This window comes from Lathamus discolor, unplaced genomic scaffold, assembly GCF_037157495.1.
Source record: "Lathamus discolor isolate bLatDis1 unplaced genomic scaffold, bLatDis1.hap1 Scaffold_73, whole genome shotgun sequence".
NCBI lineage: Eukaryota > Metazoa > Chordata > Aves > Psittaciformes > Psittacidae > Lathamus > Lathamus discolor.
The window spans coordinates 1728838-1800926 of record NW_027069387.1 but is presented as its reverse complement, the minus strand read 5'-3'; positions in this window follow the sequence as shown (position 1 = coordinate 1800926).

The following is a 72089-nucleotide window of genomic DNA, read 5'->3' as shown; positions in this document are numbered from 1 at the left end:
CAGCCACCGCATTCTCGCACATCTGCGGGGGGTCCCTCATCCCGTATGAAGACAGGCTGAGGAAGTTGGGGCTTTTCAGCCTGGAGAAGAGATGGCTGCGTGGAGACCTAAGAGCAGCCTTCCAGTACCTGAAGGGGGCCTATAGGGATGCTGGGGAGGGACTCTTTGTCAGGGACTGTAGTGGCAGGACAAGGGGTAATGGGTTAAAACTTAAACAGGGCAAGTTTAAATTGGATACAAGGAGGAAATTCTTTCCTGTTAGGGTGCTGAGACACTGGAATCGGTTGCCCAGGGAGGTTGTGAGTGCTCCATCCCTGGCGGTGTTCAAGGCCAGGTTGGATGAAGCCTTGCGTGGGATGGTTTAGTGAGAGGTGTCCCTGTCCATGGCAGGGGGGTTGGAACTAGATGATCTTAAAGTCCTTTCCAACCCTAACTATTCTATGATTCTATGATTCTACGATTCTATGATCACCCCTCAATGGGTCCTCACAGCCGCTCACTGCTTCGTCGCCCAAAAGTAAGGGGGAGAAGGGATTCCAGCCATAGGGAATAGGCAAGGAGCAGCTCCCATCCCGTCCCCTTCCCCATCCTGGATGCACTGGGAAGAGCGCTCAGGAGAAGGCTGCTTCCAGCTTGAGCGCCCTTGAGCCTAAGGCATGCTGCTTTCCTTTGGGAAGCAGCCGGAATGTGGCTCCTTCCCATCCCTCTTCTCTATAGAATGGATTAGAAGAGATTAAAATGGAATGGTTTGGAATGGAATGGAATGCAATGGTTATGGATCATGTAGTGGGGTGGCTTGGAAAGGAGCTTGAGATCATCCACTTCCAACCCCTTGCCATGGGCAGGGATGCCTTCCATAGAGCAGCTTGCTCCAAGCTGGCCTGCAGCACTGCCAGGGATGGAGCATCCAAACCTTCTCCATCCATGCCATCCCAGTGCCCCAGCACCCTCTTAGGGAATCCCTTCCTTATCTCCAGCCTGCAATTCCCTCTCGGAACCCATCAGCCCTTGTCCTATGGCTCCAATCCCTGCTCTTCCACTCCCTCCCAGCTTCACCACGGATTGGTTCATGATGCTCAGAATCATGGACGTGGCTTGGCCCAATGCCGAGACCCACAAGTGTTGGATACGGCAGGTCGTGGTCCAGGAATATTATACGGCTTAGGATCACGGTTAGGGTTAGGTTCCAAATTAGGGTTAGGTTTAGGGTTTGGGTCAGGGTCAGGGTTAGGTACAGGGTTAGGTTTAGGGTTACGTGTTAGGGTTAGGGATAGGGTTAACCGTAACCGGAGTTAACTCCAGGGGTGGAGTTAACACCAGGTTGAGCCTTAGGGTTCGGTTTAGCGTTACAGTTAGGATTAGGTTTAGGGATAGGATTAGGCTTAGGTTTAGGGTTAACCTTCACCAGAGTTAAGCCTAGGGGCGGATTTAACCCCAGGGTTAGGGTTAGGATTACGGTCAGGATTAAATTAGGGCTATGGTTAGGCTGGGTTAGGATTAGGGTTAGTGGTAGTTTTTAGGGTTAGGGTCAGGGTTACGGTTAGGGGTTAGGGTTGGTGTTAGGGTTACGGTTAGGGTTAAGGTTAAAGTTAGGGTTACCTCTAACCGGAGTTAACCCTAGGGGTGGAGTTAACCCCAGGGTTAGGGTTAGGCTTAGGGTTAGCATTAACCCTAATCGGAATTAACCCTAGGGGCGGGTTTAATCCCAGGCTGACGGTTAGGGTTCGGGTTAGGGTTAAGGTTAGGGTTACCTCTAACCGGAGTTAACCCTAGGGGTGGAGTTAACCCCAGGGTTAGGGTTAGGCTTAGGGTTCGCATTAACCCTAATTGGAATTAACCCTAGGGGCGGGTTTAATCCCAGGCTGAGGGTTAGGGTTAGGGTTAGGGTTAGGGTTAGGGTTAAGGTTAGGGTTACCTCTGACCGGAGTTAACTCTAGGGGTTAACTGCCCAAGGTTCCTGCCCAAAACCCCACACATCATACAGAGCTCCAGAGCATCCCATAGGGATTCAGAGCACCCCAAGCGCATCAGAACCTCCCATCTCCACATGGAAGCCCCCATCGACACCCCTGAGCCACCCCCCTCCCCATGGAGCTCCCCCCATGGAACCTGCCTCTCTATGACATCAGCCCCAGCTCCAAGGGACCTGCATCCAGCGCCCGTATCCCTGGGGCAGTTGCGCTTTGGGTGCCGTGGTGCTTGAAGCTCCTTGGTGTCACCTCCTTGGTGTCACCTCCTTGGTGTCACTCTTAGCGGTGGTGGCAGCGATGGCTTTGCTTCGTGTCATCATCCTGCTGGCCTCGGCCTGGCTGGTGCAAGGCTCCTGGGACAGCTGTGGGTGAGTGGCTCCAGGGTTCCTGGTATTCCATAGGGAGATGCTGCTGCTCCCAGCCACGGTCACACCAATGGGGAGGTGGGATTTGAGGAGCCCCACTTGCTTGCCATCAGCCCATGCGCTGGCACAGCACAGCTATGGGGCAACCCGTAGGGTCCTTTGTCCTGCAGCACCCTAGGAGGCAGGATGATGCTCATCTCTGGGACACTGCGTAGGGTCCCTTTTCCCTGCAGCACCCAATGGGGCGGGACAATGCTTGCCCTTCATCCCTAAGCATCAAGTGTTGGGCTTCTGCTTCAAGAGGGACCTGCGGTACCCGTCCCATGGCTGATTCTTACGGGATGTCGCGCATGGTCGGAGGCATGGATGCGCACCAGGGCGCCTGGCCACGGATGCTCAGCATCCAGGTCCCCACAGCCACCGCATTCTCGCACATCTGCGGGGGGTCCCTCATCCCGTATGAAGACAGGCTGAGGAAGTTGGGGCTTTTCAGCCTGGAGAAGAGATGGCTGCGTGGAGACCTAAGAGCAGCCTTCCAGTACCTGAAGGGGGCCTATAGGGATGCTGGGGAGGGACTCTTTGTCAGGGACTGTAGTGGCAGGACAAGGGGTAATGGGTTAAAACTTAAACAGGGCAAGTTTAAATTGGATACAAGGAGGAAATTCTTTCCTGTTAGGGCGGTGAGACACTGGAATCGGTTGCCCAGGGAGGTTGTGTGTGCTCCACCCCTGGCAGTGCTCAAGGCCAGGTTGGATGAAGCCTTGCGTGGGATGGTTTAGTGAGAGGTGTCCCTGTCCATGGCAGGGGGGTTGGAACTAGATGATCTTAAGGTCCTTTCCAACCCTAACTATTCTATGATTCTATGATTCTATGATCACCCCTCAATGGGTCCTCACAGCCGCTCACTGCTTCGTCGCACAAAAGTAAGGGGGAGAAGGGATTCCAGCCATAGGGAATAGGCAAGGAGCAGCTCCCATCCCGTCCCCTTCCCCATCCTGGATGCACTGGGAAGAGCGCTCAGGAGAAGGCTGCTTCCAGCTTGACCGCCCTTGAGCCTAAGGCACGCTGCTTTCCTTTGGGAAGCAGCCGCAATGTGGCTCCTTCCCATCCCTCTTCTCCATAGAATGGATTAGAAGAGATTAAAATGGAATGGTATGGAATGGAATGGAATGCAATGGTTATGGATCATGGAGTGGGGTGGCTTGGAAAGGAGCTTGAGATCATCCACTTCCAACCCCTTGCCATGGGCAGGGATGCCTTCCATAGAGCAGCTTGCTCCAAGCTGGCCTGCAGCACTGCCAGGGATGGAGCATCCAAACCTTCTCCATCCATGCCATCCCAGTGCCCCAGCACCCTCTTAGGGAATCCCTTCCTTATCTCCAGCCTGCAATTCCCTCTCGGAACCCATCAGCCCTTGTCCTATGGCTCCAATCCCTGCTCTTCCACTCCCTCCCAGCTTCACCACGGATTGCTTCATGATGCTCAGAATCATGGACGTGGCTTGGGCCAATGCCGAGACCCACAAGTGTTGGATACGGCAGGTCATGGTCCAGGAATATTATACGGCTTAGGATCACGGTTAGGGTTAGGTTCCGAATTAGGGTTAGGTTTAGGGTTAGGGTCAGGGTCAGGGTTAGGTACAGGGTTAGGTTTAGGGTTACGTGTTAGGGTTAGGGATAGGGTTAGGGTTAGGGTTAGGGTTAACCGTAACCGGAGTTAACTCCAGGGGTGGAGTTAACACCAGGTTGAGCCTTAGGGTTCGGGTTAGCTTTACAGTTAGGATTAGGTTTAGGGATAGGATTAGGGTTAGGTTTAGGGTTAACCTTCACCAGAGTTAAGCCTAGGGGCGGAGTTAACCCCAGGGTTAGGGTTAGGATTACGGTCAGGATTAAGTTAGGGCTATGGTTAGGCTGGGTTAGGATTAGGGTTAGTGGTAGTTTTTAGGGTTAGGGTCAGGTTTACGGTTAGGGGTTAGGGTTGGTGTTAGGGTTACGGTTAGGGTTAAGGTTAAAGTTAGGGTTACCTCTAACCGGAGTTAACCCTAGGGGTGGAGTTAACCCCAGGGTTAGGGTTAGGCTTAGGGTTAGCATTAACACTATTTGAAATTAACCCTAGGGGCGGGTTTAATCCCAGGCTGACGGTTAGGGTTCGGGTTAGGGTTAAGGTTAGGGTTACCTCTAACCGGAGTTAACCCTAGGGGTGGAGTTAACCCCAGGGTTAAGGTTAGGCTTAGGGTTCGCATTACCCTAATCGGAATTAACCCTAGGGGCGGGTTTAATCCCAGGCTGAGGGTTAGGGTTAGGGTTAGGGTTACGGTTAGGGTTAAGGTTAGGGTTACATCTAACCGGAGTTAACCCTAGGGGTGGAGTTAACCCCAGGGTTAGGGTTAGGCTTAGGGTTAGCATTAACCCTAATCGGAACTAACCCTAGGGGCGGGTTTAATCCCAGGCTGACGGTTATGGTTCGGGTTATGGTTAGGGTTAGGGTTAAGTTTAGGGTTACCTCTAACCGGAGTTAACCCTAGGGGTTAACTGCCCAAGGTTCCTGCCCAAAACCCCGTACATCATACAGAGCTCCAGAGCATCCCATAGGGATTCAGAGCACCCCAAGCGCATCAGAACCCCCCCATCTCCCCATGGAAGCCCCCATCGACACCCCTGAGCCACCCCCCTTCCCATGGAGCTCCCCTCATGGAACCTGCCTCTCTATGACATCAGCCCCAGCTCCAAGGGACCTGCATCCAGCGCCCGTATCCCCGGGGCAGTTGCGCTTTGGGTGCAGTGGTGCTTGCAGCTCCTTGGTGTCACCTCCTTGGTGTCACCTCCTTGGTGTCACTCTTAGCGGTGGTGGCAGCGATGGCTTTGCTTCGTGTCATCATCCTGCTGGCCTCGGCCTGGCTGGTGCAAGGCTCCTGGGACAGCTGTGGGTGAGTGGCTCCAGGCTCCAAGGTTCCTGGTATTCCATAGGGAGATGCTGCTGCTCCCAGCCACGGTCACACCAATGGGGAGGTGGGATTTGAGGAGCCCCACTTGCTTGCCATCAGCCCATGCGGTGGCACAGCACAGCTATGGGGCACCCCGTAGGGTCCTTTGTCCTGCAGCACCCTAGGAGGCAGGATGATGCTCATCTCTGGGACACTGCGTAGGGTCCCTTTTCCCTACAGCACCCAGTGGGGCGGGACAATGCTCGCCCTTCATCCCTAAGCATCAAGTGTTGGGCTTCTGCTTCAAGAGGGTCCTGCGGTGCCCGTCTCATGGCTGATTCTTACGGGATGTCGCGCATTGTCGGAGGCATGGATGCGCACCAGGGCGCCTGGCCACAGATGCTCAGCATCCAGTTCCCCACAGCCACCGCATTCTCGCACATCTGCGGGGGGTCCCTCATCCCGTATGAAGACAGGCTGAGGAAGTTGGGGCTTTTCAGCCTGGAGAAGAGATGGCTGCGTGGAGACCTAAGAGCAGCCTTCCAGTACCTGAAGGGGGCCTATAGGGATGCTGGGGAGGGACTCTTTGTCAGGGACTCTAGTGACAGGACAAGGGGTAATGGGTTAAAACTTAAACAGGGGAAGTTTAAATTGGATACAAGGAGGAAATTCTTTCCTGTTAGGGCGGTGAGAAACTGGAATCGGTTGCCCAGGGAGGTTGTGAGTGCTCCATCCCTGGCGGTGTTCAAGGCCAGGTTGGATGAAGCCTTGCGTGGGATGGTTTAGTGAGAGGTGTCCCTGTCCATGGCAGGGGGGTTGGAACTAGATGATCTTAAGGTCCTTTCCAACCCTAACTATTCTATGATTCTATGATTCATGGTTACAACACGATCGAAAGCTGTAGTGAGTACTAATGTGGGTATCCAGACTGAGCCTTCCTGCAGACATGCAGCTGTGCAGGTCTCTGGCTGCAGTGAATGCCTGAGCCTGGCACTTGTATTGGAGGGAGCCAGTGACACTGCTTGTGTTCGCTGTGAGCAAATAAATGACCTGCTCAGGCAGGTGGCTGAACTGAGGGAGGAGGTAGAAAGGTTGAGAGCCATTAGAGAGTGTGAAAGTGAAATAGATTGGTGGAACCACACCCTAAGGCAAGGACAGAGGGAAGTGGTTCAACAAGATATGGATCCCCTTCCCTCCTACCACCAGACAGAAGGAGAGAGCTTAATGGACAAGGATGGATGGAGGGAGGTTCCTCCTCGGAGAGGTAAGCGAAAACCCTCACAATCCCTTCCTCCCTCCCAGTTGCCCTTGAATAACAGGTACGAGGTCTTGGAAATTCAGGGCCAGGTGAATGGAGATGGTGAGGCAAATCTATCTAGTGAGTCACCCAGGGCTAGTCACTCACCCACATACCTCAGAACTTCCCCAACCAAGAAGAAAAGAAGAGTAATTGTGGTGGGTGACTCCCTTCTGAGGGGAACAGAAGGGCCCATTTGTCGACCGGATCCACCCCACAGGGAGGTCTGCTGCCTGCCTGGGGCTCGGATTAGAGATGTTAAAAAGAAGCTCTCTGAACTGGTGCAGCCGTCTGACTACTATCCGCTGCTGGTTTTTCAGGTTGGCAGTGACGAAATTATTACGAGGAACGTAAGGGCGATGAAGAGAGACTACAGGGCCCTGGGACGGCTGGTTAAAGGGTCTGGAGCGCAAGTGGTGTTTGCCTCCATACCTGTTGCAAGCGAGGGTGAAGGGATATATAAGAAGACTCTGCAGGTTAATGTATGGCTACGTGACTGGTGCCAAAGGCAGGGGTTTGGGTTTTTCAGTCACGGGCTTCTGTATGGGACACCTGGTTTGCTGGTGACAGGCGGGATACACCAGTCCCAGAGAAGAAAAAGGGTTTTGGGGCAGTAGTTAGCAGGGCTTATTGACAGGGCTTTAAACTAGTTATGAAGGGGGGAGGGGATTTAACTGGGCCTGTTGGGGACAAGCCCAAGAGGAACATGCTAGGGATTGAAGGATGGCGGGCTAAGGAGGACTATCAATCTCTTGTTTCACTTGTGGGAAAGGATAGCTTTTTAGACCCTGTCCTGCAGGGGAAAAAGTGTACTAGGACTGGCTCCCTGAAATGCCTGTACACCAATGCACGCAGCATGGGGAATAAACAGGAGGAGTTAGAAGTCTGTGTGCGGGCTAAAGGTTATGATCTAGTGGCAATTACAGAGACATGGTGGGACAGTTCACATGACTGGAATGTGGTCATGGATGGCTATGTCCTTTTTAGGAAAGATAGGTCAGCAAAGCGAGGTGGTGGAGTTGCTCTTTACGTGAGAGAGCAACTAGAATGTATTGAGTTCTGTCCGGGGTCGGATGAGGAGCAAGTGGAATGTCTGTGGGTACGAATCAAGGGGCTGATTGGCACGGGTGATACAGTTGTGGGGGTCTATTGCAGACCTCCTGATCAGGACGAAGGAGTTGATGAGGCTTTCTACAGGCAACTGGAAGTAGCCTCGCGACTACATGCTTAGTCGTCGTGGGGATTTTAACTACCCCGATATTTGCTGGAAGACTCACACAGCCAGTCATTCACAGTCTAGGAGGTTCCTCGAGTGCATTGATGATAATTTCCTAATGCAAATGGTGGACTTACCAACTAGGGGAGCAGCGCTGCTAGATTTAGTACTCGCCAACAAGGAGGGTTTGGTCGAAGTGGTGACGGTCAATGGCAGCCTTGGCTGCAGTGACCATGAGATGGTGGAGTTTAGGATCCTGTGTGGGAGGAATAGAATACCTAGCAAAGCCACAGTTCTGGATTTCCGAAGGGCCAACTTTGGCCTCTTCAGTCAACTGCTAAGGGAAGTCTCATGGGAAAGTGTACTAGGTGGTAAAGGGGCTCAAGATAGTTGGTTAGCATTCAAGGACCGCTTCTTCCAAGCTCAGGATCGGAGCGTCCCAATGAGTAGGAAGTCAAGTAAGGGATCTAGGAGACCGGCATGGTTAAACAAGGAGCTGCTGGCAAACTCAAGTGGAAAAGGAGAATCTATGGATTATGGAAGGAGGGGCTGGCCGCTTGGGAGGAATATAGGACAGTTGTTAGAGGATGTAGGGAGGCAATTAGGACAGCTAAGGCCTCCTTGGAACTCAATCTTGCTAGTCGGGTTAAAGACAATAGAAAGGGCTTCTTCAAATACATAGCAAATAAAACTAAAACAAGAGGCAATATAGGCCCACTGCTGAACGAAGTGGGTGCCCTGGAGACAGAGGATATAAAGAAGGCAGAGGTGCTGAATGCCTTCTTTGCCTCTGTCTTTACTCCTGCAGACTCTCCCCGAGGGCCCCGGATTTCTATAGCCCAGAAGGAGTCAGGACAAAGGAGGAGTTTGCTTTGGTAGATGAGGATTGGGTTAGGGATCAGCTATGCAAACTGGACATCTGTAAATCGATGGGTCCGGATGGAATGCACCCACGGGTGCTGAGGGAGCTGGCGGAGGTCATTGCTAGCCACTTTCCATCATCTTTGGTAAGTCGTGGGAAACGGGCGAGGTGCCTGAGGATTGGCGGATGGCAAAGGTCACACCAATCTATAAGAAGGGCAAGAAGGAGGACCCGGTAATTATAGACCGGTCAGCCTTACCTCCATCCCTGGAAAGATGATGGAACAACTTATTCTTGACTCCATCACTAGGCATATCAAAGATGAGGGGGTCATTAAGAACAGCCAACATGGTTTTATGAGGGGGAAGTCATGTATGACCAACCTTATAGCCTTCTATGAGGAAGTGACTAGGTGGAGGGATGATGGTAGAGCGGTAGATGTAGTTTTTCTTGATTTCAGTAAGGCATTTGATACTGTCTCCCACAGTATCCTCATAGATAAGCTAAAGAAGTGTGGGCTTGACGATCAAGTAGTGAGGTGGATCGAGAACTGGTTGAAAGGAAGAAGGCAGAGAGTTGTGGTCAATGGCGCAGAATTCTAGCTGGAGGTCTGTGACTAGTGGAGTTCCTCAGGGGTCGGTGCTGGGACCGGTGCTGTTTAATATTTTCATCAATGACCTGGATGAGGGAACTGAATGCACCCTCAGCAAGTTTGCTGATGACACAAAACTGGGAGGAGTGGCTGACACACCAGAGGACTGTGCAGCCATTCAGCGAGACCTGGACAGGCTGGAGAGTTGGGCGGGGAGAAACTTATGAAATTTAACAAGGGCAAGTGTAGAGTCTTGCATCTGGGGAAGAAGAACCCCACGTACCAGTACAGGTTGGGGGTTGACCTGCTGGAAAGTAGCGAAGGGGAAAGGGACCTGGGGGTCCTGGTGGATAGGAGGATGACCATGAGCCAGCAATGTGCTCTTGTGGCCAAGAAGGCAAATGGCATCTTAGGGTGCATTAGAAAGGGAGTGGTTAGTAGGTCAAGAGAGGTTCTCCTCCCCCTCTACTCAGCCTTGGTGAGGCCGCATCTGGAATATTGCGTCCAGTTCTGGGCCCTCTGTTCAAGAAGGACAGGGAATTGCTTGAAGGAGTCCAGCGCAGAGCCACAAAGATGATTAAGGGAGTGGAACATCTCCCTTATGAGGAGAGGCTGAGGGAGCTGGGTCTCTTTAGCTTGGAGAAGAGGAGACTGAGGGGTGACCTCATCAATGTTTACAATATGTCAAGGGTAGGTGTCAGGATGATGGAGCTAGGCTTTTTTCAGTGATATCCAGTGATAGGACAAGGGGCAATGGGTGTAAACTGGAACATAGGAGGTTCCACGTTAACATCAGGAAGAACTTCTTTACTGTAAGAGTGACAGAGTACTGGAACAGGTTGCCCAGGGGGGTTGTGGAGTCTCCTACACTGGAGATATTCAAGGCCCGCCTGGACAAGTTCCTGTGTGATGTACTGTAGGTTACCCTGCTCTTGCAGGGGGGTTGGACTAGATGATCTTTTTAGGTCCCTTCCAACCCTTGGGATTCTGTGATTCTGTGATTCTGTGATTCTATGATCACCCCTGTCGTGGTTTAAACCCAACCACAAACCTCGTCCACTCACTCCCCCCCCTTCTTGCCCTCCCCCCTGCTCCTGGAGGGACGGAGAGGAGAATCAAAAAGAATGCAACTCCCACGGGTTGAGATAAGAACAGTTTAGTAACTAAGGTATAACACAAATCACTACTGCTACCACCAATAATAATAATGATAAAGGAAATAACAAGAGGAAAGAATACAACACCTCAACACCAGCCGACCAATAACTCACCCCACTCCCCCCAGCCAAGCACCGACCGATACCTTCTCCAACCCTGCAGTCCCAACCCTTCCTGGTAACTCCAAGTTACATCCCTGGGCATGACGTGCTGTGGTATGGAATACCTCTTTGGCTAGTTTGGGTCAGGTGTCCTGTCTCTGCTTCCTCCCGGCCACCCCTCCTCCCTGGCAGAGCATGAGGCTCAGAAAGTCCTTGGCCAGACCAAACATTCGAGCAGCAACTGAAAACATCAGCGTTATCACCACTGTTCCAAGGCCAAAAGATCAAAACACAGCACTGTACTAGCTCCTAAGAAGGAGAAAAATGACTGCTGCTGCTCAACCCAGGACAACCCCTCAATGGGTCCTCACAGCCGCTCACTGCTTCGTCGCACAAAAGTAAGGGGGAGAAGGGATTCCAGCCATAGGAATAGGCCAGGAGCAGCTCCCATCCCGTCCCCTTCCCCATCCTGGATGCACTGGGAAGAGCGCTCAGGAGAAGGCTGCTTCCAGCTTGAGCGCCCTTGAGCCTAAGGCACGCCTAGGGGCGGAGATAACCCCAGGGTTAGGGTTAGGATTACGGTCAGGATTAAGTTAGGGTTTATGGTTAGGCTGGGTTAGGATTAGGGTTAGTGGTAGGTTTTAGGGTTAGGGTCAGGGTTACGGTTAGGGGTTAGGGTTGGTGTTAGGGTTACGGTAAGGGTTAAGGTTAATGTTAGGGTTACCTCTAACCGGAGTTAACCCTAGGGGTGGAGTTAACCCCAGGGTTAGGGTTAGGTTTAGGCTTAGCATTAACCCTAATTGGAATTAACCCTAGGGCGAGTTTAATCCCAGGCTGAGGGTTAGGGTTAGGGCTAGGGTTAAGTTTAAGGTTAGGGTTACCTCTAACCGGAGTTAACCCTAGGGGTGGAGTTAACCCGAGAGTTAGGATTAGTTTTACGGTTAGCATTAACCCTAATCGGAATTAACCCTAGGGGCGGGTTTAATCCCAGGCTGAGGGTTAGGCATAGGGTTAAGGTTAAGGTTAGCGTTACCTCTAACCGGAGTTAACCCTAGGGGTGGAGTTAACCCCAGGGTTAGGGTTAGGCTTAGGGTTAGCATTAACCCTAATCGGAATTAACCCTAGGGCTGGTTTAATCCCAGGCTGTGGGTTAGGGTTAGGGTTAAGGTTAGGGAGGTTACCTCTAACCGGAGTTAACCCTAGGGGTGGACTTAACCCTAGTTAATCGGTTGCCCAGGGAGGTTGTGAGTGCTCCATCCCTGGCGGTGCTCAAGGCCAGGTTGGATGAAGCCTTGCGTGGGATGGTTTAGTGAGAGGTGTCCCCTGTCCATGGCAGGGGGGTTGGAACTAGATGATCTTAAGGTCCTTTCCAACCCTAACTATTCTATGATTCTATGATTCTATGATCACCCCTCAATGGGTCCTCACAGCCGCTCACTGCTTCGTCGCGCAAAAGTAAGGGGGAGAAGGGATTCCAGCCATAGGGAATAGGCAAGGAGCAGCTCCCATCCCGTCCTCTTCCCCATCCTGGATGCACTGGGAAGAGCGCTCAGGAGATGGGTGCTTCCAGCTTGACCGCCCTTGAGCCTAAGGCACGCTGCTTTCCTTTGGGAAGCAGCCGCAATGTGGCTCCTTCCCATCCCTCTTCTCCATAGAATGGATTAGAAGAGATTAAAATGGAATGGTATGGAATGGAATGGAATGCAATGGTTATGGATCATGGAGTGGGGTGGCTTGGAAAGGAGCTTGAGATCATCCACTTCCAACCCCTTGCCATGGGCAGGGATGCCTTCCATAGAGCAGCTTGCTCCAAGCCGGCCTGCAGCACTGCCAGGGATGGAGCATCCAAACCTTCTCCATCCATGCCATCCCAGTGCCCCAGCACCCTCTTAGGGAATCCCTTCCTTATCTCCAGCCTGCAATTCCCTCTCGGAACCCATCAGCCCTTGTCCTATGGCTCCAATCCCTGCTCTTCCACTCCCTCCCAGCTTCACCACCGATTGGTTTATGATGGTCAGAAGGGAAGGGTACCCATTGTATGTATAGGCGTAAGGAATAAATGTAAAGGAAAAACGACCCTGGGTGTGCATACTTTGGAGGAACGATCCCCATGCACCTCAGCGCTGAATAAAGCATACCTATTTAGAACTTTAACGAGTTGTGGAGTCAATCCGAGTATCAATTTGGCGAGCCAGCCAGGAGGCCTCTGTTCAGCTGCAGGATCGGGTGAGGAGCGGATATCCTAAGCCCCCCGCCCAGGCCGCTTGCCTGGAGGAGCTCCGCTTCTCATCCGCTCACTGCGGGGACAGACAGCGACCTGCGCCGGCTGCGGAGAGGCGGTATGCTTGGAATTTAGGTACTTTGGGGGGCCTGTAGGGCGTACGCGTGGCCCGGGGCTGCTGGTAAGGCGTGCAGAGACGTCTGGCGCACAGCAGAGTTCCCCGTGGCAGGTAGTGCTTGCAAGCTGTGGGGGCTTGTCCACCGATCGCGCGGCTGCAAGCGATCCTGAAGGCGGATCGGGCGAGCCCGGGTTTTCGCTGCATCCCAAGTTTTGGGAGCCAGGGCGGACCTGCTAATGACCGTGTAGGAAGCAGGAGAAGGGCAAGCGGAACCATAGCGTGAGTGTGTGGGATCCCATGTGTTTCTGTGTGACTGAGACGTAGCGTAGCTACGAAGCGAGTGTGGAGTCCTAATCCGCGGTTCCGTGTCTCCGCGAGGGGAGCGGCCGGAGACGGACGAAGCGTTTGTTTTTCTGTCCTGTGTCTTGTCTGTGTATAACCATCAAGCAGCTTAGAAAGCGGGGGAAGGTCCGGCTACCCCTCCCGCAGTGGATAACTTTACGAAATACAAGGGCAAGGGAATTTCCTATATGCCCTGTGAGAGTATGTGCCTTGTAGGAGTGTAACTGTATGGGACGGGTGGCATTTCACGTGGATATTGCCACTCAGGACACCGGTGGGGCAGATACTGCTCGGGGTGTCTTACAAAACACTGCCAGGTAGAAAATTATAATTATCTAATCGGTGACCAGAAATAAAAGATTACTTTGTGGAGAAAAGCCACAAAATCCTGGCGGACTTCCGGGAAGTTAGAATGGAAAACTGAGAAAGGGCTTATAAAAGGTATCAAAGAAAATTTGAGAAGATGTGGTTACAAAGGAAAAAAAAAAAAAAAAAAGGGAATACAACAATTAATGTCTCTCTTTTTGGGACAATCAACGGGGGATATTAGGAAAACCTTCGTAACCTGACATATGAGTGCATAATAAGTTTTGAACAGTGGAACCTGCCGTGGATACTAGGGCAGTGTAAATTTTGCTGGAACTGAAACTATGTTCTAATGACAGGAGAGTTGATCTGCAGAACCCAGAGATACTATCTTACTGAATCCCCTGAGAATATCATAAAACTTGTGTGTAGGTGCTCTCATATTTTAAGTGCATTTGCAGAGCACTGGGAAAGAGAAGCTATAGAGATTTGTAAGAGATTGTTTGAAATGGGAGACGGTCAAAACAAGGGAATTGTGAAGAAAAGCCCATTGGGTTACATTTTGGCACATTGGAAAGAACTGGGAGGTTCTTCTGGGGGCTCGGTAAACAAGAAAACATTGGTAAAATATTGTAATCAATGGTGGCCTTTATAAACTTTGGAAAATCAGGAAAAATGGCCTAAAAATGGAACTCTGAATTCTAATGCATTTTTTTACAATTTATGTTGGGTTTGAGGTGGCCAAGAAAATGCAGTGAAGTAATGTATGCAGATATGTTTCACTTTAAGAAAGCACCTGGAGTGGCAGACAGAATGTGAAATTAATATAACTCTGCCAGATCCCTAATTTTGGTTTTGGAAAAACAGAAAGCTAAGCTGGAGAGATGTTGTTCAGCCTCTGATATTGGGACAGTCATCAAGAAAATTATATATCACAGGTACCTCCGAGAGGAGCACCCTCTGCCTCTGTCCTATCAGATATTGATAAGGAGGAGGAAATTACTGTCACTGGCAACAAGCAGCACATTCACATTCAGGGTTAAGAAGGGGTTAAACCAGAAGTGCTGTTGCAGAGGCAGGCATCTGTAACCCCTGCAGAGCAGGGTGAGCACCTGTGAAAAATAACAAATAAATAAATAAAAAAGGGAAAACCAAAGGGGAAAGGAGGGAAGCTCCCGCAGTTCCTGTGTTTAAGTATGAGATGGGTGCTGGGGCAGGCAGACAGACATGTTGACAGACGGGATTGAACGGTTGATGAATAAATGTGGATGGGAGTGAAGGAGGAAGCATGGAGAGTGTATAGGAATTGGAAATAGGTAGAAAAGAAAAAGCTGGGTCGTGCTACAGCCACGGCTGCACTGGTTGCTTTAAAACTGGTGGAGGACGAATGTCGGACAGAAGTGGGGGAGTGACCTCCTCTTCTGTGGAACCGAATCGGTGTGAGTGCTATGAGGAGTTTGGATGCTGGGAGTGAGACTACCCTAGTGGGAGTGCCATGGGGTGGCTCGGGTGACTGAATTGGAACTAGGCTGACGGGACCAGGGGAATCTTCCCTAGCAGATCCACTGGTTATAATGGAATTTTTGGTTGATACAGGTGCAATGTATTCAGTTTTAAACAAAGCTTTAATACCTTTGGGGACGATTATATGATGATAAAAGGGGCGACTGCCAAGGTGAAAAGGCTTATTTTTGTAAACTACTAAAATATCAATTGGGAAAACAATGGGGCATCCATAAGTTTTTGTATATGCCTAACTCCGCAAAAGCTCTTTTGGGGAGAGATTTGTTAGAACACTTGGGAGAAACCATTACTTTCAAAGGAGGCGAGATCACTTTAAAAGTAAAGGACCAACAGTATATAGAGATGTTAAAAGCTTAATTTTGATCACTAATCATGTCGAGGGAGAAGTCAGATTGAAGATATACTGGATCAGGTATTCCCAGGGATATGGGCTACAAACATACCTGGAAGAGCTCTTAAAAGAATACCAGGTACAAACGGGGAACGTGCTGTTACAGTATGTAGATGATCTGCTCATAGCAGGGAATAATAAGGAGGATGTAAGAAAAGAAAGCATTCGACTTCTAAACTTTCTTGCACAAAAGGGCCTACGGGTATCACAAGAAAAGTTACAATTTGTGGAGGAAAAAGTGAAATATTTGGGACATTATTTGTTTAATGGCCAGAAAATATTGGAGCCAGTCGCATTAAAGGCCCAGTGACGAGACCCCACTGGAAAGTAATCAGTACTCCAGGGGACACCAAGATAACCCTGAAAAGATAACGTAATGATAGAGACTTTATTTAATTATTTTGCCGCATTATCTTTTGGTATAAAGTGTGTATTGCTGTTTATATTTGCTATAATTATTTCTCCTTTTCTATTATATATGGAAGCATACAAAGTGTGTTGAAGGAAATTGCTAAACTTATGCAACCACACAATAGTGAATATAGAAGATATGCTGATGTAAATAATGTATGTACTCTAGATATACGAATTAGGTGTAATAATTTGAATTGCAATTGTTATCCATTTGCTTGTTTTAGGTGTAAGGTATGTCAGGATAAATGGTGGACACACTGTGAATGTGGATGCCCTCCAATAGGAGTTCGCACACAGTGTTGGAAAATCCAAAGAACTCTCACTGAGTGGAAATTAAAACAATTAGAGTCTAAAACAAGAAATTATTTGGGAATCCCATGAGTGGTGGGAGATTTTTGCCTAAGGAATAAACCCTCAATATTATTGTTACCACTCCAATGAACCAGTCCCCTTTATAGCCGAAATTTTGATTACAAAGTGTAAAAGGGAAGTACTAACTGTATCTTGCTTTGCCCCATTAGTTAAGGCTGCAAAAGTGGGAAGCCTATGTAAACAGGCAGAAAGCCCGAAACAGCTATTCTCCTGAAGAATTCCCTTGCTGCCGAGAAGATGGTACACCCCGTGGCTCGAAGCAACCGAGTCGACGGGCGAGGCAGAGGAGGAATAAACTGTGGAGAAAAGAACCAGAACAATGGGATGCAAAAACAGCAATGGCCGAACTTCCCCAGGACTGGTAAAAATATACTTAAATTGGCAAAAATTGACAGACACCCTTTTTCCTGGTATACCGTTAGTTTTGTTATTGATAATAACCCAAGCAAATGGAAACCCGCATGAACCATTAAAGTGAGAATTAATATCCTGGGAAACATCCAAAGTGATAACCACTTTCACTGCGACGGGACAACCTGAATTCCCTGTACAACCTTTATGTAGAACTCCGGAAAAGGTTAGGTCAACGTAAGAAAGATTGTGAGGCGGGCAGGTCATGGTATGAAAACTGGTTTAATATTTCACCTTGGCTAACCACTTTGTTGTCTGCTTTAGCAGGACCGCTTATTATATTGATTTTGGGACTTATATTTGGGCCTTGTATATTACGCTGTATTTTACACTTTATTAGGAAACGATTTGACATGGCTAAAATGCTTATTTTAACTACGAGATCTGGGGTAAAATATAAGAGTGTATCTATTGATGAGGATGAAGATTGTGGTGAATGTGTCATACCACGTAAAATCTATACCTGTGATTGTAAGGAATTACCTTGTGAGTGTTATGATAAATGTTGGGAGTGTGGAAAAAGGTTGGCTTACAATTCTGAAAATGAAAGCAGCATCTAATAAACAATAATAGGATAAAAGAAAAAGGGGGGATTGTAAGAGACTATGAATTAGGATATTGTTTATTACAATTTATGTTAAGCCCAATGTAAAGGTTAGGCAATAACCGCAATCGCTTACATAGACTAACAGTCGCCAACCGCAATCGCTTATCGCTTATGCAAACATAGCAGATGTTGCCTAAAGATAGCTGTAAGATGTTCCAGGAAATGGCAGAGATAAGACGAACAAAGGACATAGGAGTAGAGGGGTCAACAATGGGACAAAAGTGGAAGACTTCTCACTTCGGCAGAAAACGACCCGCTAACAACAACTGAAGCATGCGCAGAGTACCTCCACTACTTCATGAACACGGAAGTAAAGATGTATAAAAAGGGACTGTTTGAACTGCTCAGGATGGCAGCTGGCGGAGCGCAGACTCCCCTGTCGTACAGCGCTGTCTTTGCTCATATTCTACTTGCTAAAATTAATAAAATTTTAACTGGATTATGATCGGTTGTGGTCTCAATTTATAACAGAACCCATCACCTCTTGTCCTATGGCTCCAATCCCTGCTCTTCCACTCCCTCCCAGCTTCACCACGCATTGGTTCATGATGGTCAGAATCATGGACGTGCCTTGGGCCAATGCCGAGACCCACAAGTGTTGGATAGGGCAGGTCGTGGTCCAGGAATATTATACGGCTAAGGATCACGGTTAGGGTTAGGTTCCGAATTAGGGTTAGGTTTAGGGTTAGGGTCAGGGTCAGGGTTAGGTACAGGGTTAGGTTTAGGGTTATGTGTTAGGGTTAGGGATAGGGTTAGGGTTAGGCTTAACCGTAACCGGAGTTAACCCCAGGGGTGGAGTTAACACCTGGTTGAGCCTAAGGTTTCGGGTTAGGGTTACAGTTAGGATTAGGCTTAGGGTTAGGATTAGGGTTAGGTTTAGGGTTACCCTTCACCAGAGCTAACCCTAGGGGCAGAGTTAACCCTAGGGTTAGGGTTAGGATTACGGTCAGGATTAAGTTAGGGTTATGGTTAGGCTGGGTTAGGATTAAGGTTAGTGGTAGGTTTTAGGGTTAGGGTCAGGGTTACGGTTAGGGGTTATGGTTACGGTTAGGGTTAAGGTTAAAGTTAGGGTTACCTCTAACCGGAGTTAACCCTAGGGGTGGAGTTAACCCCAGGGTTAGGGTTAGGCTTAGGTTTAGCATTAACCCTAATCGGAATTAACCCTAGGGGCGGGTTAATTCCAGGCTGAGGGTTAGGGTTAGGGTCAGGGTTAGGGTTAAGGTTAGGGTTACCTCTAACCGGAGTTAACCCTAGGGGTTAACTGCCCAAGGTTCCTGCCCAAAACCCCATACATCATACAGTGCTCCAGAGCATCCCATAGGGATTCAGAGCACCCCAAGCGAATCAGAACCCCCCCATCTGCTGGCCTCGGCCTGGCTGGTGCAAGGCTCCTGAGACAGCTGTGGGTGAGTGGCTCCAGGCTCCAGGGTTCCTGGTATTCCATAGGGAGATGCTGCTGCTCCCAGCCACGGTCACACCAATGGGGAGGTGGGATTTGAGGAGCCCCACTTGCTTGCCATCAGCCCATGCGGTGGCACAGCACAGCTATGGGGCACCCCGTAGGGTCCTTTGTCCTGCAGCACCCTAGGAGGCAGGATGATGCTCATCTCTGGGACACTGCGTAGGGTCCCTTTTCCCTGCAGCACCCAATGGGGCGGGACAATGCTCGCCCTTCATCCCTAAGCATCAAGTGTTGGGCTTCTGCTTCAAGAGGGACCTGCGGTACCCGTCCCATGGCTGATTCTTACGGGATGTCGCGCATTGTCGGAGGCATGGATGCGCACCAGGGCGCCTGGCCATGGATGCTCAGCATTCCAGTTCCCTACAGCCACCGTATTCTCGCACATCTGCGGGGGGTCCCTCATCCCGTATGAAGACAGGCTGAGGAAGTTGGGGCTTTTCAGCCTGCAGAAGAGATGGCTGCGTGGAGACCTAAGAGCAGCCTTCCAGTACCTGAAGGGGGCCTATAGGGATGCTGGGGAGGGACTCTTTGTCAGGGACTCTAGTGACAGGACAAGGGGTAATGGGTTAAAACTTAAACAGGGCAAGTTTAAATTGGATACAAGGAGGAAATTCTTTCCTGTTAGGGTGGTGAGAAACGGGAATCGGTTGCCCAGGGAGGTTGTGAGTGCTCCATCCCTGGCAATGCTCAAGGCCAGGTTGGATGAAGCCATGCGTGGGATGGTTTAGTGAGAGGTGTCCCTGTCCATGGCAGGGCGGTTGGAACTAGATGATCTTAAGGTCCTTTCCAACCCTAACTATTCTATGATTCTATGATTCTATGATCACCCCTCAATGGGTCCTCACAGCCGCTCGCTGCTTCGTCGCGCAAAAGTAAGGGGGAGAAGGGATTCCAGCCATAGGGAATAGGCAAGGAGCAGCTCCCATCCCATCCCCTTCCCCATCCTGGATGCACTGGGAAGAGCGCTCAGGAGAAGGCTGCTTCCAGCTTGACCGCCCTTGAGCCTAAGGCACGCTGCTTTCCTTTGGGAAGCAGCCGCAATGTGGCTCCTTCCCATCCCTCTTCTCCATAGAATGGATTAGAAGAGATTAAAATGGAATGGGATGGAATGGAATGGAATGCAGTGGTTATGGATCATGGAGTGGGGTGGCTTGGAAAGGAGCTTGAGATCATGCACTTCCAACCCCTTGCCATGGGCAGGGATGCCTTCCATAGAGCAGCTTGCTCCAAGCTGGCCTGCAGCACTGCCAGGGATGGAGCATCCAAACCTTCTCCACCCATGCCATCCCAGTGCCCCAGCACCCTCTTAGGGAATCCCTTCCTTATCTCCAGCCTGCAATTCCCTCTCGGAACCCATCAGCCCTTGTCCTATGGCTCCAATCTCTGCTCTTCCACTCCCTCCCAGCTTCACCACGCTTTGGTTCATGATGGTCAGAATCATGGACGTGGCTTGGGCCAATGCCGAGCCCCACAAGTGTTGGATACGGCAGGTCGTGGTCCAGGAATATTATCCGGTTTAGGATCACGGTTAGGGTTAGGTTCCGAATTAGGGTTAGGTTTAGGGTTAGGGTCAGGGTCAGGGTTAGGTACAGGGTTAGGTTTAGGGTTACGTGTTAAAGTTAGGGTTAGGGTTAGGGTTAGGGTTGACCGTAACCGGAGTTAACTCCAGGGGTGGAGTTAACACCAGGTTGAGCCTTAGGGTTCGGGTTAGGGTTACAGTTAGGATTAGGTTTAGGGATAGGATTAGGGTTAGGTTTAGGGTTAACCTTCACCAGAGTTAACCCTAGGGGTGGAGTTAACCCCAGGGTTAGGGTTTAGGATTACGGTCAGGATTAAGTTAGGGTTATGGTTAGGCTGGGTTAGGATTAGGGTTAGTGGTAGGTTTTAGGGTTAGGGTCAGGGTTACGGTTAGGGGTTAGGGTTGGTGTTAGGGTTACGGTTAGGGTTAAGGTTAAGGTTAGGGTTACCACTAACCGGAGTTAACCCTAGGGGTGGAGTTAACCCCAGGGTTAGGGTTAGGCTTAGGGTTAGCATTAACCCTAATCGGAATTAAACCTAGAGGCGGGTTTAATCCCAAACGGAGGGTTAGGGTTAGGGTTAGTGTTAAGGTTAGGGTTACCTCTAACCAGAGTTAACTCTAGGGGTTAACTGCCCAAGGTTCTGCCCAAAACCCCATACATCATACAGAGCTCCAGAGCATCCCAGAGGCATTCAGAACACCCCAAGCGCATCAGAACCCCCCCATCTCCCCATGGACGCCCCCATCGACACCCCTGAGCCACCCCAATCCCCATGGAGCTCCCCCCATGGAACCTGCCTCTCTATGACATCAGCCCCTGCTCCAAGGGACCTGCATCCAGCACCCGTATCCCCGGGGCAGTTGCGCTTTGGGTGCAGTGGTGCTTGCAGCTCCTTGGTGTCACCTCCTTGGTGTCACCTCCTTGGTGTCACTCTTAGCGGTGGTGGCAGCGATGGCTTTGCTCCGTGTCATCATCCTGCTGGCCTCGGCCTGGCTGGTGCAAGGCTCCTGGGACAGCTGTGGGTGAGTGGCTCCAGGCTCCAAGGTTCCTGGTATTCCATAGGGAGATGCTGCTGCTCCCAGCCACGGTCACACCAATGGGGAGGTGGGATTTGAGGAGCCCCACTTGCTTGCCATCAGCCCATGCGGTGGCACAGCACAGCTATGGGGCACCCCGTAGGGTCCTTTGTCCTGCAGCACCCTAGGAGGCAGGATGATGCTCATCTCTGGGACACTGCGTAGGGTCCCTTTTCCCTGCAGCACCCAATGGGGCGGGACAATGCTCGCCCTTCATCCCTAAGCATCAAGTGTTGGGCTTCTGCTTCAAGAGGGACCTGCGGTACCCGTCCCATGGCTGATTCTTACGGGATGTTGCGCATCGTCGGAGGCATGGATGCGCACCAGGGCGCCTGGCCACGGATGCTCAGCATCCAGTTCCCCACAGCCACCGCATTCTCGCACATCTGCGGGGGGTCCCTCATCCCGTATGCAGACAGGCTGAGGAAGTTGGGGCTTTTCAGCCTGGAGAAGAGATGGCTGCGTGGAGACCTAAGAGCAGCCTTCCAGTACCTGAAGGGGGCCTATAGGGATGCTGGGGAGGGACTCTTTGTCAGGGACTGTAGTGACAGGACAAGGGGTAATGGGTTAAAACTTAAACTGGGGAAGTTTAAATTGGATACAAGGAGGAAATTCTTTCCTGTTAGGGTGCTGAGACACTGGAATCGGTTGCCCAGGGAGGTTGTGAGTGCTCCATCCCTGGCGGTGCTCAAGGCCAGGTTGGATGAAGCCTTGCGTGGGATGGTTTAGTGAGAGGTGTCCCTGTCCATGGCAGGGGGGTTGGAACTAGATGATCTTAAGGTCCTTTCCAACCCTAACTATTCTATGATTCTATGATTCTATGATCACCCCTCAATGGGTCCTCACAGCCGCTCGCTGCTTCGTCGCGCAAAAGTAAGGGGGAGAAGGGATTCCAGCCATAGGGAATAGGCAAGGAGCAGCTCCCATCCCGTCCCCTTCCCCATCCTGGATGCACTGGGAAGAGCGCTCAGGAGAAGGCTGCTTCCAGCTTGACCGCCCTTGAGCCTAAGGCACGCTGCTTTCCTTTGGGAAGCAGCCGCAATGTGGCTCCTTCCCATCCCTCTTCTCCATAGAATGGATTAGAAGAGATTAAAATGGAATGGGATGGAATGGAATGGAATGCAATGGTTATGGATCATGGAGTGGGGTGGCTTGGAAAGGAGCTTGAGATCATCCACTTCCAACCCCTTGCCATGGGCAGGGATGCCTTCCATAGAGCAGCTTGCTCCAAGCTGGCCTGCAGCACTGCCAGGGATGGAGCATCCAAACCTTCTCCATCCATGCCATCCCAGTGCCCCAGCACCCTCTTAGGGAATCCCTTCCTTATCTCCAGCCTGCAATTCTCTCTCGGAACCCATCAGCCCTTGTCCTGTGGCTCCAATCCCTACTCTTCCACTCCCTCCCAGCTTCACTACGGATTGGTTCATGATGGTCAGAATCATGGACGTGGCTTGGGCCAATGCCGACACCCACAAGTGTTGGATATGGCAGGTCGTGGTCCAGGAATATTATACGGCTTAGGATCACGGTTAGGGTTAGGTTCCGAATTAGGGTTAGGTTTAGGGTTAGGGTCAGGGTCAGGGTTAGGTACAGGGTTAGGTTTAGGGTTACGTGTTAGGGTTAGGGATAGGGTTAGGGTTAGGGTTAACCGTAACCGGAGTTAACCCCAGGGGTGGAGTTAACACCAGGTTGAGCCTTAGGGTTCGGGTTAGGGTTACAGTTAGGATTAGGTTTAGGGATAGGATTAGGGTTAGGTTTAGGGTTAACCTTCACCAGAGTTAACCCTAGGGGTGGACTTAACCCCAGGGTTAGGGTTAGGATTACGGTCAGCATTAAGTTAGGGTTATGGTTAGGCTGGGTTTGGATTAGGGTTAGTGGTAGGTTTTAGGGTTAGGGTCAGGGTTACGGTTAGGGGTTAGGGTTGGTGTTAGGGTTACGGTTAGGGTTGAGGTTAAGGTTAGGGTTACCACTAACCGGAGTTAACCCTAGGGGTGGAGTTAACCCCAGGGTTAGGGTTAGGCTTAGGGTTAGCATTAACCCTAATCGGAATTTACCCTAGGGGCGGGTTTAATCCCAGGCTGAGGGTTAGGGTTAGGGTTAGGGTTAAGGTTAAGGTTAGGGTTGCTTCTAACCGGAGTTAACCCTAGGGGTGGAGTTAACCCCAGGGTTACGGTTAGGTTTAGTCTTAGCATTAACCCTAATCGGAATTAACCCTAGGGGCGGGTTTAATCCCAGGCTGATGGTTAGGGTTAGGGTTAGGGTTAGGGTTAGGGTTACCTCTAACTGGAGTTAACCCTAGCGGTTAACTGCCCAAGGTTCCTGCCCAAAACCCCATACATCATACAGAGCTCCAGAGCATCCCATAGGGATTCAGGTCACCCCAAGCGCATCAGAACCCCCCCATCTCCCCTTGGAAGCCCCCATCGACACCCCTGAGCCACGTCCCTCCCCATGGAGCTCCCCCCATGGAACCTGCCTCTCTATGACATCAGCCCCAGCTCCTAACCCCACCGCCCTAACAGGAAAAAATTTCCTCCTTGTATCCAATTTAAACTTGCCCTGTTTAAGTTTTAACCCATTACCCCTTGTCCTGTCACTACAGTCCCTGACAAAGAGTCCCTCCCCAGCATCCCTATAGGCCCCCTTCAGGTACTGGAAGGCTGCTCTTAGGTCTCTACGCAGCCATCTCTCCTCCAGGCTGAAAAGCCCCAACTTCCTCAGCCTGTCTTCATACGGGATGAGGGACCCCCCGCAGATGTGCGAGAATGCGGTGGCAGTGGGGAACTGGATGCTGAGCATCCGTGGCCAGGCGCCCTGGTGCGCATCCATGCCTCCGTCGATGCGCAACATCCCGTAAGAATTAGCCATGGGACGGGTACCGCAGGTCCCTCTTGAAGCAGAAGCCCAACACTTGAAGCTTAGGGATGAAGGGCGAGCATTGTCCCGCCCCATTGGGTGCTGCAGGGAAAAGGGACCCTACACAGTGTCCCAGAGATGAGCATCATCCTGCCTCCAAGGGTGCTTCAGGACAAAGTACAGAATCACAGAATCACAGAATCCCAAGGGTTGGAAGGGACCTAAGAGATCATCTAGTCCAACCCCCCTGCAAGAGCAGGGTAACCTACAGTACATCACGCAGGAACTTGTCCAGGCGGGCCTTGAATATCTCCAGTGTAGGAGACTCCACAACCCCCCTGGCAACCTGTTCCAGTGCTCTGTCACTCTTACAGTAAAGAAGTTCTTCCTGATGTTAACGTGGAACTTCCTATGTTCCAGTTTACACCCATTGCCCCTTGTCCTATCACTGGATATCACTGAAAAAAGCCTAGCTCCATCATCCTGACACCTACCCTTGACATATTTGTAAACATTGATGAGGTCACCCCTCAGTCTCCTCCAAGCTAGAGACCCAGCTCCCTCAGCCTCGCCTCATAAGGGAGATGTTCCACTCCCCTAATCATCTTTGTGGCTCTGCGCTGGACTCCTTCGAGCAATTCCCTGCCCTTCTTGAACAGAGGGGCCCAGAACTGGACGCAATATTCCAGATGCGGCCTCACCAAGGCTGAGTAGAGGGGGAGGAGAACCTCTCTTGACCTACTAACCACTCCCTTTCTAATGCACCCTAAGATGCCATTTGCCTTCTTGGCCACAAGAGCACATTGCTGGCTCATGGTCATCCTCCTATCCACCAGGACCCCCAGGTCCCTTTCCCCTTCATTACTTTCCAGCAGGTCAACCCCCAACCTGTACTGGTACATGGGGTTGTTCTTCCCCAGATGCAAGACTCTACACTTGCCCTTGTTAAATTTCATCAAGTTTCTCCCCGCCCAACTCTCCAGCCTGTCCAGGTCTCGCTGAATGGCAGCACAGTCCTCTGGTGTGTCAGCCACTCCTCCCAGTTTTGTGTCATCAGCAAACTTGCTGAGGGTGCACTCAGTTCCCTCATCCAGGTCATTGACGAAAATATTAAACAACACCGGTCCCAGCACCGACCCCTGAGTAACTCCACTAGTCACAGACCTCCAGCTAGATTCTGCGCCATTGACCACAACTCTCTGCCTTCTTCCTTTCAACCAGTTCTCGATCCACCTCACTACTTGATCGTCAAGCCCACACTTCTTTAGCTTATCTATGAGGATGCTGTAGGAGACAGTATCAAATGCCTTACTGAAATCAAGAAAAACTACATCTACCGCTCTACCATCATCCCTCCACCTAGTCACTTCCTCATAGAAGGCTATAAGGTTGGTCATACATGACTTCCCCCTCATAAAACCATGTTGGCTGTTCTTAATGACCCCCTCATCCTTGATATGCCTAGTGATGGAGTCAAGAATAAGTTGTTCCATCATCTTTCCAGGGATGGAGGTAAGGCTGACCGGTCTATAATTACCCGGGTCATCCTTCTTGCCCTTCTTATAGATTGGTGTGACCTTTGCCATCCGCCAATATTCAGGCACCTCGCCCGTTTCCCACGACTTACCAAAGATGATGGAAAGGACCCTACGGGGTGCCCCATAGCTGTGCTGTGCCAGCGCATGGGGTGATGGCAAGCAAGTCGGGCTCCTCAAATCCCACCTCCCCATTGGTGTGACCGTGGCTGGGAGCAGCAGCATCTCCCTATGGAATACCAGGAACCTTGGAGCCTGCAGCCACTCACCCACAGCTGTCCCAGGAGCCTTGCACCAGGCAGGCCGAGGCCAGCAGGATGATGACACGGAGCAAAGGCATCGCTGCCACCACCGCTAAGAGTGACACCAAGGAGGTGACACCAAGGAGGTGACACCAAGGAGCTGCAAGCACCACTGCACCCAAAGCGCAAGTGCCCCGGGGATACGGGTGCTGGATGCAGGTCCCTAGGAGCTGGGGCTGATGTCATAGAGAGGCAGGTTCCATGGGGGGAGCTCCATGGGGAGGGGGGTGGCTCAGGGGTGTTGATGGGGGCTTCCATGGGGAGATGGGGGGGTTCTGATGCGCTTGGGGTGCTCTGAATCCCTATGGGATGCTATGGAGCTCTGTTTGATGTATGGGGTTTTGGGCAGGAACCTTGGGCAGTTAACCCGTAGGGTTAACTCCGGTTAGAGGTAACCCTAACCTTGACCCTAACCCTAACCCTAACCCTCAGCCTGGGATTAAACCCACCCCTAGGGTTAATTCCGATTAGGGTTAATGCTAAGCCTAAGCCTAACCCTAACCCTGGGGTTATCTCCACCCCTAGGGTTAACTCCGGTTAGAGGTAACCCTAAACTTATCCTTAACCCTAACTGTAACCCTAACACCAAACCTAACCCCTAACCGTAACCCTGACCCTAACCCTAAAACCTACCACTAACCCTAATCCTAACCCAGCCTAACCATAAACCTAACTTAATCCTGACCGTAATCCTAACCCTAAACCTGGGGTTATCTCCGCCCCTAGGCTTAACTCTGGTGAAGGTTAACCCTAAACCTAAGCCTAATCCTATCCCTAAACCTAATCCTAACTGTAACCCTAACCCGAACCCTAAGGCTCAACCTGGTGTTAACTCCAACCCTGGGGTTAACTCCGGTTACGGTTAAGCCTAACCCTAACCCTATCCCTAACCCTAACACGTAACCCTAAACCTAACCCTGTACCTAACCCTGACCCTGACCCTAACCCTAAACCTAACCCTAATTCGGAACCTAACCCTAACCGTGATCCTAAGCCGTATAATATTCCTGGACTACGACCTGCCGTATCCAACACTTGTGGGTGTCGGCATTGGGCCAAGCCACGTCCATGATTCTGAGCATCATGAACCAATCCGTGGTGAAGCTGGGAGGGAGTGGAAGAGCAGGGATTGGAGCCATAGGACAAGGGCTGATGGGTTCCGAGAGGGAATTGCAGGCTGGAGATAAGGAAGGGATTCCCTAAGAGGGTGCTGGGGCACTGGGATGGCATGGATGGAGAAGGTTTGGATGCTCCATCCCTGGCAGTGCTGCAGGCCAGCTTGGAGCAAGCTGCTCTATGGAAGGCATCCCTGCCCATGGCAAGGGGTTGGAAGTGGATGATCTCAAGCTCCTTTCCAAGCCACCCCACTCCATGATCCATAACCACTGCATTCCATTCCATTCCATCCCATTCCATTTTAATCTCTTCTAATCCATTCTATGGAGAAGAGGGATGGGAAGGAGCCACATTGCGGCTGCTTCCCAAAGGAAAGCAGCGTGCCTTAGGCTCAAGGGCGGTCAAACTGGAAGCAGCCTTCTCCTGAGCGCTCTTCCCAGTGCATCCAGGATGGGGAAGGGGACGGGATGGGAGCTGCTCCTTGCCTATTCCCTATGGCTGGAATCCCTTCTCCCCCTTACTTTTGTGCGACGAAGCAGTGAGCGGCTGTGAGGACCCATTGAGGGGTGATCATAGAATCATAGAATCATAGAATCATAGAATAGTTAGGGTTGGAAAGGACCTTAAGATCATCTAGTTCCAACCCCCCTGCCATGGACAGGGTCACCTCTCACTAAACCTTCCCACGCAAGGCTTCATCCAACCTGGCCTTGAGCACTGCCAGGGATTGAGCACTCACAACCTCCCTGGACAACTGATTCCCATTTCTCAGCACCCTAACAGGAAAGAATTTCCTCCTTGTATCCAATTTAAACTAGCCCTGTTTAAGTTTTAACCCATTACCCCTTGTCCTGTCACTAGAGTCCCTGACAAAGAGTCCCTCCCCAGCATCCCTATAGGCCCCCTTCAGGTACTGGAAGGCTGCTCTTAGGTCTCCACGCAGCCATCTCTTCTCCAGGCTGAAAAGCCCCAACTTCCTCAGCCTGTCTTCATACGGGATGAGGGACCCCCCGCAGATGTGCGAGAATGCGGTGGCTGTGGGGAACTGGATGCTGAGCATCCGTGGCCAGGCGCCCTGGTGCGCATCCATGCCTCCGACGATGCGCGACATCCCGTAAGAATCAGCCATGGGACGGGTACCGCAGGTCCCTCTTGAAGGAGAAGCCCAACACTTGATGGTTAGGGATGAAAGGCGAGTATTGTCCCGCCCCACTGGGTGCTGCAGGGAAAAGGGACCCTACGCAGTGTCCCAGAGATGAGCATCATCCTGCCTCCTAGGGTGCTGCAGGACAAAGGACCCTACGGGGTGCCTCATAGCTGTGCTGTGCCACCGCATGGGCTGATGGCAAGCAAGTGGGGCTCTTCAAATCCCACCTCCCCATTGGTGTGACCGTGGCTGCGAGCAGCAGCATCTCCCTATGGAATACCAGGAACCTTGGAGCCTGGAGCCACTCACCCACAGCTGTTCCAGGAGCCTTGCACCAGCCAGGCCGAGGCCAGCAGGATGATGACACGGAGCAAAGGCATCGCTGCCACCACCGCTAAGAGTGACACCAAGGAGGTGACACCAAGGAGGTGACACCAAGGAGCTGCAAGCACCACTGCACCCAAAGCGCAACTGCCCCGGGGATACGGGCGCTGGATGCAGGTCCCTAGGAGCTGGGGCTGATGTCATAGAGAGGCAGGTTCCATGGGGGGAGCTCCATGGGGAGGGGGGTGGCTCAGGGGTGTCGATGGGGGCTTCCATGGGGAGATGGGGGGTTCTGATGCGCTTGGGGTGCTCTGAATCCCTATGGGATGCTCTGAAGCTCTGTATGATGCTGTGGTTGTGGGATGGTGTGAATCTCTGTGGGGTTGTCTGCTTTGTGGGATGCTCTGGAGCCCTGTGGGATGCTCTGAATCCCTCTGGCATGCTCTGCTTGTGGGATGCTCTGAATCCTTGTGGGATGCTCTCCTTGTGGGATGCTCTGAATTCCTCTGGCATGCTCTGCTTCCTTGTGGGTTTCTCTGAATCTTTGCTCCCTGCTCCTGGCAAAGTTGGAGTATAATACCCCCAGTTTGGCTGCTGTGACCCCTAGAGCACCCCTGGAACATCCTCAGGAGTCCCGGAGCATCCTGGGGATACTACTAGAGAATCCCAGCGAATGCCTGTAGCACCTCTGGAGTACCCAATGGACCCAGCCCGAGCTCATGCATCACAATGACCTTGGGGACATGGGACCACAGGGGTGTCTGATTCTGGAACGCTCCGTGTTCTGGTGTGCAAGGCCACGGAACCCCACGGAACCCTTCAGCAGAGGCACCGGGAGACGACAGCTGCCCCATGGAGCACAAGCTACCGGTGGAGGAGGCAAGAGCAGCTCCTCTGGTGGTTCCCGTCTTGGTGCCTCGGAGCCGGTTCCACCTGTGGAGACAGGAGCGTGGAATGAGGTGGGTGGCGATGGTGATCTTGGGGTGCTTTAGGAGTTGCCAAGAACACCTCAAGTGACTTCCCCAGAGTGGCTGCTTTGGACTGGGTGTGCGAGTTGCGCTGGCTGAGCTGGCAGCGGAGCGCTGCGGCTGCCGAGGGATGATCCTGGGATCTGGCCTCAATTCTTGTGGGGAGAAGAGGGGCCTGTGGTGATGGGACAAGGGGGAAGGGCTTTAACCTGACAGAGAGGAGAGATTGAGAGGAGATCTTAGAAGTTGTTCCCTGTGAGGGTGGTGGGACACTGGCACAGGGTGCCCACAGGAACTGTGACTGCCCCATGGCTGGCCGTGTTCAAGGCCAGGTTGGCTGGGACTTGGAACAAGCTGCTCTAGTGGAAGGTGTCCGTGCCTGTGGCAGGGGTTGGAGCTGGATGACCTTTAATGTCCATCCCAACCCAAAGCATTCCATGTTTCTGTGACACCCTCAAGTCCCCAGCGCTGCCGGGTGGCAGGAGCTGCCCCTCAGGAGCTGTGCACTAACGTCTCCTTTCTCCTGCAGGCTGCATGCTCGCTCCCTGCTGCTCCGCTGACCTCAGGCCAGTGTCAGAGTGACTCGTTGTCCTGGGTGGAGCAGCAGCAGTCATTTTTCTCCTTCTTAGGAGCTAGTACAGTGCTGTGTTTTGATCTTTTGGCCTTGGAACAGTGGTGATAATGCCGATGTTTTCAGTTGCTGCTCGAATGTTTGGTCTGGCCAAGGACTTTCTGAGCCTCATGCTCAGCCAGGGAGGAGGGGAGGCCGGGAGGAAGCAGAGACAGGACACCTGACCCAAGTTAGCCAAAGAGGTATTCCATACCACAGCACGTCATGCCCAGGATGTAACTTGGAGCGACCCGGAAGGGGGGTAGAGGGACTGCAGGGTTGGAGGAGGTATCGGTCGGTGCTTGGCTGGGGGGAGTGGGGTGAGTTATTGGTCGGCTGGTGTTGAGGTGTTGTATTCTTTCCTCTTGTTATTTCCTTTAGCACTATTATTATTGGTGGTAGCAGCAGTGATTTGTGTTATACCTTAGTTACTGGGCTGTTCTTATCTCAACCTGTGGGAGTTGCATTCTTTTTGATTCTCCTCTCCGTCCCTCCAGAAGCAGGGGGAGGGCAAGAAGTGGGGGGAGTGAGTGGACGAGGTTTGTGGTTGGGTTTAAACCACGACAGTTCTTTTTGGCGCCCAACGTGGGGCTTGAAGGGTTGAGATAACGACGGAGATGATCAGATTAATAGTCGTCACAGTGCTGATTTATTGGTTCTTAAACTTGTTTCTCTGGATTTCAGTTTCAGAATGCTGCACATTACTTAGAGCTGGTATTTGCTGTGTTAGTGTTTATCAAGTGTGGGGCTTGGGCTAAGGTTCTTGTTTCACTGTACTTTATGGCAGTGACTTGTAATACGGGCGGGATCCGGCAGCAGGGAGAGATGGATGTGGCTGTGGACTTGTACCTGGCCGTCCCGCTGCTCTTCTCCGTCCTGTCCCTTCTCCTCACCTCCATCTTCGTGAGGCTGTGGGGAGCCGAGGGGGAGCGGTCCCGGGAGGTGGCGGCTGATGAAGCGGTCCGGGAGGGCGGCTCTGGGGACCAGGCGGTAGAGGGAGCGGGACTGGAGGCCAGGAGGAAGGCTGCTGCGGAGCAGTGGGAGGAATTGCATTGAAACACCAAGTTCTGCAATGAAATGCAGAGTTTGGCATTGAAACACAGATTTCTGCTTTGAAATGCTAAAGTTGTCGATAGAAATGACAATTTCTGCAGGAGGAATCTGCATTGAAACGCTAAGTTCTGCTTTGAAAGACTAAGTTCTCCATTGAAATGTCAAGTTCTACATTGGAACGCAAAGTTCTGCTTTGAAACAATAAGTTCTTCTTTGAAATGCTAACTTCTGCATTGAAATGCTAAATTCTGCTCTGATATACGTAGTTATGCATTTTAACTCTAAGGTTCTCAACTGCAACAATAAGTTGTGCATTGAAAAGCTAAGTTCTGCATTGAAACACTAAGTTCCGCTTTGAAATGGTGAAGATCTGCATTCAAAAGCTAAGGTATGCATGGAAACGCTAAGGTATCCATTGAAAAGGTCAGTTCTGCATTGAAATAGTATGTTCTCACTTGAAATGGTAAGCTCAGCATTGAAACGCTAAGATCTGCATTGACACAACAGGTTCTCCTTTGAAACGGTACATTCTGCATTGAAACAGTACATTCTGCTTTGGAACCTAAGGTGCATTGTAACTCTAAAGTTCTACATTGAAAAGATAATGTCTGCATTGAAAAAATAACTTCTAATTTGAAAGGCTACGTTCTGCTTTGAAACGGTAAAGATCTGCATTGAAACGCTAGTGTTCTGCATTGAAACTCAAAGTTGTGTAGTGAAGCACTCAAGTTCTACACTGAAACGCTAAGGACTGAATTGAAAGTATAAGTTCTGCTTTGAAACACTAAGTTCTGCATTGAAACACGAAGTTCTGCGTTGAAACTCTAAGTTGTGCATTGAAGCCCTAAAGTCCTACATTGAAACACTGAGGACTGAATTGAAAGAATAAGTTCTCCTTTGAAACTCTAATTTCTGCATTGAAACGCTACGTTCTGCTTTGAAACGGTAAAGATCTGCATTGAAAGGCTAAGGTATGCATTGAAATGCCAAGTTCTCATTTGAAAGGGAAAGTTCTGCATTGAAACGCAAAGTTCTGCAGTGAAATGCTGAGTTCTGCATTGAAACGCAAACTTCTGCTTTGAAATGCTAATTTCTGCATTGAAACAATAATTTCTGCATTGAAACTATAAGCTCTGCAAAGAAATGCTAAGTTCTGCATTGAAACGGAACATTCTGCATTGAAATACTAAGTTCTCCATTGAAAAGTCAAGTTCTACATTGGAATGATAAGTTCTGCTTTGAAACAGTAAGTTCTCCATTGAAACGCTAAGTTCTGCATTGAAAAGCTACATTCTGCTTTGAAATGGTAAAGATCTGCATTGAAAGGCTAAGGTATGCATTGAAATGCCAAGTTCTCACTTGAAAGGGAAAGTTCTGCATTGAAACGCTAGAGTTCTGCATTGAAACGCTAATTTCTGCATTGAAACGCTAAGTTCTGCATTGAAACGTGAAGTTCTGCGTTGAAACTCGAAGTTGTGCATTGACGCCCTAAGGTCCTATATTGAAACACTGAGGACTGAATTGATAAAATAAGTTCTCCTTTGAAACGCTAATTTCTGCATTGAAACGCTATGTTCTGCTTTGAAACGGTAAAGATCTGCATTGAAACGCTAAGGTATGCATTGAAATGCCAAGTTCTCACTTGAAAGGGAAAGTTCTGCATTGAAACACTAGAGTTCTGCATTGAAACGCTACATTCTGCTATGAAATGGTAAAGATCCTCATTGAAAGGCTAAGGTATGCATTGAAATGCCAAGTTCTGCATTGAAACGGAAAGCTCTGCATTGAAACACAAAGTTCTGCAGTGAAATGCTGACTTCTGCATTGAAACGCAAACTTCTGCATTGAAACGCAAACTTCTGCATTGAAACGCTCTGGTCTGCATTGAAACGCTGATTTCTGCATTGAAACTCTAAGCTCTGCAATGAAATGCTAAGTTCTGCATTGAAACGCAAACTTCTGCGTTGAAACGCTAAGTTCTGCATTGAAACGCTAAGTTCTGCATTGAAAAGCTAAGTTCTGCATTGAAAAGCTAAGTTCTGCATTGAAACGCTAAGTTCCGCTTTGAAATGGTGAAGATCTGCATTCAAAAGCTAAGGTATGCATGGAAACGCAAACGTAACCATGGAAAAGGTCAGTTCTGCATTGAAATAGTATGTTCTCACTTGAAATGGTAAGCTCAGCATTGAAACGCTAAGATCTGCATTGAAACAACAGGTTCTGCTTTGAAACGGTACATTCTGCATTGAAACAGTACATTCTGCTTTGGAACCTAAGGTGCATTGAAACTCTAAAGTTCTACATTGAAACGATAATGTCTGCATTGAGAAAAATAACTTCAAATTTGAAACGCTACGTTCTGCTTGGAAACGGTAAAGATCTGCATTGAAACGCAAAGTTCTGCATTGAAACTCAAAGTTGTGTAGTGAAGCGCTCAAGTTCTACATTGAAACGCTAAGGACTGAATTGAAAGTATAAGTTCTCCTTTGAAACGCTAAGTTCTCCATTGAAACAGTAAGTTCTCCATTGAAACGCTAAGGTCTGCTTTGAAATGGTAAAGATCTGCATTGAAAGGCTAAGGTATGCATTGAAACGCAAAGTTCTGCATTGAAACGCTAAGTTCTGCATTGAAACTCGAAGTTGTGCATTGAAGCCCTAAAGTCCTACATTGAAACACTGAGGACTGAATTGATAGAATAAGTTCTCCTTTGAAACACAAATTTCTGCATTGTAATGCTACGTTCTGCTTTGAAACGGTAAAGATCTGCATTGAAAAGCTACTGTTCTGCATTGAAACGCTAATTTCTTCATTGAAACGCAAAGTTCTGCATTGAAAAGCTAAGTTCTGCATTGAAACGCTAAGTTCTGCATTGAAACTCGAAGTTGTGCATTGAAGCCCTAAAGTCCTACATTGAAACACTGAGGACTGAATTGAAAGAATAAGTTTTCTCTTGAAACGCTAACTTCTGCATTGAAACGCTACGTTCTGCTATGAAATGGTAAAGATCCTCATTGAAAGGCTAAGGTATGCATTGAAATGCCAAGTTCTGCATTGAAAGGGAAAGTTCTGCATTGAGACGCTAAGCTCTGCATTGAAACGGAGCATTCTGCATTGAAATACTAAGTTCTCCATTGAAAATTCAAGTTCTACATTGGAATGCTAAGTTCTGCTTTGAAACAGTAAGTTCTCCATTGAAACGCTAAGTTCTGCATTGAAACGCTAAGGTCTGCTTAGAAACGGAACATTCTGCATTTAAACGCTAGGTTCCGAATTTAAACGGAACATTCAGCATTGAAATACTAAGTTCTCCATTGAAAATTGAAGTTCAACATTGAAACGCAAAGTTCTGCTTTGGAACTCTAAGTTCTCCAATGAAACGCTAAGTTCTGCATTGAAAAGCTACGTTCTGCTTTGAAATGGTAAAGATCTGCATTCAAAGGCTAAGGTATGCATTGAAATGCCAAGTTCTCGCTTGAAAGGGAAAGTTCTGCATTGAAACGCTAGAGTTCAGCATTGAAACACTAATTTCTTCATTGAAACGCAAAGTTCTGCATTGAAAAGGTAAGTTCTGCATTGAAACGCGAAGTTCTGCGTTGAACCTCGAAGTTGTGCATTGACGCCCTAAGGTCCAACATTGAAACACTGAGGACTGAATTGATAGAATAAGTTCTCCTTTGAAACGCTAATTTCTGCATTGAAACGCTATGTTCTGCTTTGAAACGGTAAAGATCTGCATTGAAACGCTAAGGTATGCATTGAAATGCCAAGTTCTCACTTGAAAGGGAAAGTTCTGCATTGAAACACTAGAGTTCTGCATTGAAACGCTACATTCTGCTATGAAATGGTAAAGATCCTCATTGAAAGGCTAAGGTATGCATTGAAATGCCAAGTTCTGCATTGAAACGGAAAGCTCTGCATTGAAACACAAAGTTCTGCAGTGAAATGCTGACTTCTGCATTGAAACGCAAACTTCTGCATTGAAACGCAAACTTCTGCATTGAAACGCTAATTTCTGCATTGAAACGCTAATTTCTGCATTGAGACGCTAATTTCTGCAATGAAATGCTAAGTTCTGCATTGAAACGGAACATTCTGCATTGAAAAGCTAAGTTCTGCATTGAAACGCGAAGTTGTGCATTGAAGCCCTAAAGTCCTACATTGAAACACTGAGGACTGAATTGATAGAATAAGTTCTCCTTTGAAACGCAAATTTCTGCATTGTAATGCTACGTTCTGCTTTGAAACGGTAAAGATCTGCATTGAAAAGCTACTGTTCTGCATTGAAACGCTAATTTCTTCATTGAAACGCAAAGTTCTGCATTGAAAAGCTAAGTTCTGCATTGAAACGTGAAGTTTTGCATTGAAACTCGAAGTTGTGCATTGAAGCCCTAAAGTCCTACATTGAAACACTGAGGACTGAATTGAAAGAATAAGTTTTCTCTTGAAACGCTAACTTCTGCATTGAAACGCTACGTTCTGCTATGAAATGGTAAAGATCCTCATTGAAAGGCTAAGGTATGCGTTGAAATGCCAAGTTCTGCATTGAAACAGGAAGTTCTGCATTGAGACGCTAAGCTCTGCACTGAAACGGAACATTCTGCATTGAAATACTAAGTTCTCCATTGAAAATTCAAGTTCTACATTGGAATGCTAAGTTCTGCTTTGAAACAGTAAGTTCTCCATTGAAACGCTAAGTTCTGCATTGAAACGCTAAGGTCTGCTTAGAAATGGAACATTCTGCGTTTAAACGCTAGGTTCTGCATTGAAACGGAACATTCAGCATTGAAATACTAAGTTCTCCATTGAAAATTGAAGTTCAACATTGGAATGCTAAGTTCTGCTTTGAAACTGCAAGTTCTCCAATGAAACGCTAAGTTCTGCATTGAAAAGCTACGTTCTGCTTTGAAATGGTAAAGATCTGCATTCAAAGGCTAAGGTATGCATTGAAATGCCAAGTTCTCACTTGAAAGGGAAAGTTCTGCATTGAAACGCTAGAGTTCTGCATTGAAACGCTAATTTCTGCATTGAAACGTGAAGTTCTGCGTTGAAACTCGAAGTTGTGCATTGACGCCCTAAGGTCCTATATTGAAACACTGAGGACTGAATTGATAAAATAAGTTCTCCTTTGAAACGCTAATTTCTGCATTGAAACGCTATGTTCTGCTTTGAAACGGTAAAGATCTGCATTGAAACGCTAAGGTATGCATTGAAATGCCAAGTTCTCACTTGAAAGGGAAAGTTCTGCATTGAAACACTAGAGTTCTGCATTGAAACGCTACATTCTGCTATGAAATGGTAAAGATCCTCATTGAAAGGCTAAGGTATGCATTGAAATGCCAAGTTCTGCATTGAAACGGAAAGCTCTGCATTGAAACACAAAGTTCTGCAGTGAAATGCTGACTTCTGCATTGAAACGCAAACTTCTGCATTGAAACGCAAACTTCTGCATTGAAACGCTCTGGTCTGCATTGAAACGCTGATTTCTGCATTGAAACTCTAAGCTCTGCAATGAAATGCTAAGTTCTGCATTGAAACGCAAACTTCTGCGTTGAAACGCTAAGTTCTGCATTGAAACGCTAAGTTCTGCATTGAAAAGCTAAGTTCTGCATTGAAAAGCTAAGTTCTGCATTGAAACGCTAAGTTCCGCTTTGAAATGGTGAAGATCTGCATTCAAAAGCTAAGGTATGCATGGAAACGCAAACGTAACCATGGAAAAGGTCAGTTCTGCATTGAAATAGTATGTTCTCACTTGAAATGGTAAGCTCAGCATTGAAACGCTAAGATCTGCATTGAAACAACAGGTTCTGCTTTGAAACGGTACATTCTGCATTGAAACAGTACATTCTGCTTTGGAACCTAAGGTGCATTGAAACTCTAAAGTTCTACATTGAAGCGATAATGTCTGCATTGAGAAAAATAACTTCAAATTTGAAACGCTACGTTCTGCTTGGAAACGGTAAAGATCTGCATTGAAACGCAAAGTTCTGCATTGAAACTCAAAGTTGTGTAGTGAAGCGCTCAAGTTCTACATTGAAACGCTAAGGACTGAATTGAAAGTATAAGTTCTCCTTTGAAACGCTAAGTTCTCCATTGAAACAGTAAGTTCTCCATTGAAACGCTAAGGTCTGCTTTGAAATGGTAAAGATCTGCATTGAAAGGCTAAGGTATGCATTGAAACGCAAAGTTCTGCATTGAAACGCTAAGTTCTGCATTGAAACTCGAAGTTGTGCATTGAAGCCCTAAAGTCCTACATTGAAACACTGAGGACTGAATTGATAGAATAAGTTCTCCTTTGAAACACAAATTTCTGCATTGTAATGCTACGTTCTGCTTTGAAACGGTAAAGATCTGCATTGAAAAGCTACTGTTCTGCATTGAAACGCTAATTTCTTCATTGAAACGCAAAGTTCTGCATTGAAAAGCTAAGTTCTGCATTGAAACGCTAAGTTCTGCATTGAAACTCGAAGTTGTGCATTGAAGCCCTAAAGTCCTACATTGAAACACTGAGGACTGAATTGAAAGAATAAGTTTTCTCTTGAAACGCTAACTTCTGCATTGAAACGCTACGTTCTGCTATGAAATGGTAAAGATCCTCATTGAAAGGCTAAGGTATGCATTGAAATGCCAAGTTCTGCATTGAAAGGGAAAGTTCTGCATTGAGACGCTAAGCTCTGCATTGAAACGGAGCATTCTGCATTGAAATACTAAGTTCTCCATTGAAAATTCAAGTTCTACATTGGAATGCTAAGTTCTGCTTTGAAACAGTAAGTTCTCCATTGAAACGCTAAGTTCTGCATTGAAACGCTAAGGTCTGCTTAGAAACGGAACATTCTGCATTTAAACGCTAGGTTCCGAATTTAAACGGAACATTCAGCATTGAAATACTAAGTTCTCCATTGAAAATTGAAGTTCAACATTGAAACGCAAAGTTCTGCTTTGGAACTCTAAGTTCTCCAATGAAACGCTAAGTTCTGCATTGAAAAGCTACGTTCTGCTTTGAAATGGTTAAGATCTGCATTCAAAGGCTAAGGTATGCATTGAAATGCCAAGTTCTCGCTTGAAAGGGAAAGTTCTGCATTGAAACGCTAGAGTTCAGCATTGAAACACTAATTTCTTCATTGAAACGCAAAGTTCTGCATTGAAAAGGTAAGTTCTGCATTGAAACGCGAAGTTCTGCGTTGAACCTCGAAGTTGTGCATTGACGCCCTAAGGTCCTATATTGAAACACTGAGGACTGAATTGATAAAATAAGTTCTCCTTTGAAACGCTAATTTCTGCATTGAAACGCTATGTTCTGCTTTGAAACGGTAAAGATCTGCATTGAAACGCTAAGGTATGCATTGAAATGCCAAGTTCTCACTTGAAAGGGAAAGTTCTGCATTGAAACACTAGAGTTCTGCATTGAAACGCTACATTCTGCTATGAAATGGTAAAGATCCTCATTGAAAGGCTAAGGTATGCATTGAAATGCCAAGTTCTGCATTGAAACGGAAAGCTCTGCATTGAAACACAAAGTTCTGCAGTGAAATGCTGACTTCTGCATTGAAACGCAAACTTCTGCATTGAAACGCAAACTTCTGCATTGAAACGCTAATTTCTGCATTGAAACGCTAATTTCTGCATTGAAACGCTAATTTCTGCAATGAAATGCTAAGTTCTGCATTGAAACGGAACATTCTGCATTGAAAAGCTAAGTTCTGCATTGAAACGCTAAGTTGTGCATTGAAGCCCTAAAGTCCTACATTGAAACACTGAGGACTGAATTGATAGAATAAGTTCTCCTTTGAAACGCAAATTTCTGCATTGTAATGCTACGTTCTGCTTTGAAACGGTAAAGATCTGCATTGAAAAGCTACTGTTCTGCATTGAAACGCTAATTTCTTCATTGAAACGCAAAGTTCTGCATTGAAAAGCTAAGTTCTGCATTGAAACGTGAAGTTTTGCATTGAAACTCGAAGTTGTGCATTGAAGCCCTAAAGTCCTACATTGAAACACTGAGGACTGAATTGAAAGAATAAGTTTTCTCTTGAAACGCTAACTTCTGCATTGAAACGCTACGTTCTGCTATGAAATGGTAAAGATCCTCATTGAAAGGCTAAGGTATGCGTTGAAATGCCAAGTTCTGCATTGAAACAGGAAGTTCTGCATTGAGACGCTAAGCTCTGCACTGAAACGGAACATTCTGCATTGAAATACTAAGTTCTCCATTGAAAATTCAAGTTCTACATTGGAATGCTAAGTTCTGCTTTGAAACAGTAAGTTCTCCATTGAAACGCTAAGTTCTGCATTGAAACGCTAAGGTCTGCTTAGAAATGGAACATTCTGCGTTTAAACGCTAGGTTCTGCATTGAAACGGAACATTCAGCATTGAAATACTAAGTTCTCCATTGAAAATTGAAGTTCAACATTGGAATGCTAAGTTCTGCTTTGAAACTGCAAGTTCTCCAATGAAACGCTAAGTTCTGCATTGAAAAGCTACGTTCTGCTTTGAAATGGTAAAGATCTGCATTCAAAGGCTAAGGTATGCATTGAAATGCCAAGTTCTCACTTGAAAGGGAAAGTTCTGCATTGAAACGCTAGAGTTCTGCATTGAAACGCTAATTTCTGCATTGAAACGTGAAGTTCTGCGTTGAAACTCGAAGTTGTGCATTGACGCCCTAAGGTCCTATATTGAAACACTGAGGACTGAATTGATAAAATAAGTTCTCCTTTGAAACGCTAATTTCTGCATTGAAACGCTATGTTCTGCTTTGAAACGGTAAAGATCTGCATTGAAACGCTAAGGTATGCATTGAAATGCCAAGTTCTCACTTGAAAGGGAAAGTTCTGCATTGAAACACTAGAGTTCTGCATTGAAACGCTACATTCTGCTATGAAATGGTAAAGATCCTCATTGAAAGGCTAAGGTATGCATTGAAATGCCAAGTTCTGCATTGAAACGGAAAGCTCTGCATTGAAACACAAAGTTCTGCAGTGAAATGCTGACTTCTGCATTGAAACGCAAACTTCTGCATTGAAACGCAAACTTCTGCATTGAAACGCTCTGGTCTGCATTGAAACGCTGATTTCTGCATTGAAACTCTAAGCTCTGCAATGAAATGCTAAGTTCTGCATTGAAACGCAAACTTCTGCGTTGAAACGCTAAGTTCTGCATTGAAACGCTAAGTTCTGCATTGAAAAGCTAAGTTCTGCATTGAAAAGCTAAGTTCTGCATTGAAACGCTAAGTTCCGCTTTGAAATGGTGAAGATCTGCATTCAAAAGCTAAGGTATGCATGGAAACGCAAACGTAACCATGGAAAAGGTCAGTTCTGCATTGAAATAGTATGTTCTCACTTGAAATGGTAAGCTCAGCATTGAAACGCTAAGATCTGCATTGAAACAACAGGTTCTGCTTTGAAACGGTACATTCTGCATTGAAACAGTACATTCTGCTTTGGAACCTAAGGTGCATTGAAACTCTAAAGTTCTACATTGAAACGATAATGTCTGCATTGAGAAAAATAACTTCAAATTTGAAACGCTACGTTCTGCTTGGAAACGGTAAAGATCTGCATTGAAACGCAAAGTTCTGCATTGAAACTCAAAGTTGTGTAGTGAAGCGCTCAAGTTCTACATTGAAACGCTAAGGACTGAATTGAAAGTATAAGTTCTCCTTTGAAACGCTAAGTTCTCCATTGAAACAGTAAGTTCTCCATTGAAACGCTAAGGTCTGCTTTGAAATGGTAAAGATCTGCATTGAAAGGCTAAGGTATGCATTGAAACGCAAAGTTCTGCATTGAAACGCTAAGTTCTGCATTGAAACTCGAAGTTGTGCATTGAAGCCCTAAAGTCCTACATTGAAACACTGAGGACTGAATTGATAGAATAAGTTCTCCTTTGAAACACAAATTTCTGCATTGTAATGCTACGTTCTGCTTTGAAACGGTAAAGATCTGCATTGAAAAGCTACTGTTCTGCATTGAAACGCTAATTTCTTCATTGAAACGCAAAGTTCTGCATTGAAAAGCTAAGTTCTGCATTGAAACGCTAAGTTCTGCATTGAAACTCGAAGTTGTGCATTGAAGCCCTAAAGTCCTACATTGAAACACTGAGGACTGAATTGAAAGAATAAGTTTTCTCTTGAAACGCTAACTTCTGCATTGAAACGCTACGTTCTGCTATGAAATGGTAAAGATCCTCATTGAAAGGCTAAGGTATGCATTGAAATGCCAAGTTCTGCATTGAAAGGGAAAGTTCTGCATTGAGACGCTAAGCTCTGCATTGAAACGGAGCATTCTGCATTGAAATACTAAGTTCTCCATTGAAAATTCAAGTTCTACATTGGAATGCTAAGTTCTGCTTTGAAACAGTAAGTTCTCCATTGAAACGCTAAGTTCTGCATTGAAACGCTAAGGTCTGCTTAGAAACGGAACATTCTGCATTTAAACGCTAGGTTCCGAATTTAAACGGAACATTCAGCATTGAAATACTAAGTTCTCCATTGAAAATTGAAGTTCAACATTGAAACGCAAAGTTCTGCTTTGGAACTCTAAGTTCTCCAATGAAACGCTAAGTTCTGCATTGAAAAGCTACGTTCTGCTTTGAAATGGTAAAGATCTGCATTCAAAGGCTAAGGTATGCATTGAAATGCCAAGTTCTCGCTTGAAAGGGAAAGTTCTGCATTGAAACGCTAGAGTTCAGCATTGAAACACTAATTTCTTCATTGAAACGCAAAGTTCTGCATTGAAAAGGTAAGTTCTGCATTGAAACGCGAAGTTCTGCGTTGAACCTCGAAGTTGTGCATTGACGCCCTAAGGTCCAACATTGAAACACTGAGGACTGAATTGATAGAATAAGTTCTCCTTTGAAACGCTAATTTCTGCATTGAAACGCTATGTTCTGCTTTGAAACGGTAAAGATCTGCATTGAAACGCTAAGGTATGCATTGAAATGCCAAGTTCTCACTTGAAAGGGAAAGTTCTGCATTGAAACACTAGAGTTCTGCATTGAAACGCTACATTCTGCTATGAAATGGTAAAGATCCTCATTGAAAGGCTAAGGTATGCATTGAAATGCCAAGTTCTGCATTGAAACGGAAAGCTCTGCATTGAAACACAAAGTTCTGCAGTGAAATGCTGACTTCTGCATTGAAACGCAAACTTCTGCATTGAAACGCAAACTTCTGCATTGAAACGCTAATTTCTGCATTGAAACGCTAATTTCTGCATTGAGACGCTAATTTCTGCAATGAAATGCTAAGTTCTGCATTGAAACGGAACATTCTGCATTGAAAAGCTAAGTTCTGCATTGAAACGCGAAGTTGTGCATTGAAGCCCTAAAGTCCTACATTGAAACACTGAGGACTGAATTGATAGAATAAGTTCTCCTTTGAAACGCAAATTTCTGCATTGTAATGCTACGTTCTGCTTTGAAACGGTAAAGATCTGCATTGAAAAGCTACTGTTCTGCATTGAAACGCTAATTTCTTCATTGAAACGCAAAGTTCTGCATTGAAAAGCTAAGTTCTGCATTGAAACGTGAAGTTTTGCATTGAAACTCGAAGTTGTGCATTGAAGCCCTAAAGTCCTACATTGAAACACTGAGGACTGAATTGAAAGAATAAGTTTTCTCTTGAAACGCTAACTTCTGCATTGAAACGCTACGTTCTGCTATGAAATGGTAAAGATCCTCATTGAAAGGCTAAGGTATGCGTTGAAATGCCAAGTTCTGCATTGAAACAGAAAGTTCTGCATTGAGACGCTAAGCTCTGCACTGAAACGGAACATTCTGCATTGAAATACTAAGTTCTCCATTGAAAATTCAAGTTCTACATTGGAATGCTAAGTTCTGCTTTGAAACAGTAAGTTCTCCATTGAAACGCTAAGTTCTGCATTGAAACGCTAAGGTCTGCTTAGAAATGGAACATTCTGCGTTTAAACGCTAGGTTCTGCATTGAAACGGAACATTCAGCATTGAAATACTAAGTTCTCCATTGAAAATTGAAGTTCAACATTGGAATGCTAAGTTCTGCTTTGAAACTGCAAGTTCTCCAATGAAACGCTAAGTTCTGCATTGAAAAGCTACGTTCTGCTTTGAAATGGTAAAGATCTGCATTCAAAGGCTAAGGTATGCATTGAAATGCCAAGTTCTCACTTGAAAGGGAAAGTTCTGCATTGAAACGCTAGAGTTCTGCATTGAAACGCTAATTTCTGCATTGAAACGTGAAGTTCTGCGTTGAAACTCGAAGTTGTGCATTGACGCCCTAAGGTCCTATATTGAAACACTGAGGACTGAATTGATAAAATAAGTTCTCCTTTGAAACGCTAATTTCTGCATTGAAACGCTATGTTCTGCTTTGAAACGGTAAAGATCTGCATTGAAACGCTAAGGTATGCATTGAAATGCCAAGTTCTCACTTGAAAGGGAAAGTTCTGCATTGAAACACTAGAGTTCTGCATTGAAACGCTACATTCTGCTATGAAATGGTAAAGATCCTCATTGAAAGGCTAAGGTATGCATTGAAATGCCAAGTTCTGCATTGAAACGGAAAGCTCTGCATTGAAACACAAAGTTCTGCAGTGAAATGCTGACTTCTGCATTGAAACGCAAACTTCTGCATTGAAACGCAAACTTCTGCATTGAAACGCTCTGGTCTGCATTGAAACGCTGATTTCTGCATTGAAACTCTAAGCTCTGCAATGAAATGCTAAGTTCTGCATTGAAACGCAAACTTCTGCGTTGAAACGCTAAGTTCTGCATTGAAACGCTAAGTTCTGCATTGAAAAGCTAAGTTCTGCATTGAAAAGCTAAGTTCTGCATTGAAACGCTAAGTTCCGCTTTGAAATGGTGAAGATCTGCATTCAAAAGCTAAGGTATGCATGGAAACGCAAACGTAACCATGGAAAAGGTCAGTTCTGCATTGAAATAGTATGTTCTCACTTGAAATGGTAAGCTCAGCATTGAAACGCTAAGATCTGCATTGAAACAACAGGTTCTGCTTTGAAACGGTACATTCTGCATTGAAACAGTACATTCTGCTTTGGAACCTAAGGTGCATTGAAACTCTAAAGTTCTACATTGAAACGATAATGTCTGCATTGAGAAAAATAACTTCAAATTTGAAACGCTACGTTCTGCTTGGAAACGGTAAAGATCTGCATTGAAACGCAAAGTTCTGCATTGAAACTCAAAGTTGTGTAGTGAAGCGCTCAAGTTCTACATTGAAACGCTAAGGACTGAATTGAAAGTATAAGTTCTCCTTTGAAACGCTAAGTTCTCCATTGAAACAGTAAGTTCTCCATTGAAACGCTAAGGTCTGCTTTGAAATGGTAAAGATCTGCATTGAAAGGCTAAGGTATGCATTGAAACGCAAAGTTCTGCATTGAAACGCTAAGTTCTGCATTGAAACTCGAAGTTGTGCATTGAAGCCCTAAAGTCCTACATTGAAACACTGAGGACTGAATTGATAGAATAAGTTCTCCTTTGAAACACAAATTTCTGCATTGTAATGCTACGTTCTGCTTTGAAACGGTAAAGATCTGCATTGAAAAGCTACTGTTCTGCATTGAAACGCTAATTTCTTCATTGAAACGCAAAGTTCTGCATTGAAAAGCTAAGTTCTGCATTGAAACGCTAAGTTCTGCATTGAAACTCGAAGTTGTGCATTGAAGCCCTAAAGTCCTACATTGAAACACTGAGGACTGAATTGAAAGAATAAGTTTTCTCTTGAAACGCTAACTTCTGCATTGAAACGCTACGTTCTGCTATGAAATGGTAAAGATCCTCATTGAAAGGCTAAGGTATGCATTGAAATGCCAAGTTCTGCATTGAAAGGGAAAGTTCTGCATTGAGACGCTAAGCTCTGCATTGAAACGGAGCATTCTGCATTGAAATACTAAGTTCTCCATTGAAAATTCAAGTTCTACATTGGAATGCTAAGTTCTGCTTTGAAACAGTAAGTTCTCCATTGAAACGCTAAGTTCTGCATTGAAACGCTAAGGTCTGCTTAGAAACGGAACATTCTGCATTTAAACGCTAGGTTCCGAATTTAAACGGAACATTCAGCATTGAAATACTAAGTTCTCCATTGAAAATTGAAGTTCAACATTGAAACGCAAAGTTCTGCTTTGGAACTCTAAGTTCTCCAATGAAACGCTAAGTTCTGCATTGAAAAGCTACGTTCTGCTTTGAAATGGTAAAGATCTGCATTCAAAGGCTAAGGTATGCATTGAAATGCCAAGTTCTCGCTTGAAAGGGAAAGTTCTGCATTGAAACGCTAGAGTTCAGCATTGAAACACTAATTTCTTCATTGAAACGCAAAGTTCTGCATTGAAAAGGTAAGTTCTGCATTGAAACGCGAAGTTCTGCGTTGAACCTCGAAGTTGTGCATTGACGCCCTAAGGTCCAACATTGAAACACTGAGGACTGAATTGATAGAATAAGTTCTCCTTTGAAACGCTAATTTCTGCATTGAAACGCTATGTTCTGCTTTGAAACGGTAAAGATCTGCATTGAAACGCTAAGGTATGCATTGAAATGCCAAGTTCTCACTTGAAAGGGAAAGTTCTGCATTGAAACACTAGAGTTCTGCATTGAAACGCTACATTCTGCTATGAAATGGTAAAGATCCTCATTGAAAGGCTAAGGTATGCATTGAAATGCCAAGTTCTGCATTGAAACGGAAAGCTCTGCATTGAAACACAAAGTTCTGCAGTGAAATGCTGACTTCTGCATTGAAACGCAAACTTCTGCATTGAAACGCTAATTTCTGCATTGAAACGCTAATTTCTGCATTGAAACGCTAATTTCTGCAATGAAATGCTAAGTTCTGCATTGAAACGGAACATTCTGCATTGAAAAGCTAAGTTCTGCATTGAAACGCGAAGTTGTGCATTGAAGCCCTAAAGTCCTACATTGAAACACTGAGGACTGAATTGATAGAATAAGTTCTCCTTTGAAACGCAAATTTCTGCATTGTAATGCTACGTTCTGCTTTGAAACGGTAAAGATCTGCATTGAAAAGCTACTGTTCTGCATTGAAACGCTAATTTCTTCATTGAAACGCAAAGTTCTGCATTGAAAAGCTAAGTTCTGCATTGAAACGTGAAGTTTTGCATTGAAACTCGAAGTTGTGCATTGAAGCCCTAAAGTCCTACATTGAAACACTGAGGACTGAATTGAAAGAATAAGTTTTCTCTTGAAACGCTAACTTCTGCATTGAAACGCTACGTTCTGCTATGAAATGGTAAAGATCCTCATTGAAAGGCTAAGGTATGCGTTGAAATGCCAAGTTCTGCATTGAAACAGAAAGTTCTGCATTGAGACGCTAAGCTCTGCACTGAAACGGAACATTCTGCATTGAAATACTAAGTTCTCCATTGAAAATTCAAGTTCTACATTGGAATGCTAAGTTCTGCTTTGAAACAGTAAGTTCTCCATTGAAACGCTAAGTTCTGCATTGAAACGATAAGGTCTGCTTAGAAATGGAACATTCTGCGTTTAAACGCTAGGTTCTGCATTGAAACGGAACATTCAGCATTGAAATACTAAGTTCTCCATTGAAAATTGAAGTTCAACATTGGAATGCTAAGTTCTGCTTTGAAACTGCAAGTTCTCCAATGAAACGCTAAGTTCTGCATTGAAAAGCTACGTTCTGCTTTGAAATGGTAAAGATCTGCATTCAAAGGCTAAGGTATGCATTGAAATGCCAAGTTCTCACTTGAAAGGGAAAGTTCTGCATTGAAACGCTAGAGTTCTGCATTGAAACGCTAATTTCTGCATTGAAACGTGAAGTTCTGCGTTGAACCTCGAAGTTGTGCATTGACGCCCTAAGGTCCTACATTGAAACACTGAGGACTGAATTGATAGAATAAGTTCTCCTTTGAAACGCTAATTTCTGCATTGAAAAGCTACGTTCTGCTTTGAAACGGTAAAGATCTGCATTGAAAGGCTAAGGTATGCATTGAAATGCCAAGTTCTCACTTGAAAGGGAAAGTTCTGCATTGAAACGCTAGAGTTCTGCATTGAAACGCTAATTTCTGCATTGAAACGCTAAGTTCTGCATTGAAACTCTAAGTTCTGCATTGAAACGTGAAGTTCTGCGTTGAAACTCGAAGTTGTGCATTGACGCCCTAAGGTCCTATATTGAAACACTGAGGACTGAATTGATAGAATAAGTTCTCCTTTGAAACGCTAATTTCTGCATTGAAACGCTATGTTCTGCTTTGAAACGGTAAAGATCTGCATTGAAACGCTAAGGTATGCATTGAAATGCCAAGTTCTCACTTGAAAGGGAAAGTTCTGCATTGAAACACTAGAGTTCTGCATTGAAACGCTACATTCTGCTATGAAATGGTAAAGATCCTCATTGAAAGGCTAAGGTATGCATTGAAATGCCAAGTTCTGCATTGAAACGGAAAGCTCTGCATTGAAACACAAAGTTCTGCAGTGAAATGCTGACTTCTGCATTGAAACGCAAACTTCTGCATTGAAACGCAAACTTCTGCATTGAAACGCTCTGGTCTGCATTGAAACGCTGATTTCTGCATTGAAACTCTAAGCTCTGCAATGAAATGCTAAGTTCTGCATTGAAACGCAAACTTCTGCGTTGAAACGCTAAGTTCTGCATTGAAACGCTAAGTTCTGCATTGAAAAGCTAAGTTCTGCATTGAAAAGCTAAGTTCTGCATTGAAACGCTAAGTTCCGCTTTGAAATGGTGAAGATCTGCATTCAAAAGCTAAGGTATGCATGGAAACGCAAACGTAACCATGGAAAAGGTCAGTTCTGCATTGAAATAGTATGTTCTCACTTGAAATGGTAAGCTCAGCATTGAAACGCTAAGATCTGCATTGAAACAACAGGTTCTGCTTTGAAACGGTACATTCTGCATTGAAACAGTACATTCTGCTTTGGAACCTAAGGTGCATTGAAACTCTAAAGTTCTACATTGAAACGATAATGTCTGCATTGAGAAAAATAACTTCAAATTTGAAACGCTACGTTCTGCTTGGAAACGGTAAAGATCTGCATTGAAACGCAAAGTTCTGCATTGAAACTCAAAGTTGTGTAGTGAAGCGCTCAAGTTCTACATTGAAACGCTAAGGACTGAATTGAAAGTATAAGTTCTCCTTTGAAACGCTAAGTTCTCCATTGAAACAGTAAGTTCTCCATTGAAACGCTAAGGTCTGCTTTGAAATGGTAAAGATCTGCATTGAAAGGCTAAGGTATGCATTGAAACGCAAAGTTCTGCATTGAAACGCTAAGTTCTGCATTGAAACTCGAAGTTGTGCATTGAAGCCCTAAAGTCCGACATTGAAACACTGAGGACTGAATTGATAGAATAAGTTCTCCTTTGAAACACAAATTTCTGCATTGTAATGCTACGTTCTGCTTTGAAACGGTAAAGATCTGCATTGAAAAGCTACTGTTCTGCATTGAAACGCTAATTTCTTCATTGAAACGCAAAGTTCTGCATTGAAAAGCTAAGTTCTGCATTGAAACGCTAAGTTCTGCATTGAAACTCGAAGTTGTGCATTGAAGCCCTAAAGTCCTACATTGAAACACTGAGGACTGAATTGAAAGAATAAGTTTTCTCTTGAAACGCTAACTTCTGCATTGAAACGCTACGTTCTGCTATGAAATGGTAAAGATCCTCATTGAAAGGCTAAGGTATGCATTGAAATGCCAAGTTCTGCATTGAAACAGAAAGTTCTGCATTGAGACGCTAAGCTCTGCATTGAAACGGAGCATTCTGCATTGAAATACTAAGTTCTCCATTGAAAATTCAAGTTCTACATTGGAATGCTAAGTTCTGCTTTGAAACAGTAAGTTCTCCATTGAAACGCTAAGTTCTGCATTGAAACGCTAAGGTCTGCTTAGAAACGGAACATTCTGCATTTAAACGCTAGGTTCCGAATTTAAACGGAACATTCAGCATTGAAATACTAAGTTCTCCATTGAAAATTGAAGTTCAACATTGAAACGCAAAGTTCTGCTTTGGAACTCTAAGTTCTCCAATGAAACGCTAAGTTCTGCATTGAAAAGCTACGTTCTGCTTTGAAATGGTAAAGATCTGCATTCAAAGGCTAAGGTATGCATTGAAATGCCAAGTTCTCGCTTGAAAGGGAAAGTTCTGCATTGAAACGCTAGAGTTCAGCATTGAAACACTAATTTCTTCATTGAAACGCAAAGTTCTGCATTGAAAAGGTAAGTTCTGCATTGAAACGCGAAGTTCTGCGTTGAACCTCGAAGTTGTGCATTGACGCCCTAAGGTCCAACATTGAAACACTGAGGACTGAATTGATAGAATAAGTTCTCCTTTGAAACGCTAATTTCTGCATTGAAACGCTATGTTCTGCTTTGAAACGGTAAAGATCTGCATTGAAACGCTAAGGTATGCATTGAAATGCCAAGTTCTCACTTGAAAGGGAAAGTTCTGCATTGAAACACTAGAGTTCTGCATTGAAACGCTACATTCTGCTATGAAATGGTAAAGATCCTCATTGAAAGGCTAAGGTATGCATTGAAATGCCAAGTTCTGCATTGAAACGGAAAGCTCTGCATTGAAACACAAAGTTCTGCAGTGAAATGCTGACTTCTGCATTGAAACGCAAACTTCTGCATTGAAACGCAAACTTCTGCATTGAAACGCTAATTTCTGCATTGAAACGCTAATTTCTGCATTGAGACGCTAATTTCTGCAATGAAATGCTAAGTTCTGCATTGAAACGGAACATTCTGCATTGAAAAGCTAAGTTCTGCATTGAAACGCGAAGTTGTGCATTGAAGCCCTAAAGTCCTACATTGAAACACTGAGGACTGAATTGATAGAATAAGTTCTCCTTTGAAACGCAAATTTCTGCATTGTAATGCTACGTTCTGCTTTGAAACGGTAAAGATCTGCATTGAAAAGCTACTGTTCTGCATTGAAACGCTAATTTCTTCATTGAAACGCAAAGTTCTGCATTGAAAAGCTAAGTTCTGCATTGAAACGTGAAGTTTTGCATTGAAACTCGAAGTTGTGCATTGAAGCCCTAAAGTCCTACATTGAAACACTGAGGACTGAATTGAAAGAATAAGTTTTCTCTTGAAACGCTAACTTCTGCATTGAAACGCTACGTTCTGCTATGAAATGGTAAAGATCCTCATTGAAAGGCTAAGGTATGCGTTGAAATGCCAAGTTCTGCATTGAAACAGGAAGTTCTGCATTGAGACGCTAAGCTCTGCACTGAAACGGAACATTCTGCATTGAAATACTAAGTTCTCCATTGAAAATTCAAGTTCTACATTGGAATGCTAAGTTCTGCTTTGAAACAGTAAGTTCTCCATTGAAACGCTAAGTTCTGCATTGAAACGCTAAGGTCTGCTTAGAAATGGAACATTCTGCGTTTAAACGCTAGGTTCTGCATTGAAACGGAACATTCAGCATTGAAATACTAAGTTCTCCATTGAAAATTGAAGTTCAACATTGGAATGCTAAGTTCTGCTTTGAAACTGCAAGTTCTCCAATGAAACGCTAAGTTCTGCATTGAAAAGCTACGTTCTGCTTTGAAATGGTAAAGATCTGCATTCAAAGGCTAAGGTATGCATTGAAATGCCAAGTTCTCACTTGAAAGGGAAAGTTCTGCATTGAAACGCTAGAGTTCTGCATTGAAACGCTAATTTCTGCATTGAAACGTGAAGTTCTGCGTTGAAACTCGAAGTTGTGCATTGACGCCCTAAGGTCCTATATTGAAACACTGAGGACTGAATTGATAAAATAAGTTCTCCTTTGAAACGCTAATTTCTGCATTGAAACGCTATGTTCTGCTTTGAAACGGTAAAGATCTGCATTGAAACGCTAAGGTATGCATTGAAATGCCAAGTTCTCACTTGAAAGGGAAAGTTCTGCATTGAAACACTAGAGTTCTGCATTGAAACGCTACATTCTGCTATGAAATGGTAAAGATCCTCATTGAAAGGCTAAGGTATGCATTGAAATGCCAAGTTCTGCATTGAAACGGAAAGCTCTGCATTGAAACACAAAGTTCTGCAGTGAAATGCTGACTTCTGCATTGAAACGCAAACTTCTGCATTGAAACGCAAACTTCTGCATTGAAACGCTCTGGTCTGCATTGAAACGCTGATTTCTGCATTGAAACTCTAAGCTCTGCAATGAAATGCTAAGTTCTGCATTGAAACGCAAACTTCTGCGTTGAAACGCTAAGTTCTGCATTGAAACGCTAAGTTCTGCATTGAAAAGCTAAGTTCTGCATTGAAAAGCTAAGTTCTGCATTGAAACGCTAAGTTCCGCTTTGAAATGGTGAAGATCTGCATTCAAAAGCTAAGGTATGCATGGAAACGCAAACGTAACCATGGAAAAGGTCAGTTCTGCATTGAAATAGTATGTTCTCACTTGAAATGGTAAGCTCAGCATTGAAACGCTAAGATCTGCATTGAAACAACAGGTTCTGCTTTGAAACGGTACATTCTGCATTGAAACAGTACATTCTGCTTTGGAACCTAAGGTGCATTGAAACTCTAAAGTTCTACATTGAAACGATAATGTCTGCATTGAGAAAAATAACTTCAAATTTGAAACGCTACGTTCTGCTTGGAAACGGTAAAGATCTGCATTGAAACGCAAAGTTCTGCATTGAAACTCAAAGTTGTGTAGTGAAGCGCTCAAGTTCTACATTGAAACGCTAAGGACTGAATTGAAAGTATAAGTTCTCCTTTGAAACGCTAAGTTCTCCATTGAAACAGTAAGTTCTCCATTGAAACGCTAAGGTCTGCTTTGAAATGGTAAAGATCTGCATTGAAAGGCTAAGGTATGCATTGAAACGCAAAGTTCTGCATTGAAACGCTAAGTTCTGCATTGAAACTCGAAGTTGTGCATTGAAGCCCTAAAGTCCTACATTGAAACACTGAGGACTGAATTGATAGAATAAGTTCTCCTTTGAAACACAAATTTCTGCATTGTAATGCTACGTTCTGCTTTGAAACGGTAAAGATCTGCATTGAAAAGCTACTGTTCTGCATTGAAACGCTAATTTCTTCATTGAAACGCAAAGTTCTGCATTGAAAAGCTAAGTTCTGCATTGAAACGCTAAGTTCTGCATTGAAACTCGAAGTTGTGCATTGAAGCCCTAAAGTCCTACATTGAAACACTGAGGACTGAATTGAAAGAATAAGTTTTCTCTTGAAACGCTAACTTCTGCATTGAAACGCTACGTTCTGCTATGAAATGGTAAAGATCCTCATTGAAAGGCTAAGGTATGCATTGAAATGCCAAGTTCTGCATTGAAAGGGAAAGTTCTGCATTGAGACGCTAAGCTCTGCATTGAAACGGAGCATTCTGCATTGAAATACTAAGTTCTCCATTGAAAATTCAAGTTCTACATTGGAATGCTAAGTTCTGCTTTGAAACAGTAAGTTCTCCATTGAAACGCTAAGTTCTGCATTGAAACGCTAAGGTCTGCTTAGAAACGGAACATTCTGCATTTAAACGCTAGGTTCCGAATTTAAACGGAACATTCAGCATTGAAATACTAAGTTCTCCATTGAAAATTGAAGTTCAACATTGAAACGCAAAGTTCTGCTTTGGAACTCTAAGTTCTCCAATGAAACGCTAAGTTCTGCATTGAAAAGCTACGTTCTGCTTTGAAATGGTAAAGATCTGCATTCAAAGGCTAAGGTATGCATTGAAATGCCAAGTTCTCGCTTGAAAGGGAAAGTTCTGCATTGAAACGCTAGAGTTCAGCATTGAAACACTAATTTCTTCATTGAAACGCAAAGTTCTGCATTGAAAAGGTAAGTTCTGCATTGAAACGCGAAGTTCTGCGTTGAACCTCGAAGTTGTGCATTGACGCCCTAAGGTCCAACATTGAAACACTGAGGACTGAATTGATAGAATAAGTTCTCCTTTGAAACGCTAATTTCTGCATTGAAACGCTATGTTCTGCTTTGAAACGGTAAAGATCTGCATTGAAACGCTAAGGTATGCATTGAAATGCCAAGTTCTCACTTGAAAGGGAAAGTTCTGCATTGAAACACTAGAGTTCTGCATTGAAACGCTACATTCTGCTATGAAATGGTAAAGATCCTCATTGAAAGGCTAAGGTATGCATTGAAATGCCAAGTTCTGCATTGAAACGGAAAGCTCTGCATTGAAACACAAAGTTCTGCAGTGAAATGCTGACTTCTGCATTGAAACGCAAACTTCTGCATTGAAACGCTAATTTCTGCATTGAAACGCTAATTTCTGCATTGAAACGCTAATTTCTGCAATGAAATGCTAAGTTCTGCATTGAAACGGAACATTCTGCATTGAAAAGCTAAGTTCTGCATTGAAACGCGAAGTTGTGCATTGAAGCCCTAAAGTCCTACATTGAAACACTGAGGACTGAATTGATAGAATAAGTTCTCCTTTGAAACGCAAATTTCTGCATTGTAATGCTACGTTCTGCTTTGAAACGGTAAAGATCTGCATTGAAAAGCTACTGTTCTGCATTGAAACGCTAATTTCTTCATTGAAACGCAAAGTTCTGCATTGAAAAGCTAAGTTCTGCATTGAAACGTGAAGTTTTGCATTGAAACTCGAAGTTGTGCATTGAAGCCCTAAAGTCCTACATTGAAACACTGAGGACTGAATTGAAAGAATAAGTTTTCTCTTGAAACGCTAACTTCTGCATTGAAACGCTACGTTCTGCTATGAAATGGTAAAGATCCTCATTGAAAGGCTAAGGTATGCGTTGAAATGCCAAGTTCTGCATTGAAACAGAAAGTTCTGCATTGAGACGCTAAGCTCTGCACTGAAACGGAACATTCTGCATTGAAATACTAAGTTCTCCATTGAAAATTCAAGTTCTACATTGGAATGCTAAGTTCTGCTTTGAAACAGTAAGTTCTCCATTGAAACGCTAAGTTCTGCATTGAAACGATAAGGTCTGCTTAGAAATGGAACATTCTGCGTTTAAACGCTAGGTTCTGCATTGAAACGGAACATTCAGCATTGAAATACTAAGTTCTCCATTGAAAATTGAAGTTCAACATTGGAATGCTAAGTTCTGCTTTGAAACTGCAAGTTCTCCAATGAAACGCTAAGTTCTGCATTGAAAAGCTACGTTCTGCTTTGAAATGGTAAAGATCTGCATTCAAAGGCTAAGGTATGCATTGAAATGCCAAGTTCTCACTTGAAAGGGAAAGTTCTGCATTGAAACGCTAGAGTTCTGCATTGAAACGCTAATTTCTGCATTGAAACGTGAAGTTCTGCGTTGAACCTCGAAGTTGTGCATTGACGCCCTAAGGTCCTACATTGAAACACTGAGGACTGAATTGATAGAATAAGTTCTCCTTTGAAACGCTAATTTCTGCATTGAAAAGCTACGTTCTGCTTTGAAACGGTAAAGATCTGCATTGAAAGGCTAAGGTATGCATTGAAATGCCAAGTTCTCACTTGAAAGGGAAAGTTCTGCATTGAAACGCTAGAGTTCTGCATTGAAACGCTAATTTCTGCATTGAAACGCTAAGTTCTGCATTGAAACTCTAAGTTCTGCATTGAAACGTGAAGTTCTGCGTTGAAACTCGAAGTTGTGCATTGACGCCCTAAGGTCCTATATTGAAACACTGAGGACTGAATTGATAAAATAAGTTCTCCTTTGAAACGCTAATTTCTGCATTGAAACGCTATGTTCTGCTTTGAAACGGTAAAGATCTGCATTGAAACGCTAAGGTATGCATTGAAATGCCAAGTTCTCACTTGAAAGGGAAAGTTCTGCATTGAAACACTAGAGTTCTGCATTGAAACGCTACATTCTGCTATGAAATGGTAAAGATCCTCATTGAAAGGCTAAGGTATGCATTGAAATGCCAAGTTCTGCATTGAAACGGAAAGCTCTGCATTGAAACACAAAGTTCTGCAGTGAAATGCTGACTTCTGCATTGAAACGCAAACTTCTGCATTGAAACGCAAACTTCTGCATTGAAACGCTCTGGTCTGCATTGAAACGCTGATTTCTGCATTGAAACTCTAAGCTCTGCAATGAAATGCTAAGTTCTGCATTGAAACGCAAACTTCTGCGTTGAAACGCTAAGTTCTGCATTGAAACGCTAAGTTCTGCATTGAAAAGCTAAGTTCTGCATTGAAAAGCTAAGTTCTGCATTGAAACGCTAAGTTCCGCTTTGAAATGGTGAAGATCTGCATTCAAAAGCTAAGGTATGCATGGAAACGCAAACGTAACCATGGAAAAGGTCAGTTCTGCATTGAAATAGTATGTTCTCACTTGAAATGGTAAGCTCAGCATTGAAACGCTAAGATCTGCATTGAAACAACAGGTTCTGCTTTGAAACGGTACATTCTGCATTGAAACAGTACATTCTGCTTTGGAACCTAAGGTGCATTGAAACTCTAAAGTTCTACATTGAAACGATAATGTCTGCATTGAGAAAAATAACTTCAAATTTGAAACGCTACGTTCTGCTTGGAAACGGTAAAGATCTGCATTGAAACGCAAAGTTCTGCATTGAAACTCAAAGTTGTGTAGTGAAGCGCTCAAGTTCTACATTGAAACGCTAAGGACTGAATTGAAAGTATAAGTTCTCCTTTGAAACGCTAAGTTCTCCATTGAAACAGTAAGTTCTCCATTGAAACGCTAAGGTCTGCTTTGAAATGGTAAAGATCTGCATTGAAAGGCTAAGGTATGCATTGAAACGCAAAGTTCTGCATTGAAACGCTAAGTTCTGCATTGAAACTCGAAGTTGTGCATTGAAGCCCTAAAGTCCGACATTGAAACACTGAGGACTGAATTGATAGAATAAGTTCTCCTTTGAAACACAAATTTCTGCATTGTAATGCTACGTTCTGCTTTGAAACGGTAAAGATCTGCATTGAAAAGCTACTGTTCTGCATTGAAACGCTAATTTCTTCATTGAAACGCAAAGTTCTGCATTGAAAAGCTAAGTTCTGCATTGAAACGCTAAGTTCTGCATTGAAACTCGAAGTTGTGCATTGAAGCCCTAAAGTCCTACATTGAAACACTGAGGACTGAATTGAAAGAATAAGTTTTCTCTTGAAACGCTAACTTCTGCATTGAAACGCTACGTTCTGCTATGAAATGGTAAAGATCCTCATTGAAAGGCTAAGGTATGCATTGAAATGCCAAGTTCTGCATTGAAACAGAAAGTTCTGCATTGAGACGCTAAGCTCTGCATTGAAACGGAGCATTCTGCATTGAAATACTAAGTTCTCCATTGAAAATTCAAGTTCTACATTGGAATGCTAAGTTCTGCTTTGAAACAGTAAGTTCTCCATTGAAACGCTAAGTTCTGCATTGAAACGCTAAGGTCTGCTTAGAAACGGAACATTCTGCATTTAAACGCTAGGTTCCGAATTTAAACGGAACATTCAGCATTGAAATACTAAGTTCTCCATTGAAAATTGAAGTTCAACATTGAAACGCAAAGTTCTGCTTTGGAACTCTAAGTTCTCCAATGAAACGCTAAGTTCTGCATTGAAAAGCTACGTTCTGCTTTGAAATGGTAAAGATCTGCATTCAAAGGCTAAGGTATGCATTGAAATGCCAAGTTCTCGCTTGAAAGGGAAAGTTCTGCATTGAAACGCTAGAGTTCAGCATTGAAACACTAATTTCTTCATTGAAACGCAAAGTTCTGCATTGAAAAGGTAAGTTCTGCATTGAAACGCGAAGTTCTGCGTTGAACCTCGAAGTTGTGCATTGACGCCCTAAGGTCCAACATTGAAACACTGAGGACTGAATTGATAGAATAAGTTCTCCTTTGAAACGCTAATTTCTGCATTGAAACGCTATGTTCTGCTTTGAAACGGTAAAGATCTGCATTGAAACGCTAAGGTATGCATTGAAATGCCAAGTTCTCACTTGAAAGGGAAAGTTCTGCATTGAAACACTAGAGTTCTGCATTGAAACGCTACATTCTGCTATGAAATGGTAAAGATCCTCATTGAAAGGCTAAGGTATGCATTGAAATGCCAAGTTCTGCATTGAAACGGAAAGCTCTGCATTGAAACACAAAGTTCTGCAGTGAAATGCTGACTTCTGCATTGAAACGCAAACTTCTGCATTGAAACGCAAACTTCTGCATTGAAACGCTAATTTCTGCATTGAAACGCTAATTTCTGCATTGAAACGCTAATTTCTGCAATGAAATGCTAAGTTCTGCATTGAAACGGAACATTCTGCATTGAAAAGCTAAGTTCTGCATTGAAACGCGAAGTTGTGCATTGAAGCCCTAAAGTCCTACATTGAAACACTGAGGACTGAATTGATAGAATAAGTTCTCCTTTGAAACGCAAATTTCTGCATTGTAATGCTACGTTCTGCTTTGAAACAGTAAAGATCTGCATTGAAAAGCTACTGTTCTGCATTGAAACGCTAATTTCTTCATTGAAACGCAAAGTTCTGCATTGAAAAGCTAAGTTCTGCATTGAAACGTGAAGTTTTGCATTGAAACTCGAAGTTGTGCATTGAAGCCCTAAAGTCCTACATTGAAACACTGAGGACTGAATTGAAAGAATAAGTTTTCTCTTGAAACGCTAACTTCTGCATTGAAACGCTACGTTCTGCTATGAAATGGTAAAGATCCTCATTGAAAGGCTAAGGTATGCGTTGAAATGCCAAGTTCTGCATTGAAACAGAAAGTTCTGCATTGAGACGCTAAGCTCTGCACTGAAACGGAACATTCTGCATTGAAATACTAAGTTCTCCATTGAAAATTCAAGTTCTACATTGAAATGCTAAGTTCTGCTTTGAAACAGTAAGTTCTCCATTGAAACGCTAAGTTCTGCATTGAAACGATAAGGTCTGCTTAGAAATGGAACATTCTGCGTTTAAACGCTAGGTTCTGCATTGAAACGGAACATTCAGCATTGAAATACTAAGTTCTCCATTGAAAATTGAAGTTCAACATTGGAATGCTAAGTTCTGCTTTGAAACTGCAAGTTCTCCAATGAAACGCTAAGTTCTGCATTGAAAAGCTACGTTCTGCTTTGAAATGGTAAAGATCTGCATTCAAAGGCTAAGGTATGCATTGAAATGCCAAGTTCTCACTTGAAAGGGAAAGTTCTGCATTGAAACGCTAGAGTTCTGCATTGAAACGCTAATTTCTGCATTGAAACGTGAAGTTCTGCGTTGAAACTCGAAGTTGTGCATTGACGCCCTAAGGTCCTACATTGAAACACTGAGGACTGAATTGATAGAATAAGTTCTCCTTTGAAACGCTAATTTCTGCATTGAAAAGCTACGTTCTGCTTTGAAACGGTAAAGATCTGCATTGAAAGGCTAAGGTATGCATTGAAATGCCAAGTTCTCACTTGAAAGGGAAAGTTCTGCATTGAAACGCTAGAGTTCTGCATTGAAACGCTAATTTCTGCATTGAAACGCTAAGTTCTGCATTGAAACTCTAAGTTCTGCATTGAAACGTGAAGTTCTGCGTTGAAACTCGAAGTTGTGCATTGACGCCCTAAGGTCCTATATTGAAACACTGAGGACTGAATTGATAGAATAAGTTCTCCTTTGAAACGCTAATTTCTGCATTGAAACGCTATGTTCTGCTTTGAAACGGTAAAGATCTGCATTGAAACGCTAAGGTATGCATTGAAATGCCAAGTTCTCACTTGAAAGGGAAAGTTCTGCATTGAAACACTAGAGTTCTGCATTGAAACGCTACATTCTGCTATGAAATGGTAAAGATCCTCATTGAAAGGCTAAGGTATGCATTGAAATGCCAAGTTCTGCATTGAAACGGAAAGCTCTGCATTGAAACACAAAGTTCTGCAGTGAAATGCTGACTTCTGCATTGAAACGCAAACTTCTGCATTGAAACGCAAACTTCTGCATTGAAACGCTCTGGTCTGCATTGAAACGCTGATTTCTGCATTGAAACTCTAAGCTCTGCAATGAAATGCTAAGTTCTGCATTGAAACGCAAACTTCTGCGTTGAAACGCTAAGTTCTGCATTGAAACGCTAAGTTCTGCATTGAAAAGCTAAGTTCTGCATTGAAAAGCTAAGTTCTGCATTGAAACGCTAAGTTCCGCTTTGAAATGGTGAAGATCTGCATTCAAAAGCTAAGGTATGCATGGAAACGCAAACGTAACCATGGAAAAGGTCAGTTCTGCATTGAAATAGTATGTTCTCACTTGAAATGGTAAGCTCAGCATTGAAACGCTAAGATCTGCATTGAAACAACAGGTTCTGCTTTGAAACGGTACATTCTGCATTGAAACAGTACATTCTGCTTTGGAACCTAAGGTGCATTGAAACTCTAAAGTTCTACATTGAAACGATAATGTCTGCATTGAGAAAAATAACTTCAAATTTGAAACGCTACGTTCTGCTTGGAAACGGTAAAGATCTGCATTGAAACGCAAAGTTCTGCATTGAAACTCAAAGTTGTGTAGTGAAGCGCTCAAGTTCTACATTGAAACGCTAAGGACTGAATTGAAAGTATAAGTTCTCCTTTGAAACGCTAAGTTCTCCATTGAAACAGTAAGTTCTCCATTGAAACGCTAAGGTCTGCTTTGAAATGGTAAAGATCTGCATTGAAAGGCTAAGGTATGCATTGAAACGCAAAGTTCTGCATTGAAACGCTAAGTTCTGCATTGAAACTCGAAGTTGTGCATTGAAGCCCTAAAGTCCTACATTGAAACACTGAGGACTGAATTGATAGAATAAGTTCTCCTTTGAAACACAAATTTCTGCATTGTAATGCTACGTTCTGCTTTGAAACGGTAAAGATCTGCATTGAAAAGCTACTGTTCTGCATTGAAACGCTAATTTCTTCATTGAAACGCAAAGTTCTGCATTGAAAAGCTAAGTTCTGCATTGAAACGCTAAGTTCTGCATTGAAACTCGAAGTTGTGCATTGAAGCCCTAAAGTCCTACATTGAAACACTGAGGACTGAATTGATAGAATAAGTTCTCCTTTGAAACGCAAATTTCTGCACTGTAATGCTACGTTCTGCTTTGAAATGTTAAAGATCTGCATTGAAAGGCTAAGGTATGCATTGAAATGCCAAGTTCTCACTTGAAAGGGAAAGTTCTGCATTGAAACGCTAGAGTTCTGCATTGAAACGCTAATTTCTGCATTGAAACACTAAGTTCTGCATTGAAACGCTAATTTCTGCATTGAAACGCAAAGTTCTGCCGTTAAATGCTGAGTTCTGCATTGAAACGCAAACTTCTGCATTGAAACGCTAATTTCTGCATTGAAACGCTAATTTCTGCATTGAAACTCTAAGCTCTGCAATGAAATGCTAAGTTGTGCATTGAAACGCTACGTTCTACATTGAAACACTAACTTCTGCATTGAAACGGGAATTTCTCACTTGAAACGCTAAGCACTGCTTTGAAAACCTAAGCTCTGCATTGAAGCACTAACTTCTGCATTGAAACGGAACATTCTGCATTGAAATACTAAGTTCTCCATTGAAAATTCAAGTTCTACATTGGAATGCTAAGTTCTGCTTTGAAACAGTAAGTTCTCCATTGAAACGCTAAGTTCTGCATTGAAAAGCTACGTTCTGCTTTGAAACGGTAAAGACCTGCATTGAAAGGCTAAGGTATGCATTGAAATGCCAAGTTCTCACTTGAAAGGGAAAGTTCTGCATTGAAACGATAGAGTTCTGCATTGAAACGCTAATTTCTGCATTGAAACGCAAAGTTCTGCATTGAAACGCAAAGTACTGCTGTGAAATGCTGAGTTCTGCATTGAAACGCAAACTTCTGCGTTGAAACGCTAATTTCTGCATTGAAACACTACGTTCTGCTATGAAATGGTAAAGATCCTCATTGAAAGGCTAAGGCATGCATTGAAATGCCATGTTCTGCATTGAAACAGAAAGTTCTGCATTGAGACGCTAAGCTCTGCATTGAAACGGAACATTATGCATTGAAATACTAAGTTCTCCATTGAAAATTCAAGTTCTACATTGGAATGCTAAGTTCTGCTTTGAAACAGAAAGTTCTCCATTGAAACGCTAAGTTCTGCATTGAAAAGCTACGTTCTGCTTTGAAATGTTAAAGATCTGCATTGAAAGGCTAAGGTATGCATTGAAATGCCAAGTTCTCACTTGAAAGGGAAAGTTCTGCATTGAAACGCTAGAGTTCTGCATTGAAACGCTAATTTCTGCATTGAAACGCTAAGTTCTGCATTGAAACGCTAAGTTCTGCATTGAAACGTGAAGTTCTGCGTTGAAACTCGAAGTTCTGCATTGAAACGCTATATTCTCCGTTGAAATGTTAAGTTCTGTTTTGAAACGCTAGGCTCTGCATTGAAACACTAAGTTCTGCTTTGAAATGGTACATTCTGCATTGAATCGCTAAGTTCTGCATTGAAACTCAAAGTTGTACATTCAAACGCTAAAGTTCTACATTGAAACATTAAGGTCTGCATTGAAAAAATAAGTTCTCCTTTGAAACGCTAAGTTCTGCATCGAAACACTAATGTCTGCATTGAAACAATAAGTTCTAATCTGAAACACTAAGTTCTGCATTGAAACAGTAAGTTCTGCATTGAAATGCTTAGTTCTGCTTTGAAACTCAAACTTCTGCGTTGAAACAATAAATTTCTACATTGAAATGCTAAGGTCTGCATTGAAAGAATAATTTCTCTTTTGAAACGCTAAGTTCTTCATCGAAACGCTAATAGCTGCATTGAAAAAATAAGTTCTCATTGAAACGCTATGTTCTGCATTCAAAGGCCAAGTTCTGCACAGAAACGCTAACCTCTGCATTGAAACAATAAGTTCTCATTCAAACGCTAAGTTCTGCATTGAAACTCTAAGTTTTGCATTGAAAAAGTAAGTTCTGCATTAAAACATTTCTCACTTGAAAATCTAAGCTCTGCATTGAAACACAATGTGCTGCATTAAAGCACTAAGTTCTGCTTTGAAACGGTACATTCTGCATTGGAACGCTAATTTCTGCATTGAAAGGCTAAGTTCTGCATTTAAAGGCTGAGTTCTGCATTGAAACGCTAGTGTTCTGCTTTGAAACAGTACATTCTGCATTGGAACACTAATTTCTGCATTGAAAGGCTAAGTTCTGCATTTAAAGGCTGAGTTCTGCACTGAAACACTACGTTCTGCTTTGAAACGGTAAAGATCTACATTGAAATGCTAAGGTCTGCATTGCAACAATAAGTTTTCCTTTGAAACGCTAAGTTCTGCATTGAAAAGCAAAGTTCTCACTTGAAACACTGAGCTCTGCATTGAAACTCTAAGCTCTGAATTGAAACACTAAGTTCTGCTTTGAAACAGTAAGTTCTAATTTGAAATGCTAAGTTCTGCATTGAAATGGTAAATTCTGCATTGAAACTCTACTTTCTGCTTTGAAACGGTAAAGGTCAGCATTGAAAGTCTAAGGTATGCATTGAAACCCTAAGGTATCCATTGGAACGCTAAGTTCTGCATTGAAACGGTAAGTTCACACTTGAAATGCTAAGCTCTGCACTGAAAGGCTAAGCTCGGCATTGAAACACTAATTTCTGCTTTGAAATGGTACATTCGGCATTGAAATGCTAAGTTCTGCATTGAAACTCAAAGTTGTGCATTGAAACGCTAAGGTTCTACATTGAAACGTTAAGGTCTGCATTGAAACAAGTTCTCCTTTGAAACACTAAGTTCTACATTGAAAAGCTAATGTCTACATTGAAACGCTAATGTCTGCATTGAAACACTAATGTCTGCATTGAAACGCTAATGTCTGCATTGGAACAATAAGTTCTAATTTGAAACACTAAGTTCTGCACTGAAACGGTAAGTACTACATTGAAAGGCGAAGTTCGGCATTGAAACGCTTAGTTCTGCTTTGAAACTCAAAAGTTGTGCATTGGAACTATAAAGTTCTACATTGAAACGCTAAGGTCTGCATTGGAACGCTAAGCTCTGCATTGGAAAGCTAAGTTCTGCTTTGAAACGGTAAGTTCTGCATTGAAACGCTAATGTGTGCATTGAAACAAGAAGTTCTAATTTGATCTATATAGGAACAGCAACTTTCATTGATTATGGAAAAACCCCTCCTTGTGAAGCCAGTAACATGTCTAAAGCCATTTATTTTTGTAATATCACTTTAGATAGGCTAGTTACCTCTTTTTCTTCTGCTTGGATTACATCTATGGTTTTATTTTCAATTTCCTCTATGGTTGCTGAGGTATTTACGATTGCTTTCTTTAATTCACTTACTCCCAAAGATGGAATTAGCCATCCTACAAAACTATGAAATGCGGTGCTTCGTTCAGCAATAGGGTTAAACCCTCGCTTAATCCGTTTAGCAAAACTTCTAATCCAGGTCCCAGAAGGATACATGTCAATAATAGTAAGATTGGGTGTCAGAGCACCTAAGGTGCATGCCCCCTTCCAGTTGGGGGGTAGAGTCTTAGAAGCATTTTCTCCACATAACCAATACCATCCTTTCCCTTTAGGAACGGGCCACCACTGAACTGAACATTATATTGGGGGAGCTCCCATGTGCCAAAAACAAGGGGTACCTGGGTCCCAGGGCACCCTGAGTCGCTCTTGGGTGAGCAACGTTCCCTCAGGGTGGAGATGTGTGGAGGAGAAGAGTTTGGGGGCTCAGAGGGGATTTGGCCATTGGGTGGGATCCCCAAAGCTCCCCAGGGTGGTGCAGGGATTTGGGGAACACCCCGTGTCCTAAAACCAGGGGTTACACTTGTCCCAGGGTACCCCGACTCTTCAGTGCCCCTGTTGGCCTGTGGCAATAAATGGGGGGGATTTGGGGTTCAGAAGGGAACTGGAGGTTTGGGAGGATTTGGAGGTTCATGGGAATGTGCCCAAGCACATCTCCTGACAGCTTCACAGCACACACCCACAATGTGTTTCAAGCCAACGCGAAAACAGAATTGCAAAGTCAAAGAACATGTACCGGGATGCGCAGGGCAACCACGGGAGATGCAGCCTCCCGAGGGAGGGGCCTCCCCTGCACTGGTTACTGCAGGGCTCTCGCTCCTTAAATAGCCCACGCTTACCGCGGGGCCCCGTCACAATGGGCAAATCCACAGCGACCACCATGGCTTTGTGATGGCGGCAGCATCACGCCCATGGCCACTGGGCACCCAGGGGTGCTCCGGCAGTCTCTGCGGGGGGACCAGCCTCTGCCCAGCCGGCTCAGGGAGGTCCCTCACGGGCTGCTCTTCCCCAGTGCCTTTGGTCCGGAGGTGGAGCATGCGAGGGGTCACAGCTCAACCTGGGCAATGGTCACGGCCACCTACAAGAAGTGGGGAGTGACCGACATTCACACAGCAGAGAATCCTGGAATCGCAGACTGGGCTGGGCTGGAAGGGACCTCAAAGCTCATCCAGCTCCAGCCCCTGCCACAGGCAGGGACACCTTCCACTAGAGCAGTTTGCTCCAAGCCCTTGTGTCCAACCCGGCCTTGAGCACTGCCGCAGATGGGGCAGCCACAGCTTCTCTGGGCAAAAGTCTGCCACTGTCTCACTACCCTCAACGTGAGTCATATTGTCTTAATGTGAAATGAAATAAATGAAATTAAATCCTGTTTCCACTTGGAACCATTCTGTGTCCTTAAAAATGATTATGGATCTGAGAAAACATCTGACATTTCAGGCAAATAACAGGCTCATCATTATTTTGATCAGTGCAGGGATTAAAATGGAATAGCACAGTACACCATAGGATAGCACAGCACGGCATGGCACGGCACAGCACAGCATAGCTATGGAAAGCCTATTGCTCTGATAGTACACTATCTGCAGGTGAACTCACCCCCAGCCTGCACTGCAGATCACTGGGGCACAGATTCTGCAGAGACGCTGGCTCAGGCAGTCGGCGGTGTCCCATCTGCCTTGGCAAACTGCCACCACAATCCGCAAGTGGCCCGTGCCCACTGCGCCCAGAGGCTGGGATGCAATGCAGAGAATTACAAGGGTGTCCCAGACACTCTGGGGAACCCCAAATGTGGTTTTACACAGGGGTCTCACACCCTTCAAACAGTCACGTACCACACACTTGGACCAAGCACTAGCACCCTCACTACCAATTACTAGTCCTAGGCAAACTGACAGGCGCTCATGCTACTTCTGCTACAGTCCTGCTCTTGTCTATTGATGCACATGTCCCTGGAGCCAGTCCTGCAAGAGACACTGATTAATGGTGTGCGGGACAGTGGGAGGGTTTCAAAGGCATGCTGGAGGGGCTGGGATTCTGCCATTATTTCTGCTGTGCTGCAATACCCCTTCTCCTTCACAGACAGCTCTAAGACGCCCTCAAGAAAAGTCCTAGTTCCAGGGCTGGGCTGAAGCTTCCAGGAAAAATCCACTACCTCATCACATTACAGTGTACATCTAAATATATAGAGACACATAAATGAATAAAAGACATATTAAAACTTTACAGACTGGTTGATCTAGTAGCTAGGGGGAAGAGAATTTTCATAACACGCCTTGTGGGTCACACCAACTTCCATAACACGCCTTGTGGGTCCCACCAACCAGGGCCCCAAAGGCCAGTGACAGGGTGACGAGAGGCAGCAAAGATGCATTCCCAGCGGGATCAGTCTCCTGAGACAGGGGAGGAAAAAACAACCCAAAAGTGAAACAGCCTGCAGCAAGCACTGATGTTCCCTCCCTCAGCTGGCAGGCACACTGCCTTCCTGCAGTGTCATTTCTCTGATGAGAGACAGAGGTAAGGCTAAAAATCAACTTTCCTTACAACCACAGAAACATTTCTTTTGAAAAAACCCTTGAGAACATCGACTCCAGCCATTAACCTGTCCCTAACACGTCCACACGCTGACCATGACAACATCCCTGTGGGATACCCTGTCTGGATGGCCACCAACAGCAACTGGAACCAAGGAGAAATTTACATCCTATCAGAATTTCACTCATTACTATTCAATTCTGATTGCTGTTAAACATTCTGCTCTACATTAGAGCATGGAAATCAGCTGGCCAAGTTACGTTATTGCAGAAACCTCCTCGCATAGATCACGGGACTTAAACATATTTAATAAACTGTTTGCAACTGAGTAAACCAACCAGCCATTTCCCTCAATTTATAACTGGAATTCAGCACTACTCTGTTTGGAGGCACAGAGACAAGAGGTGACCACACCACTCTGTGAGAAGGATGGACTGAGGGAGACACTTGTTGGTGTTTCTCTAAGAACAAAGGGCAGTAGAAAATGAAATATTCTTTTTAATAACTAAAATACCTTCCAATTACCATTGAAAATATGGAACAAGATGCTAAAGCCCAACAGGTTTTACCAGGAAGAACAACTATTAACTAAGAATTCCCTCCTGTGCTGTTTCCTTTCCCAGCCCATGGAGAGATTCCTCAGTAACTGGCAAGTACACGTGACACAGCAAGTGATGTGTGTGTCTACTGCCCAGGAAGGTGAACAGTTCCTTTTGGTGTTAGATCTGTAGAGTCAGGTTTATCTCCGAAGCAACTCAACCATGTACCAAGGAAACAGGCAGGGAATTTTCAGCTGTACCTGCAGTGCCCTGCTAGGAACCGCACAGCTGGGGACTCCAGAAACAGCTGGGATTGGTTCTCCCAAGAAATCCACCAGTGACAGGAAGAAAGCACACACTCTTCTCTGTGACACCAGGGCTCGCTGCTTCAGCTGACCTCTGATCCCTTTTCAGAATCACACCAACCCACTGTGCATTCAGCACACCAGTAGCTTTTATCAAAACCTGACCTCCCTGGAACACTTTGGTTGTAGAGGCACTAAATATTTATGCACAGGGGCGGAAGGGACCTTAAAGCTCATCCAGCTCCAACCCCTGCCACGGGCAGGGACACCTTCCACTGGAGCAGCTTGCTCCAAGCCCCTGTGTCCAACCTGGCCTTGAGCACTGCCAGGGATGGGGCAGCCACAGCTTCTCTGGGCACCCTGTGCCAGCGCCTCAGCACCCTTACAGAGAAGAGCTTCCTCCTGAGATCTCATCTCAGTCTCCCCTCTGGCAGGTTAAAGCCTTCCCCCTTGTCCTGTCCCTACAGGCCCTTGTAAAAAAACCCTCTCCAGATTTCTTGTACGCCCTGTTTAGCCATCGGCTTAGTAAGGCCTCCCTGGAGCCTCCTCTTCTCCAGGCTGAACACCCCCAGCTCAAACACAATGACAGACCCCCATTGACACCAAGTCTGTGGCTCAGACAAGGTGGGCAGATACTGAAGGAGCAGGCGATGAAAACTGACCTGCCTTGGAAGACAGCAACATCACAAGTGGAAAAAACCCAGACAACATCATCACAAATGGAAACAGGAAAACACATGTAAAGCAGCAAAGACAGACGTGGCCTGTCATGACCTACACCGGGAGCCCTTTGCAGAGGAGAGCAGGCAGTGTATGACCGCTGAAACACAGCCAGTCACCAACTTCCTCAGAGCATCCTTGGGATCCTTGGGGCTCCAGGGGAACCCCATGGGAAACAGCCTGAAGCAAGCACTGATGTTCCCTCCCTCGACTGGCAGACACACTGCCTTCCCGCAGTGTCATTTCTCTGATGAGACAGAGTTTGGTCTGAACAACAAGATTTTGTAGAATCATGGCATCTTTTAGGTTGGAAAAGGCCCTTAAGAACATCGAGTCCACCATTAACGGAACACAGGCAAGTCAACACTTTAACCATGTCCCTTAGAACTTGTCTTTTATATACCTAGAGGGACAGTGACACAACCCCTTCTGCAGGCAGCCTGTTTCTTGTCCCATCATCAGACAGGACAGCCATGCCAGGACAGGCTGGGATCTCCTTTACCCCTGCTGAAGGAAGGGATTCAGCCTGGTCAGTTGACACATCTCCTCCTGGGATTGCAGCCCTGGGGCTGGAGGGGACTCTGCTCCCTCCCATGAACACCACAACCCACACGAGGTCTCACTTCCTCACAAGGTGAAAATGTACCACTATATAGACGATGTCTCAGTCAGAGGAGATTCCCCTCACAGAGGTAGCGGAAGCAGCACCAGCAGCGTGGGAAGCACTACATGATGTCAAAGTTCCACATGAGCAATGTCAGAAACCAAGTAGAAACCAGCAGATCAGGGCAGCCACAGGAGATGCAGCCTCCCGAGGGAGGGGCCTCCCCTGCACTGGTTACTGCAGGGCTCTCGCTCCTTAAATAGCCCACGCTCACTGTGGGGGCCCCGTCACAATGGGCAAATCCACAGGGACCGCCACGGCTTTGTCATGGCAGCAGCATCGTGCCCATGGCCACTGGGCACCCAGGGGTGCTCCGGGAGTCACCGTGTGGGGAACCAGCCTCTGCCCCCTGCTGCCAGAGCCGCAGGCAGTCTCAGTGGCAGACAAACCTCCAGGACCCGCAGCAGCCGCACTGTGCTCCCCTGCACCTCGCACTCTTGCAGCATCCTTCATCCCGCAACCCCACGATAAAGGGATGGCTCCATTCCATCAAGTGCTTCCTTCTATTGCAGTCCGCATGGAAAACAAACCAGATTCCTGCGCTCCCTACACTGTGCACTATTAACTGTGAGCACAAATCCCACCCACTCAACACGCGGTCCCACGACCAGACCCGACAGCGCAGACCGCCGGGGCCAGGCCCCCCCGCCCCAGCCCCAGACAAGACACCCGTGGGGAAAAGCAACCCTCAGCTGCAGACTGAGAATCTGCCCGTGGCAGGGAAACGGCAGCGACCACAACTACGGCTACAGGGAGCTGGGGAGCAGGAGCCGCTCCGCACCCCCGCCAGGCTGCTGACGGGAACGCTACGGACCCGGGGCGGGCACGGGACACACACGGAGGGAAGGACCCACACGGAACACCTGGCAATCAGCACCTGAAGGAGCAAGGCGCGGGTCGGAAACCCGCAGGGATTATAAAGAGAGAAATAACTCACCCACCAGCCAGAGCTCTTAAAAAAAAAAAACAAGAACAAAGTCATGAAAAGAAGTGAAAAACCAAACCTGGAGCAACAACAGAAGAGGTAAAATCTTCTATCACTAAAATCACTCTTAAGAGCTGCACAGCAAACTTTGCCCCTGTAGAACTCTTGTGGTTTAAAAGGGACAGAGCATAAAACTAGAGAGGGGAAAGGAAACTGCTAACCAGCAGTGATGCCCAATGCAATTGCTCAGTACCCACTGAGCCATACCCAGCCTGACCCAATGCCATCCCTTTAGGGTGACTTTCTGTAGTTTCTATACTGGACATGATGCGCTGTGGGATGGAATACCCCTTTGGCTAGTTTGATTCAGGTGTCCTGTCTGCTTCCTCCCGGCTTCTTGTGCCCCTCCTCACTGCAGAGCATGAGAGACTGAAAAGTCCTTGATCAGGGTAAGTGCTACCGAGCAACAACTAAACTGTTGTTGTTAAACAGCATGTTACCAGCGTTATTGCCAGAACAAAGCCAGAACACAGCCAGAACACAGCACTGCACCAGCTACAGGGAAGAGAATTAATTCTATCCCAGTCAAAACACCACAGAGGGGGCTGGAAGCTCAAGCCCGAGGCCAGCACCAGCCCCACTGCCTGAGCAGGGGATGGGAGCTCAGCCCTGAGGCCAGCACCAGCCCCACTGCCTGCCCAGGCAGCCTTGAAACCCTTCACACCAAAGAACTGCCCCAGTTCCCAAGACAAGCCAGGGCTGCAGCAGCCAGAGGAACTGTGGGTGCCTCTGGAACAGGGACTCCCAGGCAGAGGCTGGAAGCTCCCCACGAACCCTTGGACCATCGTGCAGGGTTGATGCACCTGGGTGATGCTGGCGCTGCCGGTGCAGAAGGTCCCTCCTCTTGGGTGCTGCCCCATGATGCTGCAGGTGCTGCTCTGGGAAGTTCTCTGTCGTCTCCCCACAGTGACTGCCGTGGGCACTCGCTGCATGCAATATAAGCGGTGGGAGCGATGATGTCATAGTTCATGGCAGGTGATGTCACTCCCAGTGTGTCACAGCAGCCGCGCTGCCTGCCCAGGCACCCAGATACCAGAGGAGCTGCTCTTGCCTCCTCCACCGGTAGCTTGTGTTCCGTGGGGCAGCTGCCATCTCCCGGTGCCTCCGCTGAAGGGTTCCGTGGGGTTCCGTGGGCTCGCACACCTGAACATGGGGTGTTCCACAATCAGCCACCCCTGTGGTCCCCGGGTCCCCATGGTCGTTGTGATGTCTGTGTCCCCATGGTTCCCATGTGACCCACCATGTGCCTATGGTCACCATGTCCCCGTGTCCCCAGCGCGTCCCTGTGGTCACTGTGTTGTAACCTTAAACTAACAAGAATGTGTGTGCCTTTAGCATAGTAGCATAGGCCAAACTGTTCTAACTGACTAACGTGTAGAGAGAAAGGAGCGTTTGGCTGATGGGGGAAGGAACATCATGGGACTGATAAGAGCTAAGGAGACAGTAAATAAGAGCAAGGATGCCAGCCTTCAAGACAGCAGAGTGGCGCCCAGCGTGGAGCAAGACTGGAGCTGATCAGAAGCAAGGACATAGCAACTGCTACCTGGGCACTAGGACCTTGCGAGCCTGCGCAAGCACTGAGCTCATTCGGTAAGCACAGTGAGGCAGCGCCGCTCTGCACTGCCATGGCTCCGAGAGCCCCGCAGAGCAGGGCTCGGGACAAGAAGGAGAAAAAGGCTTTTGGAATGTTCCTGCTGGTGCTGATCAGGCTGAAATGGAACCAACCGGGAAAGTTTGCTCCCCCCAAGCCATCCGTGCCTCTGGGATGCCAGGATTCTCTGACCCCCAACTTGGGGGGGCAGTTGTGGGTCTGGGGGAGTCACTTGGGAGCTTCTTGGCAGGCAGTTCTGTGTCTGGGGGTAACTTGGGCTTCACTTGGGGGTCACATAGGGGGCAGTTGTGGTGGGGCTTCACTGGGGCGTCACTTGGGGGGCAGTTGTGGATGTGGAGGTTCACTTGGGGGGCACTTGTGGGTCTGCAGGATCACTGGGGTGTCATTTGTGGGGCAGGTGTGTGTCTTGGGAGTCACTCCGGAGTCACTTGTGGGGGCAGTTGTGGGTCTGGAGGGTCACTCAGGGGTCACCTGGAGGGTAGTTGTGGGTCTGGGGGGGTCACACAGGAGGCAATTGTGGGCCTGGGGGTTCACTTGGGGGGCAGTTCTGGGTTTGGGTAGGCACTTGTGTGTCTCTTGGGGGGGCAGTTGTGGATCTGGGCAGTCACTTGGGGGGCAGATGTGGGGCACGGGGTCACTTGGGGGTTGATTCGGAAAAAACTCCAGGAACAGACTCGCCAACAAAGCTGAAGTTGGCAAGCAGCTATTCTTTATTGCGGCGCTGGGAGACACACGGGGGATAGCTCCCCCTGACGGGTATCACCATATTGCTCCCCAGTAGGTGTTTACATCAGCTTCATGGGTTCACTGACACCACAAACACAGCAATTACCCTGTCCTTCTAGTTACCAGTCAGTTTAACTGTGCCCATCCCGGACATCTGCGAGTCCCGGATACTCCCCACCCCCAGGTCCTGTTTCTCTATTCTGCTTTTCTTACACCTTTTGTACTAAGCTCCTAAGGACCTACAACTATGTCAACTGCCTCCCAGCACCGCAGTTACTTTACAAAGTAAATCCATTACAAAGCCATCAAACTTCACATTACTTAGAACCGATTCCATTTTGTGCTTTCCTGCCTCCTTGTCTCAATGATGAGGCCGCTGCCCAGGAGCGCAGCCAGGGAGGTGCCCAGGGGCAGCCAGAAGCGGCAGAGATGGCGCCTGGGTGTCTGCAAAAGGCAGGAGGAGGACCTGGGTGATGGAGCTGCCATTGACATCTGCTGCCTGTGGGCATGGAGCCTGTTCAAAGAAGGAAAGGGCAGGGAAAAATTAGGACAGGCTCCTCCGAGCAAATCCACTGCATTTCTCATAGAAATCCCCCCCGCTGAAATGCATTTCCTTTCTCTGGTTTGTGCTGGCTGAGTGTGCTGTGAGGAGCAGGACCTCTGCCCATGTGCTGCCCTGGCGTGTCCTGGTTTTGAGCAGCAGCAGTCAT